Here is a 72,089-nt window from a genome sequence, read left to right as displayed (position 1 = left end):
GCTTCAAGAGCAAGTTTCAGGATGCTGTGGAAGATAGTGACTGGCAGAATCATTCAATTATCAAGAATTTGCTTCCATCTAGTGGAGAAACTGAGTAATGAACATTTTCTAGCCAGCTGTCTTCAGATCTCATCTGCCTCTGTGTCTTTGCGCCCTTTCCCATATGGTTTAGTGTTATTAGTGAATGTGATTACCATTGAAGAGACATTCTCCTGGAATCTCTGTAGTTGTTTCCCAACACTTTACAAATCAGGAGATATGAGACTGACTCCAGCTCATACAGCATACAAACATAAAAACCCAACTCCGGTCTCTATGTGATTCAGAGTTCTTTCTTTCCCCTGATAGTCCACAAATAAGAAATAAGAGGTTCTCATGGATCCAAAGCTCAAAGTCTTTCCCGAAATATTGTATGTCCGCTAACATAGACACTATATGTGCATTTTTGATTGGCTGCCGGCTCTCAGACTAGTATAAGGAAAGAGGCTTGTGTGCAATGTGAATATATGTGCATGTCAATATCTGGATATATTTATGCTTGGATCTGCTTACATATTCCAATATGTAATCTTCTATAGTAATCTAGATTAAGTTTCTATTTCTTGGGCCTCTAAAAATAGGCTTGATGGTGGTAGACTTCTGGTCTACCAGAATTTTAAAAATACATAATGAAAGAAAGGAAAGTTAGAGGTAAATAGTGGAATCTAATACATAGAATGTACAAACACATTAAGTGCATACACATAATGCATACAATATACATATCACATAGTACATACACATAATACATACAGCATATAAATATACACAGTGCATACACATAATATATAAAGTACACAAGTACACATAGTACTGTTGTAATCAGAGGACAAGAAGAATTTTGCAACCAGATTCAAAGAACCATGCTTGAAAATCAGATTTTTTATTCCTACTTTTGGAAATTTATACTAAGTAATTAAAATTTATAGTACTTTAAAGAGTAGTATTATAAATATGGACATGTATAGATAACTACATAAAATAGCAGATCTTTCTTTTGGTCACATTTGATAGCTTTATTTATATTTAATTATTTTATTTATTTACATCCCAAATGTTGCTCTACTCCTGGTCCGACTCCCAGAGTTCTTCACCCCATTCCCTCCTACTTTTTACCTCTAAGAGGGTCCGCCCTCTCCACAGGAATCCCCTTTCCATGGGGCATTCAGTCTTTACAGGATTAGGATTATGGGCATCTTCTCTCACAGAGACCAAACAAGGCAATCACCATCACCTCTGCTATCCCATACCTACTTGGGGAAGTGGCCATTTACCCAAATTCTGACATGGCTAGTCCATCCTCTCTGTTTCTTCCTCCTTTCTCTTTCCCAAAAGGAATCCTAAAAGTCCCAGCTCTGTCTGTCCTATCCAACCATTGGCTGATGGCGTCTTTATTTAATAATTGGAGACAACTGGGGGTAAAGTCCTTTTGGGGACTAAAATTAACATTATGACACAAGTAGTATTAGGCCAAACCACTTCACATATGTGTGAGGGGTCTTGGAGCAAGCAGTCGTGTATGCTCTTTGGCTGGTGGCTACGTCTCTGGGAGCTTCCAGGGGTTCAGGTTAGTTGACACTGTTGGTTTTCCTATGGGGTTGTCATCTCCTTTGGTTCCTTCAATCCTTCCTCTAACTCTTCCATTGGGGTCCCCGACCTTAATCCAGTGGTTAGCTGTGTTTGAATCTGTCTCAGTCAGCTGTTTGTAGACTCTCTCAGAGGACAGCCATTCAAGGTTCTTGTGTGCAAGGACAACATAGTGTCAGTAATAGGGTCAGGTTTGGTGCCCACCCATGGGAATGGATCCCAAGTTGGGCTAGTTACTGGTTGACCACTCTTTCAGTCTCTGCTCCATTTCAGTTCCTGTATTTCTTTTTGACAGGAACAATTCTGGGTCAAAAATTTTGAAAGTGGCTTGATGACTCCATCCCTCCACTGAGGGGCCCTGTCTATCTACTAGAGCTGGTTTCATTCCCCACCTTTAGTCATTTCAGCTAAAGTCATTATTCTGAGTCCTGGGAGCCTCTTACATCCCAGGTTTCTGAGACTTTCTAGAGGTTCTCCCCAACTCTACACCCTGGCAGCTGCATATTTCCATTCATTCTCCTCACCTCTCTGGGCTTCTCTCCTGTCTCTCCCTCCATACCTGATTATTCCCCCTTTTCCCTCCCCCTCCCCTCTCCCACCCAGGTCCCTCTATCCCTCTGCCTCCTGTGATTATTTGGGGTTCTAGTTTTATTTAAAAATCATAATTATCTGGAAAGTAAAACCTAATTATTTGGTGGTGTTCTTTTAAAAAATATAGGAGAGGAGCCTAGGCAGAGACAAATATAGGCTTCTATTAGATGGAACATCTTTTTGGGTGGATGGATTCCACTGTATGAAAGGTTTCTGAGAGTTTACTCACCCTAACCCCTTCGTGTTTCTCTGTGTACATCTCTGATGTTCTCACAGGCAGAAGTCATCACCCAGAATCTTATTTTTTTTATTAACTTGAGTATTTCTTATATACATTTCGAGTGTTATTCCCTTTCCCAGTTTCCGGGCAAACATCCCTCTTCCCCCTCCCTTTCCTTATGGGTGTTCCCCTCCCCATCCTCCCCCCATTGCCGCCCTCCCCCCAACAATCTAGTTCACTGGGGGTTCAGTCTTAGCAGGACCCAGGGCTTCCCCTTCCACTATCACCCAGAATCTTAACACCATGCACCACCCATCTCATAGGCTCGGCCTCATTTCTAGAATTCTGAAAACATTAACCTATTTTAAAACATTTTGACAAAACCCTTTTGAAATAAAACCACACAAAAATATAAGAACTGGGTGAGGCTATTAGCTGTGTCTCTGGGAACATGTTTGACCACATTGAACTACTCTCTTTTTTATAACTGCAGCCATGCTGGAGAGACACTGATCTCCAGTAACCACCATACCTACCCAGTGGAGAGCAGCAGGGGCAAGGAGGTGTGTTTCTAGGCTTCTAAGGTAGATTGCCCAGGCTTGAGTATTAAAACTCTGGACGTTACTAATGGCTGGCCTTTATCCAACCAATTAATCTCAAAGCAACATAATTATCACCATCTCACAGTCTATTTGTGAAGATACATGTGTGGAGGGCGATGCTTGGCATTTCATAATGATTTTTTTTTTTTAGCTAGTACAATAATTGTTTTTACCCAGCTCTAGTTAGTGATCTTGAAATTAACTAAGCGGGACCATGAGTCAGACAACATCTGTCTGGATCCATCCTTCATTTCAGTCATTTGGAACTACTTCTCTTCCTCGGGCAATAATGCCTCGGTGTCTTGAAAAGAGCTATTTTTCCCTCCGAGGGTGTCAAGTCAGTCTCTATTCTACCCTATGTAGGTCTATGCTGCTGGAGCAGAACAGAGATTAAAACAATGGAGAGGCAGGAATAGTCTTTCTCTTCCTCAAAGGATGTTAGAAATGGCTGGAATCTCAAGATAAAAGATGAGGTAGGTTGCTCTTCTGCTCTGTAAACAGTGCCCAGTTCCTCTTGTTCTTGCCTTACTAATCACTGCGCAGGAGACATTAAACAAAACCAGTCTCTGACAGAGACACCTTTATGCTGAGCCCAAGAACAATTACTTACTGAACCATCTTCTCATCTCTGTGTTTTAAATTTATTTTGATACTATTGTCTAATAATTAGTTTCATATTTCCTCTTATTGTTTTGTTATTAAAATCCATCCATCTTACTGTATGCCCATCTTCTGGTGTCTTGTAACTATGTATAATAGATGAAGTTTATCTCTCACACTGTAGTTGTATGCTGAATACAGAGCTTCCGTTCAATTCTGTCTCTGAGAACATTGCCACAGCATCAGGGTCTTACTTCAACCACTACCCCTTGTTTATTTGTACATTCTCACTACCGTCATGAGCTTCTCTGCTCTGACCACATCCTCTGACATTAAGTGTTTTAGGGCAGACCTACTTAAGTATCAAAAAATAATCCATAATACCACAGGAGAGGATTTTATTAACTATTATGTGTTGATTTGGAGAATTTTTTTTTGCTTTTAGTCTTAAATGCACCATTCACATCTGGTTTTATTACAATTAATATTCTTATTAATTCTTTGAAAATTAATTCTTTGTTTTCATAACTAACCAAGTCTAATTCATACCGCACACTGTCACCATTCATTCTTAGACCCCCAAGGAAACATTTGCCCTCAGACTCATGCAACAGAGGAAAAGACATGGAGAGCATGAAATAGAGACTTCAAATGTGAACTCACTCTTGGATGAGTGGCTCCAAGGGGGAGTGATTTGCTCTTTCCTCAGTGAAGCCTGGATGCATTGTTGGTGACTCAGGGCTCATCACTGGTGCATTTAATCCACATATCTGAGAACTCAAAGAAGGCTGAATTTAAAAGTAATGGACTAAGTTGTTTGAAGGAAGGAATTTCTCAAGAGAGAGGCGCATTTAGTTTGTTTCATGGTGTCTTAGTTACTTTTCTATGCTGTGAAGAGACACCGTGACCAAGGCAACTCACAAAAGAAAGCATCTAGTTGGGGACTTGCTTATCATTTCAGGTTAGTGCATGATCTTCATACCAGGGAGCGTGCTGGCAGGCAGGCAGGCATGGTTCTGAAACATCAGACAGCTTACTTTTTATGAGAAAGTTGGAGGCAGAAAAAGAGAGAGGGAGAGGCAGGGAGAGAAGAGCAGAGGAGAGAGGAGAGAGGGAGAGAGGTAGGGAGGGGAGAGAGAGACATGGTAAGAACCAGACTTTTAAAAGAGAATAAGGAAAAAAAGACAAAAGAGAAAAAGGAATCCACAGACACATAATACAACTTTATATGTAAATATTTAAAACCATTGTTTGCTTTTAAAACTCTCTATGGGAAAGAGAACAAATATCCAAAAGCACACCACCAAAAGGGAAGGGCTAAAGAGAGATGACGTCTTCAGTCCCTGAGATGCTAAGGAGTCCAGCCTGAGAGTCATCTACTATGCAGACAAGCTCATCTTTCTGTGGCCACTTGGCCACCCAGGCACCTGGGTAAGAGCAGCCTCTGTGTTACTGGGTTTCTTGCTTCTTCCTTTGTGGTGTTCACCTAGCAACTCTGAGGTTTTGTGCACAGAATCGAGTGCCATCGCTCTGGCCTGCCCTGATATTAGGACCCAAGGACAGGCTTTCTGAGAACCAGGCCTTGTTTCCATTGTGCTCAATACCTAGATGTGGTATCAGGAGGCTGCGTGAAGATGCAGTGTTCAGTACTGGGACAGAGATTCCTCTGTGCACCCAGGGAGATCTTCAACTGTTCCTGACTTAGCTGCCTGGAAACCACTTGGCAGCTTTGCTGGTAAGCCTCCTAACATGATGGCACAAATGAGTAGTGACTTCTAACTCTCACCCATTCTGGTGCATAGACCTCTCCAGCTTCCAACTCTGTCTTTTCTGCGTGGCTAGACAGGTTTTCCACCAGGTCAATGCCTGACCCTTGCTCAGACCTCCAGAGATAGGACAGTTGAGGGACTTTTGACTCTCAAAGTTGGGCCTCATAGTAGGGCCTCTCAAAATACCTTTCTGTCACTGTAGTATAGAATGCCAGGACTCAGAGGTGACTCCCTGGTATCTGTGATTCTCAGTTCTCACCCCCGCCTGGCTGCGTTTCAGCTCTCAGAGCTGGGGTCACACGCTTACCCAGCAGTTGCCATCCCTGGCTGCCTGCTTCTTCTGTGTTCTGAAAGGTTACTTTCTTTTCCTCCTTCCACCCGCCTACTTTCTCTGTTCTCACAGGAGGATTCTGTCTGTTCAAGTAAAGCTCCCGTGGCTTTGAAATTTGTTCCCTCCTCAGTCTCATCCTCTTCAGCTTCTGAATATTCCACACTCCTCACACTGAAACAAACTTTTCTTTGGCTCTCTCTGCCAACCCCCTAGTGTTTTAATATCTATCTGTTCACTGCTGAACCTCAGGCTTTTCCGCTGTCACACACCTTAAAATGTAGCTACGTCCACCTTTTAGAGCTGTACCCAATTGATCTAAGAGCAGTGGGCAGATTCAGGAGAGACAGGATAGAGAGGCAGAGAGAAATTAGGGAACATGAAGCCCTCAATGTAGAGAGTCTAGTTGAAGCCCCAAGCCAGCAGTAAAGCAAGAATTCCAGCAAAAAATGAACAGTTGCTTAAGGTCTTTCCAACTTCTATTTATAAACTTGTCATTTTCTAGGAATTTCACCAGAATCCACTTTATAGGTAGAGGACACAGACCAGCCCTTTGTGTAATGATAACAGCTCATGGTTTCACCTTATCAGATTCTGTCCAAAGCCTGTTCAGAACAACCTCACTAATCTCCCTTATGAAGACAGAGGAAAAGGAAAAGTTTCCTTAGCAGCCCTTTAAGGTGTGATCCGAGGGCCAAGAACTGCTAGATAGATGACTGATGTTAAGACAACTGTGATCTCTTGAGGACTCCACACCCACTCTTTGGTGGGTCTTACTCTCTGAGCTCTCTCCCAGCAGCCCACGTTCCTCTCAGGTGAGGCTCTCTTTCCCCTTAAACATCCTTTACACCTAAACCTTGTGCTCAAGCCTATCTTAAAACACACTCAATAAAGTCACCAATTTCTGCTTCATACACTAGCTACTACTGAAATCATTTTCAGTGTAAAAGTCATGTATCTATACTTGGCTAGGTCCAAGGTCCCTAAAACTCCTCAAGTTGCTGAAGGTGGCAGTATGGAGCCGTGATTCTGTCCCCTTACTGCTGACAGGACTCATCAAACTTTTCTTCTCCTATCTGTTTTTGTTTTTTCTCAATCTGATGTGAAATGCCTCCTCATTTGTAATATTGTAAGGTGTTCTCCAGATTTGCATTTGTCTGTAGCTTTATTCTTATTACCCTTTGTTCGTAAGAAGAGTTTAGTTTTTATATAATAAAACTAATCTGAATTTTTAAGTAGTCATTCTTGCATACATGTTATAGAGATATTTTTCTTGTGAGTGCTTATCTTTTAAGTGTTCAATTTATCTTTAGTATTTTTGGCATGCATTGTGCTGTCTTTTTTTCTTTGCCTTTTCTTTTTTCTCCTTCCTTCCTTCCTTCCTTCCTTCCTTCCTTCCTTCCTTCCTTCCTTCCTTTCTTCTTTCCTTCCTTCCTTCCTTCTTCTTTCCTCCTTCTGTCCCTCCCTCCTTTCCTTCCCTCCTTCCCGTCTTCCCTCCTTCTCTTTCTTCCCAAACCTACCCCACTTTCGTATGGCCCTCCCCTCCTCTTCTCTGGCCAGCACTGAGGCAAGAATTCTTGCAACACGAACAAGTGCTCGAGGTCTTTCCCCTTTCCCAGCTACAAACAAACTGGTAGTTTTCTAGGAAGTTCATCAGAATTGTTTGACAGGAACAGGACACAGACCAGCCCTCTTGTATAATGATGGGTTTCATCTTATTGGATTGCAATTCCATCCAAAGAATGCTCAGAGTGGCTTCACTTATCTCATTGAGAGAGAGAGAGAGAGAGAGAGAGAGAGAGAGAGAGAGAGAGAGAGAGAGGAGAAAAGTTTCCTTACCAATCCTTTAGCGTGTGATCTGAGAGCCACAGAATGCTGTGTAGATGGACAATGTCAAGACAAATGTAATCTCCCTTAGGGACTCCATACCCATTCTTGGGTGTGTCTTATAACTACAGTTCTCTCAGAGCAGCCCCAAACGTGTGCTCCTGGGTTTCACTCCTAGAGCTTTCACATATTCTAGGGGACAGCTTTATCAATGAGATTGTCTTTGTCCTTTAGGGGGTTCTTTATAAGATTTCAATTTACTTGAAATCTATAATCTACCAACTATATAAAAGAATCAGCTTTGTATTTGGCATCTGGTACCATCATAACAGCATTATATGCTTCCATGTTTTATTTTCTAATGAATTCTATATATTTGTTTATTATTTATGCTACCTATTACTTATATGGTTTTGAACTGGTGCTGCAATAGCATCTGGTTATGAACATTCCTATGTATTGCTTTCTGAGGCTTGATTTGTTGTAGACTTTGTGTTTTTTGCAGGTATTTTCAAATAAGGATTTGAGGGGCTCAGAAAAATTCATTTAGAATTTGAATAGGAATTGTAGTGAATTTACAGATACATTTGAACAGAATCAGTATTTCATATTAAGTTGTCCACTCTAAAAGTATGAACTATTTCTCTCCATTAGTCAGATGGTGTTTTGAGATTGTTATCAGTTCTAAACGTCTCTGACCATCAGATAAACTTTTAGGAACCGTTCCACAGCCGTTTTTCACCCCAGGATTGAGTCTGTTATAATCCAACCTCCTTCCCTCACAGGGATTTCAAGTGGAAGATAGCAGACAGTCCTCATAGGCTCTCATTCACATTCAGATCTCAGCATAGGATCATTGTGTGTCTGTAATGTGAAATACCTGTGGAATCCAGGAAAGCAGAGAGGGTCTACTGATGGGCAGGAGGGGAAATCTTAATGGGAAGGGCTGGTGGAGCAAAAGTGACCTGAAGGGGAACTAGGAAATAATAAGGAAGGGAGGTGAAGTGGGGAGAGAGATGGGAGGCAGGGCTGGAGAAGAGATATCCTGCACTAGGGTGTTTGGAAAAAGTCAAATGGCAACCTATTATTTTATGAGCTTACTCTACACAGGGAATACTCATCTCAGAAGCCATTGGTTGCCAAACAAAAAGCTTAATGCCAGGTATAGAATCCTTCCCTTCATGTTTGGTCAGAAATGTCACAGAGAACCCTGATACAGTATAGTTGATTGCTGTTGCACTTGACTGCTCATCAGAATGTTTAGAACTCCAATTAGTAGTGGATCCTAGAAGAATTGAGCCTAAAAATGAGGTGAGGTAAGTCTCATGCAATAGCCAACTAAATTCATAGCATCCGAAAATTTATACCATGAGGGTTAAGAAAAATCACAGAGGCAGATGCTTGCAGCCAACCATTGAACTGAGAACAGGTTCCCTTTGGAGGAGTTGGAGAAAGGATTAAAGGAGCCAAAGGGGCTTACATCCCCATAAGAATAACTGTACTAACAAACCAGTGTTCCCTGGGACTAGATCACCATTCAAAGAGGACACATGGACAGACCCATGGCTCCAGCTGCATATGTAGCAGAGGATGGCCTTGTTGGGCACCAGTGGAAGGAGAAGCCCTTGGTTCTGCCAAGGCTGGACCCCCCCAGTGTAGGGGAATGTCAGGGTGGGGAGGCAGGAAGGGGTGGATAGTTGGGGGAGGAACACCCTCATAGAAAAAGGGGAGAGGAATGGGATAAGGGACTTATGGACAGGAAACCAGGAAAGGGGATAACATTTGAAATGTAAATAAATAAAAATTATCCAATAAAAGTAAAAGAAAGGTTACCTGAATATATAATCACAAGGCAAAGTTGTACATGGTAAAAACATGTTTCCCCATAGAAGCAAATAAACAAACAACAATAGCCAGTTGTAAGGAATAATCTGAAGTAAACTAACTCTCATACACTATACTTGGGAGGGGCACGAAGACATATTCCATGAGCAATTCTGTGTTTTGAAGAAACTGAGGTCCCAAGACTCTTGCCTGGTTTTCTTGGAGTTTTCTCACAAGTACTCAGAATTCCACTTACACAACTCCATTCTAACACCAGCACTTGATAGTAAGACTCTTGCTGAAGATACCACAGATATTGGTCACAGGGTATGGAGAAATCAAGTTGGTATTGATTGGGAAACTTCATCCCTGCTAGCTAGCTTTTATGTTAATGGGTGGGGGAGGAGGAGCGATGAACAGTTTGACCCAGTTGTGAACTGCAACAATGACAATATGGTAGCATATGCCCACGGTGCAATTGTGGCATGAATGTTTGGGGGGGGGCACCAACCACTTTCGGCTTGGATTTAAGGCCTGCTCCATACAAAGAAACATGCCTGTACTGTGAACATGTACAATCACTCTGAAGAACTGAGGGTTGTGGAGTTCACAGACTCCAGGGGAGATTGTACTCATATCATATCCTAAATGGACGCTGAATTAAACTGCCCCCTAAACTAGTCTTTCTCTGTTCATGTATCTGTGCAGTTCTTAGACATCATCAGAGATGCTTTCTTGTGCAATGGTTGGTGAGTAATGCAGAAAAACTCACAACTGGTCAAAGTACAGAGGACATGTGTCAGTGGTGTCCTCAGCCACAAATGGGATGCCTGTATCACAACCCTCCTCTCTAAGGCTCAAAGACCATTTCAGAAGAAGAGGCAGAAATATCATAAGAGCCAGAGGTCAGGGAAGGCTGGAGCAAAAACATGATTTTCTGGATATAGCACAATTGCTGTACACGTTAATTCATGGCAGCTGTGGTTGCCTAGGGAAAACCTTCATGAGATCAAGGCAATCAGCTAGCTAGTGTAGGGTCACAGAGAAACTAGGACAATTGACGGTTTCAGGAAAAATCAGTTTTAAGGGCATGGTTCCTAGTAGGCCTTTAGTGAATGATCTCATAGGAATATATAGGTAACAAAAATTGGACTCCTGTTTAAAAAAGAAAAGGAGAGGAGGCTGAGGGTGGTGAGGGTATACCTGGGAGGAAGAATTCAGAGGAGGGATGGAAGTTGGTAACTGTGACCAAAAGACACTGAAATGAAAATTTCAAAGAATTAATAAAAATAAGGTTTTGGTTGTTACCCTTAGAATTTAATGTCTAAATCATGTCTCCAGCCCAATAAAATTGTTATTTAGAAAGACAGCTTTACTTCATTTATTTTCCTAATGCTGAAGTTACCTCATCTGTACAGAGGTGATAGCCACTATGTTGAATGATTTATGTGTGTAATAAGTTAATATTTCAACACTATATTTAACATATAGTTTATACTATATCAATACTGAATGCACAAGAAATATTTTAAACTTGAGAGGAAAAGATAGAGAGGTCTTTCAGCATAGAGCTGGAGAAGTGGCTCAGTGATTAAGAACATACAACTCTTGCAAAGGATCTGGGTATCTACATCAGAAGGCTCACAACTGCCTGCAGCTACAGCTGTGGCTCTGGAATCCTTCTCTGACCTTCTCAGGCACCCACACTCTTCTGTGTATGCTCCTTTCCCTGACACATATGGATATAGGCAAAATTAAAAGAGAGAGAGAGAGAGAGAGAGAGAGAGAGAGAGAGAGAGAGAGAGAGAGAGAGAGAGAGAGACTCCGGGTGCAAGATTCTCTTGTTTCTATCATCTATCATGCCACTTTCTTCTAAATATTTTCATGTTTTGAGGACTTCATTTTGGAGAAAACAACCCATCAGCCTGTCTTAAGTCAAAAAAAAGTTTGGGTGTAATTTCAAGCTTGTTAAATCGATTTTTCTCATCTCTTTCTCTCTTTCTCTCTCTCTTTGTCTCTCTCTGTCTCTCTGTCTCTCTCTGTCTCTCTGTCTCTCTCTGTCTCTCTCTGTCTCTGTCTCTCTCTCTCTCTCTGTGTGTGTGTGTGTGTGTGTGTGTGTGTGTGTGTTTGTATAGGTCAGAGTACAACTTTTGGGAGTTGGTTTGGATCTTCACCAAGTGAGTTACAAAGATCTAATTCAGATCGTCGGGGCTGGTATCTGCCTTTAGCTGTCTTGGTATCTCACCAGTCACTTCATAACAGAACACGAGTCAGCTTCCACTTGATGGCCTGTCCTTTCTTTTTTTCAGTTCCAATGGTGTCTGGTTCCATGAGGACTTAGAGATGTGTCAACCTTGACTGACACTGTCTACAGGCCCCCACAAGTAACTTCTGGTCACCTTGGTATCTAGTGTTATCCAGTAGCAGTGAAGTCTACATGAAGAGGAAGCCTATGCAGGGGATGGAAGTGTGCCTGGAATTCTGCCTGCTAAAGTAGAAGGAGGATGAATGGATTCTTGATGGGGATGGGCACTTCTCTACTAAAGATGTCTGGATGCATTGGAAGAGTTCGGGCTAGAGGAAAACTGGAATAGACTTCCTAGTGTTGCCCAAATCTGGGACCGTCCTTGTGTAGCTGCATTTAGAGTAGAGATGTGTCATGTGCTAATAATGTTCCATTTAGGTACTTACAAAATATAATTCTTTTTCCTTTAATTTCTAAGACACACAGTGGCTGCCTGAGGTGGTGCAGAGGTGATCTTTCTATTTTGGGAATAAAATGAACTATAAATCATAAGAGCAGTCATTGGCTTGGAAGTCTCTTTGTTCTGTTCCACCCACATCATGCAAATAGAAACTCAAGCTCCCTCTGTAATGAGGGTGAGAAACATAAATCAGAGGCTGGGCAGTGGGGAGAAGAGGTAACTTTCATCCAAAACCTTGCTTAAAACAGACGATGTAGCTGATTTAAAACCCACTGTGCTTGAGTTTAAAGGAAAAAAGGTATCGATTTAATTATGTGGGTCTGGATGAAAGTACCCACTTCTGAAAAAATCTCTTCATCATCTGTGATCGTTAAGGTTTATGTAAAGGATGGATGGTGTCTCTTGTTGAGGAGTGTGGGGCGTGAAAGCTGAACCTTATTTCTAATTTGCTAAATTGTGCACTAAAATGGTAGTTGCTCAAACCCACTTTTGACTGGGAGTGATGAGAGCACTGTATTTCACAGCAGTGAGCAGAGAATGCTAGATTGGCAAGTTTAGAGACTGGACTTTACAGATGGGATGGTTCATAAATTAATCAGTTATTTAATGTTGTCTTTCCTGGAACTCACACACACACACACACACACACACACACACACACACACACACACACACACACAGAGAGAGAGAGAGAGAGAGAGAGAGAGAGAGAGAGAGAGAGAGAGAGAGAGAGCGCCACTTCACCCTAAAGAACTTGCTCCAGTACTCAAGTCTGGACACTAAGGTAGGCCAGTTCTCTCCTCATTTTATTCTCAGTGATTCTCCACTTGCCTACAATGTTCACTCTCTATTCACTCTATGGTTTATGTCTGTCTGCAGAAGCACAGTGGAAGCCAGTGTAATACTTAGGGCTAAGCTTGGTAAATGCTCACTAGAAGCTCTGGAAATGTTTAGAGATCTGCATTCTGCCTTGCTGGATCTCATTTTCTTGAGAAACTTTTACCTTAATGAGGTAGTGGCTGTCAAAACACTGCTCAATGTTGTCTGTACATATTCAGCTACCAGCTTTACTGTTTGCAAGAACATGTGTAGAATTTAAACTTATTATACTCCAGTAAGAAGCCCCAACACCTCATCTACTGTTTTGTGTGTGTGTGTGAGTGTGTTTCCTAGAAATTAACCTTCAAAGGGATAATTAGCTTCCTTACACCTCAATGTCTCCATCTATCATATGAGGATACTGGCACTACTTCAAGAGTTAATGGATACACTGTTGTAGACATTTTTAATCTGGACCTGGGGTTTCTACACAGCCTTGACCATTTATTTCCCAGATGAAAGACACACAGACACACAGACACACACACACACACACACACACACACACACACACACAAAACCTTTATATTTTTAATAAGTCTTAATCAGCATAAGAGCTGGGCAGATATCTCCATTCTAAGCTATTAAAATATACTTTCCTATAGATAACCCTAAGTTATTACTTACTACTTACTATGTTTTATCTGGGCTGCTCTTAACTTCAATTGATCAGCCCTCAGGGTTATGTTTTCATGGATTGCCTAACCCATGGCAGCTTTTCCTTCCTTCTCTACCTTCTTCCCAGGGTTTTCCTCTGACTCCCACCTATGTCTCTTCTGCCCAGCTACTGGCTGTTGGCATCTTTATTTACCAATCAGAAATAACTTGGAGGCAGGGTCACTTGAGTTTACTTATAGACTCCAGGTAGAGAGCTCTCACTTAGCATTACAATAGACAGCAGACCAAACCTCAACATCACACTGTGTATGTGCTAGCATTGAAACACGGCAAACGTTTTGGTATTTGACTTATCAAAATGCACAGCCAATTCTTCTGTTCCTTGACTTGAATGAGTCTTTGGAATTACTTGGTAAATAGAATAGAGATGGCAAGAATGAAATCTTACAGTTAACTCAATTAGAAAGGAAAACTGCTGTAGGAAGCTCACACTGGGAGCCATCAGCCACCATGTGAAATACCTGGCTGGCCTGAGGCTGGTATGGGGAGAGACCACCATGTAGCCAGACTCCAGCTACTTGATTTTTTTCAGCCTAAGAGCTGAGCATGTAAATTAATTAGTGTTCGAGAAGGCTTCCGCTGGTCACATTCTGATTGCAGCATGTGGGCCTAGTCACCCTCAGATTTGTTTGCTGTTTTGTGCTACTTCATTTAACTGTACATAATTATTATTGTCTTAAACTGCTCGTTCAGGGTATCAAGGTACTAAAACATAGATCTAGGTGGACTGAGGCAGGCGGTGATGGGGGTATTGTCGGTTGTGGTGGCAAAGTTGTGGTTGCTGGGGCAATGTAGCTTACTTTTGATAAATTATCCTTGACTTAACTTTTTTGATATTCTAAGGTGAAAAGCTGCTGACTTTTGGTGATTAACTCCTGATGTTCAGTGGATTAAGAAAAAAATGGGGGGGGGACTAATTTCTTTCTCAACCTGTTTGTCCTGTGAGTAGAGGAAGGCTACTGATTTGTTTGAGTTAATTTTATATCCACCCATTTTGCTGAAGTTTACGAGTTCTGAACAGGTTTAGGAGTTCTCTGGTGGAATTTTTGGGGTCACTTAACTACACTATCATATCATCTGCAAATAGTGATATTTTGACTTCTTCCTTTCCAATTTGTATCGCTTTGACCTCCTTTTGTTGTCTAACTGCTCTGGTTGGACTTCAAGTACTATATTGAATAGGTAGGGAGAAAGTAGCCTTCTCTAGTCCTGGATTTTAGTGGGATTTCTTTAATAGTCACAAATAATATAAACTACCTTGGTGTGACTCTAACCAAGCAAGTGAAAGATCTGTATGACAAGAACTTCATGTCTCTAAAGAAATCAAAGATCTCAGAAGATGGAAAGATCTCCCATGCTCATGGATTGGCAGGATTAATTAGTAAAAATGCCATCTTGCCAAAACCAATCTACGGATTCAATGTAATCCCCATCAAAATTACAACTCACTTCTTTATAGAGTTAGAAAAAGCAATTTGCAAATTCATTTGCAATAACAAAAAACCCAGGATAGTGAAACCAATCCTCAACAATAAAAGAACTTCTGGGGGGGGGGGAATCATCATTCCTAACCTCAAGCTGCATTATAGAACAATCAAGATGAAACTATATAGTATTGGTACAGAGACAGGCAGGTAGATCAGTGGAATAGAGCTGAAGACCCAGAAATGAACCCACATACCTATGGTCACTTGGTCTTTGACAAAGGAGCTAACCATCCAGTGGAAAAAAAGATAGCATTTTCAACAAATGCTGCTGGTTCAACTGGAGGTCAGATTGTAGAAAAATGCAAATCAACCCACTCTTATCTCCTTGTACAAAGCTCAAGTCCAAGTGGATCAAGGACCTCCACAAAAAACCAGATACACTGAAACTAATGGAAGAGAAAGTAGGAAAGAGCCTTGAACACATGGGCACAGGGGAAATTTTCTTGAACAGAACACCAATGGCTTATGCTCTAAAATCAAGAATCAAAAAATGGAACCTCATAAAACTGCAAAGTTTCTGTAAGGCAAAGGACGCAGTCAATAGGACAAAAGGTTGACCAACAGTTTGTCAAAAGATCTTTACCAATCTTACATCTGACAGAGGGCTAATATCTAATATATATACATATGTATGTATATATATAATATATTATATACAATATAATATATATATTATATATTCATATATATATAAAGAATTCAAGAAGTTAGACTCCAGAGAATCAAGTAACCTGATTAAAAAATATGGTACAGAGCTTATCAAAGAATTCTCAACTGAGGAATATTGAATGACATGACTGAGAAACAACTAAAGAAATGTTCAAATCCTTAGTCATCAGGGAAATGCAAATCAAAACAACCCTGAAATTCCACCTCACACTAGTCAGAATGGCTAAGATCAAAAACTCACATATGTAACAGCAGATGCTGGTGAGGATGCGGAGAAAGAGGAACACTCTTTCTTCCATTGTTGGTGGGATTGCAAGCTGGCACAAGCATTCTGGAAATCAGTCTGGTAGTTCCTCAGAAAATTGGATATAGTACTACCTGAGGACCCAGCTATACCACTCCTGGGCATATATCTAAAAGATGCTCCAACATATAACAAGTACACATGCTCCACTATGTTTATAGCAGCCTTATTTATAATAGCCAGAAGCTTAAAAGAACCCAGATGTTCCTCAACAGAGGAATGGATTCAGAAAATGTGGTACATTTACATAATGGAGTACTACTCAGCTATTAAAAACAATGACTTCATGAAATTCATAGGCAAATGGATGGAACTAGAAAATATCATCCTGAGTGAGGTAACCCAGTCACAAAAGTACACACATGATATGCACTCACTGATAAGTAGATATTACCCCAAAAGCTCAGAAAACCCAAGAAACAATTCATAGACCATACAAAGCTCAAGAATAAGAAAGACCAAAGTGTGGCTGCTTCAGTACTTCTTAGAGGAGGAAACAAAATGCTCACAAGAGGAAATATGGAGACAAAGTGTGGAGCAGAGACTGAAGGAAAGGCCATCCAGAGACTGCCACACATGGGGATCCATCCCACATGCAGTCACCAAACCCAGGAACTACTGGAGATGCCAAGAAGTGCATGCTGACAGGAGCCTGATATAGCTGTCTCCTGAGAGGCACTGCCACAGCCTGGTAAAATACAGAGGCAGATGCTTGCAGCCAACCACTGGACTGAGAAAACCAGTGGAGGAAGTAAAGGAAAGACTGAGGTAGCTCGGCGTGGGGGGGTGGTGGTGTTGGTGGCTTGCAACCCCATAGGAATAACAACAAAAGCAACTAACCAGACAACCCAGAGTTACTAGGGACTAAACCACCAACCAAAGAGTTCACATGGTGTGGGACATGTCTCCAGCCACACATGTAGCAGAGGAGGGCCTTGTTGGGCACCAATGGGAGGAGAGCCCTTTGTCCTGTGAAAGCTTATTGCTCCAGTATAGGAGAATGCCAGGGCAGGGAGGCAGGAGGGAATAGGTGGGTGGGTGGGGGAGTACTCTCATGGAGGCAGAGCATGGGGGGATGGTATAGGGCATTTCCTGAGGGGAAACTAGGAAGGGGGATAATATTTGAAATGTAGATAAATAAAATATCCAGGGCTGGAGAGATGGCTCAGCGGTTAAGAGCACTGGCTGCTCTTCCAGAGATCCTGAGTTCAATTCCCAGCAACCACATGGAGGTTCACAACCATCTGTAATGGGGTCTGATGCCCTCTTCTGGTGTGTCTGAAGACAGCTACAGTGTATGCATATATATAAAATAAACAACATTTTTTAAAAAGAGGCTTAATTTCTAGGGCTCTTTTTTTCTGGCTTAAGGGCCCCTCACTAGCCAGGTAAGAGGCTTGCAAGTCTTTAATTATTCTCCATGAGCCAAAGAAAAAAGAAGAGGAAGAAAGGGAGAATTCAAGCACACACAGAGGCACACACAGACAACATGCACACCAGATGAAGTGGAAATGGCTGCACCAAATTTTTTTTTTGCTTTCAGCCTTTTATTGTTTTTAGACAAAAAGTTCTCTAAGTAGGAAGAATTACCTCATAGATAAAGTGTTACATAAAAGGGGAGTTACAGAAGGATGTGAACAGTAAGTAAAAAGCAGTGTTTCATTCTGTAAGCTCATTATAAGTTTAAAGCAACAGTTTCATATGACTTTGTTTTATCATAGTGCACACTTGTGGCTTCTATGGGAAACCTCTGCTAATTAAGGTCAAAGTCCACCATGACCTGATAGCATCTGGGCTTGGCACAATAGGGGAGACTTTCTTCATTGGCAGGGCTTCTCCTCAGACCTTGTCTGGGGAATTCCAAGTCCCCCATATGCCTCTACCTTGAGGAATATCATGTTGAGTCAACTATATTACAGTATCATTTTCCTTACTCCTGATAAAACCTGTTTGGCCAGAACTTGAGATTCTGGAAATGTTTCCCAGTGCTAATGAGGCATTCCAGGTACCATATGTCATATATCCCCAGCCAATGACTTTGGTCATCCTGGATGTTCCTACCCTTGGCCTCCCAACTTTATAATTCCCCCATGTAAAGTTGATCTGCCTACTGATTGCTGGTCCTGGTGTGGTCATTAACCAAACACACTCACAGGGCTTCCAAAACCCCCACTCACAGTCTATGCTCCCTTTGCCCTTGTGGTCCAAATTGGCAGATCCAAGAGGGCAGGGAGACCACAGTTTCATCCTTGAACCTGATCTAGAATGAATATTTTTTCTTGATCATAGATTGTCTCAATCCTATTTCTCTTCTTAATGTAATTGCGAAAGCTCATTGTATTCCTTACTATGAAGCCTTTACTTACTATTTTATGAGGAGGAGGTGCAGTCTATTCTTGATTCTATATTGACTACATTTTCTGGCAAAACAACTGAAACCATCCCCTTAAATTTTCTTCTTAAAATTATTTGAATCAAGTTAAAAATTCTCTAAAGTCATCTTCATGTTGAACTATAGGGAATTTGCCTGAAAGAGTGGGCTGATGCCCAGGGATCACTGGGCTATGTAATAGTGACAGGGATGGAGTATCAGTAGCAAGAAGCAATCCTGGGATGAAGTCTCTAAGGACGCTGCATTCTTAGAGCTCACCCATCGCAGACCATGCAAAATGGTGGGCCATCTCCAGAAAACTCACCTGCATGCCTTCAGCCTTTTCCAGATGGCTTCCAACAGTTAAGTGCTGAACGTTCTCTTAGATCAATCTTTGCTGTTCACTAGCATATGCTGTTGTTAATGTATTATCTCATTGATGATATAATTTCCTGGAAATTCATGTAATAGAAACTGGGTTATCTTTGGTTGATTATGATGAATATTAGATGAGGTCACAGGTTGGTAAGTACTATAAAATACAAACAATGAAGCCTATAAAAAACAAGTATTGGGATGGAGGAACGTCTCAGAGGTTGAGGACACTGACTGCTCTTCCAGAGTCCTGAGTTCAATTTCCAGCAACAACATGGTGGCACACAACCATCTCTAATGAGATCTGGCACCTCTTCTGGCAGTATATAATAAACAAATATATCTTAACACAAAGCAAAGTATTAGTTTTTTAAAAATAACACATTTTTAATTATCTTAACACTGTTAAGGAGTTTTGTCATGTTGGGGTTGGACCTAGATCCTCCTGTATGGTAGGAAAATGTACTGCTCTCTGCCCAAACAAGTAGAGTTACCTCCTAAAAGACAAAATGGATCCAGTGCTTTATAAAAACTTGAACAGTATTAGAAACAGGAAGTAAGCAAAACATCTAAGTGGAACACATTTGGTTTATATGTAAAAAGTGGTCAAATTAGCAATAATTATTAAACATTAACTATAGGGAATAAAAGTTGGAAATTTCCTTGTTAGCTGTTTTTCATGCCTTTGTAAACAGTTATAATGCAAATTATTTCAGAATCCCTTCTTTCTGTAGTAACTGCATTTAGGCATGTCATCCACAGGGTGGAAGCAAAGGGTTTCATTTGGACTGGGCAAGTTCTGAGTCTTTATAGTGCAGCATACAATGTGTATAATGCAGCAGTCCATTCTTCTGATGTTGAAGATGTGAACTTAGGCCCTTAAGAAATTTCTTATAGGCTAGAAAACTATAAAAACCTCTACCTCTGATCCATAGACAGCTAATAGATAATTGTTAGTAAACTTAGGTTATGAAAGTTGCAGCCCTGGGGCTGGAGAGGTGGTGTGTCTCACAATCAAAGAAAGAAGAAAAAAGAAAAGGAAGGAAGGAAAGAAGGAAGGAAGGATCACTGTTTTTAGGTTGTTGGAGTAGTGTGTGGAAAGAACAATTGTAGTTAGGTAATTTCCTAATGGGAAAATGAATTTTTCAATCTTGGAAAAGAATAAACAAGAAGAAAATAGCTTTTGGAAAAGGAAATACTTTTATTTGAAGTATTTTTACCCATGGTTGGGAAAGCTTAGTGGAAGACGAAAGTGTCAGTCTGTCATTAAGAACAAATCTTGACAATGCAGGGGCAGCTGCTGGGCAAAGGGACGGACAGAAGAGGAGAGGCTGAGTGGCTCCAGCTCCCCAGTGCTGAGTATGGTCAGTCACTTAGTGGACAGCTGCAAGTGATGAACCAGCTGGGCTCAGGAATGTCCACCATTTCTAGTTTGGTTAAGATGGTGGCACAGTGGGTCTTAACTCAAGCCTAATCAAATTTGTATCTCTGAGGGGACACTTTGGAGAGAGAATTTCGTTTCATAATTCTCCACATGAGTCTAGTGTGAGGCAGAGCTCTGCTATAGGCAGGACTCTGTAAAGAGGGACCAGAGATCTTCTGACAAACTATCTTCTAAACCCCTTTGGTTCCTTCTAGACATTTCTTTCCCAATAGCAGCCAACCATTGCCCCAGTGTAGGGGAATGTCAGGGGGAGTAGGTGGGAAGGGATGGCGGGGGGACACTCTCATAGAAGCAGGAGGAGGGGAGCATGGGATAGGGGGTTATAGACAGGAAATTGGGAAAGGGAATAACATTTGAAATGTAAATAAAAATATCCAATAAAAATGCAGATTACATGAAAAAATAAATCAGTGAATGTAATGTCAAATCTGATCAAATTATTGTGTTACATGGGATTATTGCCCTTGAATTAACAGACATAAAAGCTTTCTTCATGATTTAAAATCTAAATATCCAGAATAGGGAACATTGCTTCTAAAGAATTACATCCTAAGATAATAATAAACTAATCCTTGTGGAGAACTTTTAAGACATTAAGGTTATGTGTGAGAACCGCCTGTGTGATGATCTAAGCATCCGGGAAGCATGACGAATTAGTAGAGCAGTGTGGAAAAAACTTTAAGAGGACAACAACAGAAAGCTTGTATGCTAGGTGAATTTTATGCATCAGCCTGATACTTTGGTGAGAGTTTGGTGAAAGATGAACACAGATGTAGTTAACATTTACCATCAGCCAACTTAAATGAGATAAACATCAAATTCACTGCAGACCTTAAGAGATGGGACAGCAAGTTTCCAGGCAAGGAAGGATTCTACCTCAAGTCTGTAACACATTTTACCCTAGTGTGTCTGTAACCGTCAGTCTGTCTGCCCTGTGGATGGCAGACTTGCCATCTTCACAATAGGGTAAGTCAATACCTTAAGACATATATATCCTTGATCACTGCCTAGAAGAACCCTCGTACAATGTGTGTCATTCTTAGAAACACAATAGAGTTGTTTCCCTTTCTGTACAGGACTCAGATAAAGTTGATGCCTAAAGTTATTGAGAGTTTATATAAAATAAATTACCCAGTGGAATCATCTCTGGTTGACAGTTGATGAAGACAGAATCATCTCTTACTGTTGGATAGAGGTAAGGAGTCGTCCTATCAAAAGACAACAGTTTCACAGGAAGTGGAGAATCAAGGACACAATGATGAACGTAAGAGCTACACCTAAAACCCGGTGGGCCATTCGAGTCAGCGCTTCTTAATATAAGAAAACATAGAATGCATGAGCTCAGTGAAACTAGGGAAGACACCACTTCAATTTGCTTTGTAAAATTTATTGGCTGCTTGGTAACAGAAGTATTCAGTTCTACCTGATCAAGCATAAAAATACCCAACTAAACTCGAAGTTTGCAGTAGTTCATAAATAATTTGTAGATGCAATTTCTCATCTAGAAACAGGGCATGATTTCCTCTAAATCAACAGAGCAGTAATTATGGGCAGTACTCACACAAAGGTGTTAGTAGATAAATAAATTTTGGAAATGGTGACTTATATACAGTAAATGATGGCTCTCCAAAGGAGAGGTATATATCCAAAACAAACTTGATTCAAGAATTTGTCCTTCAATAGTGTTAGAGTTTGGTGTCTGCAGATGGGATGGATCCCAAGGTGGGACGGTCTCTGAATGGCCTTTCTTTCAGTCAGTCTCTGCTCATTTTTTTTTGTTCCTGCATATCCTTTAGACAGGAACAATTCTGGTTTAAAATTTTTAAGATGGATGGGTGGCCCCATTCCTCAACTGGGGGCCATGTCTATCTACTGGAGATATTCTCTTCAGGTTCTGTCTCCCCGCTCTGGGCATTTTGGCTAATGTCATCCCCATTGGATCCTGGGAGCCTCTTACATCCCTGATGTCTGGGACTTTCTAGTGCCCCCCCCATTTCCCATGCTACCCTGCTGCATATTTCTATTCATTCTCCTGGACCTCTATGATTCTCTCTTGTCTTTCCTCACCATATCTGATCCTACTCCACCTTTCCCTCCCTTCCCCTTCCCCGCCCAGGTTCCTCCATCCCACTGCCTTCTGTGATTATTTTCTTCCCCCTTCTAAGTGGGATTGAAGGATCTACACTTTGGCCATCCTTCTTGTTAAGCTTCATATGGTCTATGAATTGTATAGTGGGTATTCTGAGCTTTAGGGCTGATATCCACTTATCAGTGAGTACATACCATGCATGTCCTTTTGGATCTGGGTTGCTTCACCAAGGATGATATTTTCTAGTTCCATTCATTTGCCTGCAAAATTCATGATGCCCTCATTTTCAGTAGCTGAGTAGTACTCCAACGTGTAAATGTACCACATTTTCTGTATCCATTCTACTGTTGAGGGACATCTGGGTTCTTTCTAGCTTCTGGCTATTATAAATAAGGCTGCTATAAACATAGTGTTGCATGTGTCCTTGTGATATGGTGAAGCATCTTTTAGATATATGCCCAGAGGTGGTATAGCTGAGTCTTCAGGTAGAACTATTTCCAATTTTCTGAGAATCTACCAGATTGATTTCCAAAGCAGTTGTACCAGCTCACAGTCCCACAGGCAATGGAATAGTGTTCCTCTTCTCACCAGCATATGCTGTCACCTGAGTGTTTGATCTTAGCAATTCTGATTGGTATAAGGTGGAATCTCAGGGTCGTTTTGATTTGCATTTCTCTGATAACTAAGGATGTCGAACATTTCTTTAGGTGTTTCTCAGCCATTCGGTGATTCCTCACTTGAGAATTCCTTGTTTAGCTCATCTTTTAATTGGGTTATTTGTTTTTTTAGAATCTAACTTCTTGAGTTATTTGTACATTTTGAATATTAGTCCCCTGTCAGATGTAAGGTTTAGTAAAGATCTTTTCCCAATCTTTAGGTTGCTGTTTTAGCCTAATGATAGTGTCCTTTGCCTTACAGAAGGTTTTGGTTTCATGAGGTCTCATTTGTCTATTTTTGATCTTTCATCCTGAACAATTGGTATTCTGTTAAGGAAATCCTCCCTGTGCCAATGTGTTCCAATTATTTCCCACTTTCTCTTCTATTATATTCAATATAATAGAAGGGAAAGTGGGATCTGGTTTTATGTGGAGGTTCTTGAGCCACTTGGACTTGAGCTTTGTACAAAAAGATTTAAAATGGATCAATTTGCATTCTTCTACATGCAGACCTCCAATTAGACTAGCTGATGCCAACATGTGCTTGCAGACAGGAGCCTGGTATGGCTGTCCTCTGAGAGCCTCTGCCAGAACCTGACTAATACAGATGCAGATACTCACAGCCAACCATTGGACTGAGCCTGGGGACCCTCCAAAAAAGTGAAAAAGTTAGAGGAAGGACTGAAGGAGCTGAAGGGGACTGCAACCCCATAGGAAAAACAACACTATCAACTAACCAGACCCTTCAGAGCAGCCAGGGACTAAACCACCAACCGAAGAGTATACATGGGCCAATCCATGGCTCCCACCACATTTGTAGCAGAAGACTGCCTTATCTGACATCACTGGGAGGGGATGTGCTTGGTCCTATGGGGCTTGATGTCCCAGAGAAAGAGGATGCTAGTGGGAGAAGGCATTCTCTTAGAGGCAAAGGGGAGAGGGCATGGGGTGGAAGTTTCATGGAAGGGGGACCAGGAAGGGGGACAACATTTAAAATGTAAATAAATCAAATAATTAATAAAGAAATGTTCAAATGTCCATCAAGGAATAAATAAAATGTAATGTCTACAAAAAGAAATATTGTCATTCACTCTAAAAAATAAAAACATTTATGATGTGAAAAAAAATCTGTCCTTCAAATAAGCCTACTGATCCTTTATGCAGCATTAATTGAGGAGCTGTATCTGTCCTGCTTTTTGCTTTCTATGATCTAGAGAACTAGTTCTTTTTGGAGTCTGTCCTCTCATATTTTTTTTTTTTTTTTGGTTCTTTTTTTTTTTTTTCGGAGCTGGGGACCGAACCCAGGGCCTTGCGCTTCCTAGGTAAGCGCTCTACCACTGTGCTAAATCCCCAGCCCCTGTCCTCTCATATTTTATTCATGATCTAACAATGGCATTACTTGAAGCTTTATTAAAGCAGTGGTTTTGTGGAAGATAACTTTTCAAAAGTCTGAAATGTTGCCTAACTATGTAGGTAGACAGTTAGATTTGGCATCCCTCCATCTCAAGGCGGTCTCCATTTGAAGTCAATGTCTCGTTTTGGAACCTTTGTATCTCAGAAAGCTGGGATACATTCTACCACAGAGGTTACAGATGCGTCATTCCGTTGAGAAAGGTGTAAGTACTTCACTTGGTATGATGAATGAAGTTCTCATTTTGGACTTAGAACCTTGGAAAGTGACAAAGTTGCTTGTGCTTAGCTTAATTCTGCTTGTGTATGCTGTACAATACATTCCATATTTACTGTGTAACTACATCTGCCACAAAGTATTCTCTACTGCAATTAACTTTATATAAAGAAGGGTTTCCTTGGCCTTTATTAGCTTCACATATATTCATTCCAAAAGTATATCTGTCTTCCAGGAAGAATATAGAATCAGGGTACATTCATTTTCTCAGAGTGAAGAATGCATAGATATTCATGCATATTTTAAGCACCTCATAAATCAAGCTCAGCTGAAAACATATGGTATTCCAGAAACTACCTGCTAAGTTGTTCTCAGGAGACATTAGCAAAAGTAAAAACCCAAACCAAAATGAAAGCAAACCAAAATCCCAAGTCTCCCTTCTTCATTCATGTTTAGGAGAATTTTCATTTTCAAGGCAGATAGATACTACAAAATTAACTGCTGTAGTTCACAGCTGGATGTGAGGGGGTACTCCCAGGAAGTATTTTGGTTTTAAAAAATGAGGTACTCCAGGCTGTTTGTTATCGAGGAAGCTAACTTTTCCTCAGTGGTACCTATGAAGTCTTAAAATTAGTCAGGGAACAGATTGAGCCTACTGGGGATTGCCGAGTTGATGCTAATGTTGGGAGTCTTTGAGAGAAACAGCAGAGATCTGGTGGGAAACCTGGTTTGTATGGCTGGCTATCTCAGTAGCTAGCACTGTGTGGAATGACACAACAACCATTCTAAAGACCAGCATCACTGTCCATCATACTTAGAGTTTGCACTATATTTCAATTTATTTTTATAATTCATCAAAAAACATTGTAGATGGGAAAAATGGAATTATCTTGGTGGTCTTCTTGGAAGGCCATCTCTGTGGTATTTGCTTGATTTTGTTATCTGGCAATTTTCCAGAGTGGTCCAGTTCTAGGTCTGTGAGAAAATGGGAATAAATGGTGCATAAGAGAAACATCAGATGCATACATGGCAAAATATATAATTTTTATGTTTATGGTAAAGATAAAACTGTTTAGTATGACTCATATATCTGTATAGCCCATTTGGGTAAGAATTTTCCAATACCCAAAGCAAAGATTGCTACGCCAAGATGCATAGTTCATTACCCAGTGAAGCCTGTGTGACTGTCTACTCTATGGGAATAATTACTGTCAGAGCAAAAGAGAATGGAATAATTACTGTCAGAGCAAAAGAGAAAAAGCAGTAATAGCCCTTGACATAGTTTGGTTTTTGACTATCTCATAGAGGTCATATGGTTTTATGCTGGATAGTTTTATGCTAACATGCCACAAGTTAAAGACTTCTGAGGGGAGGGAATCTCAATAAAGAAGATGCCTTCATAAGATTGAATTGTTGACAAGCCTGGAGGCCGTTTTCTTAATTCGTGATTGGTGGGGGTGTGCCTAGTCCAAATGTGGGTGAGACGATCCCTGGGCTAGGGGTCCTGTGTTCTATAATAGAGCAAATTGAGTAAACCATGAGGAGCAAGCCAGTAAGCAGCACCCTTCCATGGCCTCTGTATCAGCTCCTGACTCTAGGTTCCTGCTCCATTTGATTTCTGCCCTGGCTTCCATCAATGTGTTCTACAATGTGGAAATGTAAACTAGATAAACCCTTTCTTCCTCAACTTGTTTTTGGCCATGGTGTTCTATCTCATCAATAGTAACCTTGACTAAGATAGGTCCAAGGGTGGCATATTGGGTAGAGATTGGCCTTGGAGAGGAGGAGTGCAGTCGGAGGTCCTTAGGCCACCATGTATCAGTATCCTTAAAGAGGGGTATAGAGCATTAGGCACTTCCCCTTTTCTCCCTTTGACTCCTGACAATGAGATAGCAATTTACTATACTACGTGTTCCCCATTGCTGCCACCTGACACCTGTGCAGCGACCTAAAAACACCAGGGCTATGGGGAAACTTATGGGTCAGAATACCTTCAAGAGCGAGATGAAATAAACCTTCTCTTTTAACAAGTTGATTATCTGAGTATTTTGTTACAATTATGGAAAACTGAACATTAATGCTCCTGGTCATAGAATTGGGACAGTAGTTCAGTGTTTTTCTACTTTAGTAAGACACCATTTGGTATGAGAGGTTTGATTCCTGTTTGCTTGTTTTTGTTGTTGTTATTGAGTGTTGGGTTGTTTGGTTTTTTTGTCTTGTTTTTGTATATAAGAAATTCATATGGTACAAGGTATGATTCTAGTATCTAAAATATTTTTTTTATCTATAGGGCAGAGAAACTCTTTTATCTTGGCATCCCAGGAAACACTAAGTTAATTTCTTCCAGAAAAAAAAATTGCCTGGCTTTATAAGATTGAAAAGCTCACTCGCTGTCCAATAGAACATCAGTTTGGGGTCTTGAAGGTTCACCTAAGAAGATTAAAGTCAAGATGACAACTCCAATTGTTATAACACTTTAAAGTATGAAATATAATGTGTCTGTTGAGTGTATAGAGATAAATGAGAGGTGCATCTAGGGATGAGAACACCTAGAGACCAAAGATTTCAGCTTGTATTCAAGTCTCTAGGGAGAGACTAATGGTCTTTCACTGAAAAAGAATTACATGACCAGTCAATGTTACCTTAATAATGTTAGGGTGCTAAACTGTGTAGAAAAAATGAATGCATTTCAACTTAAGATATGATGAAAAGACTGGTCTATTTAGGGGGAAATACTCAACATTTCCTCTGGTATCAGTGAGTACCAAACTGGGTACAGGGTTGCGAGGGCAGGACTCGGTCACCTTGGGCCAGTTTCCAGTTAGTAAACTATCTCCAGAGTTATTGAATAGTACCACAGAATCTTTCCTGGAGCCCAAGAATCACAGTGTATTAGTTATTGTTCGAAATTTGATAGAAAGGCTTGGGCTGTAGTGTCGTATTCTGACACGATACCTCCACCTTAAAACCTTGTCCAGTAGGGAATAATTCTTTGTCAGAGCCACAGAATCATCTCCATGCAATTTCCTGTTAGTAGTTCTTCATTCCAGACTACATCTATGACTAGCAGGACATGGGTACATTTAGGTTCAAAACATTCTGTACATTTTGTAGAAATCTAGGAAGACATGTAAATGATATTTCAGTTTCTATTCAGGTGATCAAAATGTGCTTCAAAGGTCAAAGAATTGGATAGTGAAGAAATTAAAAGATCAGAGAAAAATGCTAACTGAAGGGAAATTACATAGAAAAAATCTATAGAAGGTAAAGATAATTATAATCAACCAGAAAAATAATTATATTAGACTCTTTGTTGATGTTATACTATATTAAATGAGTTAATCTCTTGTTTAATTAGCATTAACACATTCCTGAAAGTTGTTAGGTTAAAAGGAATTATCTTGAAATATATTAGTTTAATGTTGCTTACTTTTCTTTCTTTTCAAAATATACTTATTTATTTAGGTGGATATGGGCCATTATGTATTTGTGTGGAGGTCAAAGAGTAACAGGGAGTTCATCCTGTTGGTGCTGGGAATCAAACCGGTGTTGTCAGATTTAACAGCAAGCATCTTTACATGCTGAACCATCTCATCTACCCTACCTTCTTTCTTAAATGGATGTTTGCTCCTGTTTCAATGTGTCCTCTGAGAAACTAAATTATCTTCCTACAAATTGAGAAAATATACTCTGAGCTACTGAGGATTGCCTCCCAGTGTGTGTGTGTGTGTGTGTGTGTGTGTGTGTGTGTGTGTGTGTGTGTGTAATAAACCTTCTCTTTTAACACACACATACAGAGAGAGAGAGAGAGAGCGAACTTGATGAGAAGAAACTCAAGCTAAAATGATCATAAAGCTTTCTAAATATCCCCAATTCTTAATTAAAGCCTCATGAGCCTCTAAGGATATCTTTTGAAGAAGTCATAACATAGTTGGATTTTCAGTCTAAGGAGATTCTTCTACACAGGTTGTGATGGAGACAAACTGAGTTCACTTAACTGGGGTATAGATAATATATCAGCAGTGGTCCAGATACTATTTCAACTCTTTAACATACACACCACAAATAATCCATATTTTGAGTTCTAGTCTTCAGAAGACGGAGAATGTCTTTTGTTTTATGACATCATGTATTTTTGTTCTTGGGAAGGTAGATGCTAGTAAAAAAGAGTTCTGAGTCTGGGTCTCTGCTGATATTTACTTTAATCATGTTTTAATAGACACTAGCACTGAAGTAGATATTGAAATTTTCACTTATAAAGAAGAAACCATGAGCTACAGGTAATATAGAACAATGAATTCAAGCTGGCAAAGACAGATAACTGGACTGGGGATTTTAATTTAAATTAGATGGTTCTAGAATTCAGGTTTTGGGGGTTTTTTTGTTTGTTTTACCAACTCCATGAAAAGTCTGACTAACACTAATTGAAATCCTTGTTTAAAGCAATTTTAGATGTTAGCTGTAATAGTTTTTAGTCACCACAATTGACTTTTAAAAAAGCAATAAAAACAACTTTTTGCCAAGTGTAGTGGCTCACACTATTAATTACAAGCAGTTGGGAGGCAGAGGCAGGCAGTTCCCTGAGTTCAAGGCCAGCCTGGTCTTGAGAGTGAGTTCTAGTATTGCCAGGGCTACAAAGAGAAACCCTGTCTTGAAAAACAAACAAACAAACAAACAAACAACAAACGAGTAAAGCATTGTTGAAATTTATAGAATTGAGATCACTTTCCATTTAAAGCTCAGGTTATGTCCAGCTAAAGTTTTGGAGTCTAAATATCTTCATTGGTCACTTAAAAAAAAGGATTTGTTTACTTTTTATATGTTCCAGAGGAGGGCATCAGATCACATTATAGATGGTTGTTAGCCACCATGTGTTTGTTGGAAATTGAATTCAGAACCTCTGGAAGAGTAATCAGTGTTCTTAACCTCTGAGCCATCTCTCCCGCCCCCTCATTGGTCACTTTTAAGTGATTGGAACCATAAAATCTGAAGGAAGCAAATTGCACTGGAACTGAAGAACTCTGCTGTGAATGACGTCTGATCTTTAAACAGTTTTTCCTTTTGATGTGCACCAGGATCCCTTCCATGACATTCATGCTGTCATTATCGTACACAATGTCATTATGATGGATGAAGTACTAGGTTAGGGATGTGAGAATGAGAATCTGAGTCATGTCGGAATCTGTGTACTCTGTAAGCACAAAAGATGTCCTCAATTGAAAATGAATTGGAATGGATAATAAGTAGCATAGGTGAGTGGGGTAAAGTTTGCATCCTTTTCCATGATTTCCAAAATATGTGATAAAATTCTAGACTCTTTGGTGATGTGTCTTAACTGTACTTACCCAAGGCATTGCATATACCCTGCATCAGGACTGCAGGATGTCTCTCATTTCTGCATCAATCTGTTGAGGGAACAGAATATTTTACAGTTTATAAAGCATTTTACTCAGAGGCTGCTGGATCATGCAGAAGGTACACTGCACTTTGACCTTGTCAGAGAATACGAGTGTTGCCCAAACACGAGTTTTCATTAAAATTTTTGTCAGTCATGCTTCCTATCTATTTAGCTTTGTGCTGCCACCCCCATCACAGTTTGCAGTCTGATGAGAACAAGAGAATCTAATAAGTGCTAATCAGCGAATGCACAGAGCAAATAGCAGAGGCATTTGCTTTGCATACATGGAGTCCTAGCAGAGCTTATTCTGTGCTGAACCTTAAAGGCTGGGAAAAGAAACAGGAGTTGGCCTAGTCTGCACACAGTGGGGTGGGAGACAGAGCAAGTTTAATATTTGGAAGATTGAAAGTGGTTCAGGGGAATATAACAGGAGGCACAGAGAGAGTCATGGGAGGTCAGCTTGGAGAGGAAATCAGGAATCAATACCCTAGCTTGAAAAAAAGAAAGAAAGAAAATAAAATCCAGGTTTGATATGAAAATAATGAAGAGCCACAGAAGGAATGTATTAACCGTCTTGTGTTTTTATGGAGGTTACTGTGACCTCAGTGTAGAGCTGGGATTCAGTGCAAAGGCAATTGAGTCAGACTGGAGTTGGGAGGTCAGTTGGGAAGACGCAATCCAAGGGAAGACTACAGGAAACTAGAAACATGAATGTTGAAAGATTTCAAAGGCAGAGTTGGCAGCCCTTGGGATTTGATTTGAAAGGTTTAGAAGAAGAAGAGAAATTAAGTATCACTAAGTTTTCATTTGGAAGCAATGGATAAACCATGCTGATATAAATCATGAGTGTGTGAAACACAGAAGGTTTTAGGTGAAGTTGCTTCTGGTCCTGCTGTGTATTAGTTTAATGTGGAATATGCAATCATGTGAATAGAAGAGATCACCACAAATGGTTGTGTCCAGAGCTTGGTGCAGTGGGGCAAGGTGTTGCCTAAAGGTAGGTGTTTATACATTAACATCACTCAAATAGAGGAGAGCACTCAGGAAGATGTATCATGGATTTGATCATCAAAGATAAACTGTGCAAACTGGATATTTAAGAGGTGAGTAGAGGATGAAGAAAATAGGAAACAGAACAAGAGAGGAAGATCATAGGGTAACAGTAGAAAATGCTAACATGGGTGTCCGAGAAAGTGTGTTAAAGGGTTGGGCATACAGGCTAGGGAGGGAAGTGTTTTCCTCATAAGCACAAGTCCTTCGGTTTGGTTCCCAGGACCTGGAATACAAAGCTTGGTGTCTAGTAGCACTTGAAACTTCAGCACTGGGGAGGTGGAGATGGGAGAATTCCTGGAATTTAACATCCAGCCTAGCCTAATGAAAATGCACATATATCCACATGAACACCAGAGCACATATATGCACATGAAAATACACACACACACACACACACACACACACACACACACACACACACACACATGCACACACACACTATCATTTCAGAGAGGGAGGGATAGTTGTGGGTACCACATGTCTCACAGAGTAGGCCGAGGAGACTGAAGGCTCTTTGTTAGGTTTAGCAGGAGAGACTATTGGTATGGCTGGTTTGGCAGTGGTACAGTCCGGCCTCTGGTGACACCAGACCACTACCAACACAGTCACACCAACAGTCCTGGAACAAGAGTTGAATACTTCAGAGAAGTCATGGGGAATTAGGGAACACACTGTTCAGCCAAGAAAATAGAAGAAAAGGGGAGAAGGAAAATTCTAAATAAGTGTTTAAATTATCATATTTATTAGTTTTGACATAAGGAAAAACAACTTTAATATAAGTTAGACAGATTCAGCAAAAAGGAAATGGGGTCTTATTCAAGGAAGAAAGTTAGAGGGAATTTAGAGTGAGTACTACCAAGCTGTTGTTGTTAATATTTTAGTAAGTTTGAATTTTTAGTCAGTAGTGGATTTTGTTTTAGTACCAACACTTGACTTTTGCCATGACTAGTTAAATTAGAGCTGGAATCTCTGATAATGGCTTGAAGAAAAGAAGCAGGAATACTTAGAATTAGAATATCTTCTAATAAAGAAAAATCCAACCAACCAAACAACCAACCAAACCAAACTAAACAAAACCAAACCACATCAAACCAAACTCATGGTTTCCAGAACCATATATGACTTGCTTCATTTAGTCCATTTATAATATGTGTTTTAATGTAAAAAAGTTGCTTTAGATTATTCTATAAATATTTTCACCAAGAACTTTTGATGTTCTATTTAACATATTATAAAATCTTTACTGAGAAACATATTAAAGTGGGTATTCCATGTAGAGTATGCACTGAGAGAGCACGTGGAGAGTAAACGTCACTGAAATCTGTCATCCTAGCTCCCGTTTGGCTGTTGGAAGTTGTCTGTTTGCTCGATTTGGGAGAACAACTCTGTCCATAGCACCAGTTTTCTGACTCCATGAGGTAGATGTGTTTCTCTGAATGATTTTCCCCAAGGTCCAGAAATGGACTGGACAATGGCAAAGGTCTCAGAACATCATTATCTTCAATTAAGGTCAAAGCAAAATGCAGAGTTGCTCTGACTTTTACTCTCTTCCAAAAAAAGTCAAATAGCTATTGGAGAATAATAGGAACAATGAGAAATTAAACCAATGGGATTCCTGTGTTCTGACAATGGTCAGCACTCATCTGGTGGAGTAAGGCAGGCACTGATTTGATGACTGAATCAAATATAATCTTGGAAGAAAAGTGTAGCTCAGGTCTAACATCAGTGAGATGACACAACTGGGCTCCTTTCTCCCACATCTCAGGAGAGAGAGAGAGAGAGAGAGAGAGAGAGAGAGAGAGAGAGAGAGAGAGAGAGAGAGAACGAACACAGTATATCTTCCCACTGTAGCCTATAGGAGACAACTAAGACACCTTAGTAGCACTGAACAGGGAAATACTATGTACAAGGTTATCTCTTGTCCAAAGTTGAGAAGTAATGCTCAGAAGCTGTGGAAAGAGAGAGGAGGAAGGGACAGAGAAAGAATGAGAGCCAATTGATAGTGTTCAAGAGAAATGTTCATATTTATCAATGATTATCACTTTAACATTAAAATTACTTCTTTACAAATTAATTCCTGTGGTGAGTAAACAGTTATGTGGCCATTTTCTTATTATCCTAAAACAAATTAAATGTAGCCTTTTATAATCAAAGTACAAGATATTGGCGATCCTATTTCTCAATAAGTCTTTCCGTTTAAATCAGTCTACCTTTCTGTATGTATGTATATGTCACACACACACACACACACACACACACACACACACACACACACACACACGGTTGATATAAACTCACCTAAAGTGATATGTGTACCATGTTAGGTGGCCTCTGACATTTGCATGTTATTCTTATCTCCTGTGCTCCTCGTGTTCCCTGCAGTCACAAACCTCCTCTCTCTTTTTAAAAATGTACTAATTTTTCATATATTTGATTATATTGTTTCCCACCTCCAACTCCTCCCAGACCCTTCCTTTATCTCTACATAGCCAATTTCATTTCATGGTATGAAGTTATTCTCTCTCTCTCTCTCTCTCTCTCTCTCTCTCTCTCTCTCTTCTTTTTCTTTTTCCATCCCTCCCTTCATCCCTCCCTTCATCCTTCCCTTCCTCTTTTCTCTCTATCTTTCTCTAAAAAAACAAAACCCAAACAAACAAACAAACAAACAAAAAACAAGAAACAAAAACCAAAACAAACTAAAAGGAATAAACAAGAGAGCTGGGGATTTAGCTCAGTGGTAGAGCGCTTACCTAGGAAGCGCAAGGCCCTGGGTTCGGTCCCCAGCTCCGAAAAAAAGAACCAAAAAAAAAAAAAAAAAAAAAAAAAAACAAGAGAAAAAAATACCAAAACAAAACCAAAGGCACACAAGAACACATGGGGTATCTTTGTGTTAGACAAATACTCCTGAGTACAGAGACTTCCATAGCCCTTAACTATCCCCTTGGAACTAAGCCTCTTGATGCTGGCCCGGAGTCTCCCATGTTCTTCCTGGTGACTCCTCTCAGACTTTTCTTCTAGCCCATCTAACCCTTTGTGACTCCCCCTGACCTGCAGAACAGTTCTCGACCAAGGACCCCACACCCACCACACTTGGCCAGGCCCCAGAGTGTACAACAGTAGCCAAAGAACCCACACCCACCCAACAAAGCAAACCTCGTTTTTTAAAACTTGTAATATTTCATATGTTTTACAGACACCTCCCTTTGCTTCTTAGAGAGTACAACCTGGAAACTGTTTTTCTCATCTTTTTTTCTTTGCTGAGACAAACAGCAAGGCCCCCACCACTCAGGAGAGCCTCACGAGACACTTCAGGCACATTCAGAACAGAGTCGGGTTGGGGATTTAGCTCAGTGGTAGAGCGCTTGCCTAGGAAGCGCAAGGCCCTGGGTTCGGTCCCCAGCTCCGAAAAAAAAGAACCAAAAAAAAAAAAAAAAAAAAAAAGAACAGAGTCGAAGCACTGGAATTCTGGAATACTCTATCCCTGAGAAGAGGAGGTGAGGCTTTCCTACCTGTGAGCTACAGTAGCGTGGAGGAGAGTTTATGGAGCAGCACTTGGAGGCAAAGTCTGAGTGCTTGGCCACCATGTCTGCCAGCTCTTCCGGGGAGGCATTGGGCATTTTTGTCCTCAGTCGTTCCGCCAATCTGAAAAAAGATAATTATCTGTAAGGTTAAGCTAAAGTTATTATAGGGATGTTGTTTAAGCAAAAAGACAGCTATTTCAGATCATGTATATAAAAATAGAAGTACTTGTCCGTCTTAGGAAATCCTATTTGTGGAATGAATTTTGAATGAGGCGTGTTGAGTTTAGAATTGAAATTTATGTCCCATTCAAAGTTGTGCAAGCAAACAAATTGCCACTGAATTTGAAAACCAACTGTTTCCCTTTCGGTAGCTCACCATTTCCACACGCGGGGTGCGTTTGTCTGTCTCCCCTGGCTTTTTACCTTTCTCAGACGCTAAATTTCAAGCTCCCTTTAAAATGTGTTCCTCGCCGGACTTGATTTCAGTGTTGTGCTTTCATGTTTTTGCGCCTCAGTTTGCCGACCTTGGAACTCACTATGTGGATTACACTGAACAGGATGTGGAATCCTTTGGCCCTTGTTCCCAAGTGTCTCACTAGATCACTTTGTAGACAGTGATGGGACCTGACACCTTTCTCCATTTCCCAGTTTGAACCGTTTACGATCTTGGTTCCACTCCACCTTCACAGTGGTCCCCTGTGCTTGGTTTATTACTTTTTCCAGGAAATATGCTCCCAGACCAGTAGCAATAAGGGCTAAGGAGGAGAAACACTACCAAGCACAAGACTTTCACATACTAAGGAACATGGGGGTCACTGAGGAGGTGTCCTACTCTGGGGTTTTTTTTAAGAAGATCTTTTTGTGCAAATGTGTGTTTACTTGACCTATATCCCAACGGCTTTAAAATGGAAATTTATTAAATGAAATGGAAAAACAGCATAATCTTTTTGTGAGATTTTTTTTCTTCCAAGAACCCAACCCCATGTCTTTCATTTTGATGGCCAATTATTTTGTTGTTAATTTCTACTTACAGTGAAATGCCTCCTCTTTCATTGAGAAAAAAATAACTTCTATCATGTTATTGATAATTAGTGTTTTTATTTCCAGTTTTCAAGAAATGCATGCTGGTAATGGTTGGCATCAGACCAACATGAAACCTTGGGTCTTGGCATCAGACCACCAGGAAACCTTGGGTCTTGTCAGAGAACATTCGGCAGGTAACTCCAGGGGTATGGATATTGACCAACTATGTGCTCATGTTGCCATTTTGAATCAAGTCCCCACAGACCACTTATAATTTACGTTCTGTGGCTCTGTCCGAATTGACTACTCACCTAATGTACATGACACACCCTGTACTGCAACACTGGGTTTTCCACCTACACCCAGTTCCCCGGATTAATGACTCTGAGATTTCTTATATATGAATAAATGCCTGCCTTGGATTGTTCCTGATTGGCTCCTGACTTAGTCATCCTCTCATCCTATTCTAAGTTCTGCCACAGGGCAAGCTACCCTTCTTTCATTTTTATGTCCTTCTTCTTACAAGCATTCCAGGACCAATCTTTTTGCATCCCTCTCTATCCCAGAATCCCTCTCTTCTCCCTACCAGGTGTCTCACCCTCTTATCCTGCCTCAGTTCATTCACCATAGCCCATTTTATTGACAGGTGAATGCTTCTCCAATGTGCATGAGATTATCCCTACACTGTACCCCAGTTAAGAGTTATGATCACCTTTTAAACCCTTTTTAAAAATTGCAGCCCTTCTTTATCTTTCACTCAGCATATCCTGAGTTTTCACTTGTACTTTGCAGTCACAGAACTGGACAAGTGCAAGGGACACATTTGGAGGGCAAAGCCACAAAACCACAAAACCAGCCACTTACTTTTTCTTGTACTCAGTAAATGTGTTCTCGGAATAATCTGCACACATTTCTTGCCCCTTTTCAATGAAAGAAGTTAGTTGCCTCTTCATCAGGGGACTCTGTTAAAAAAGGATATTGCACATCAACATCCCTTGTGTGGAAATACTATCCCATGAGGCAGTTAGGTTGAAATTCTATGTCTCTACATAAGGTTTTAGCAAACACTTTTTTCTTTTTTGCATATATAGGTCATATATGATTTCTATTACATATTTCCTACTCTGCACAGTAGCAGTCACATACAACAGACAGACAACATGCACAGGAGTGCTCCAATACAACTCGATGGCCACTGGAATTTGAATTGTACTTAATTTCCATATCGGGAAATATCAATCTTCTTTTGACCTTTTTTCTTTAGTAAGTACAAAAGTACACAAACTATGTTTTCCATGTTAGCTTGCAGAGCATAAATAAGTAGGGAGTGTAGCAAATTTGATCTGTAAAGTTCAGTCTGCCTACGTCATTGATAAAGAAACTTAGCCAGGCGTACCTGAGTGCTGAAACAGGAGACAGAGTCCTGAGTGTCGCAGCATTCCCTAAGGGTTTTCAGGGTCGTATCCAGAACTTTGCTGAGGAACACTTCTGGAACCTGGGTCCTTCTGCTTAGTTCAAATGTATACCTGGTGTCAGGTAGAAGAAGAGAGGATGCTTTTCAAGGTATGTCTGGGGTTCAGAATCAGAAATGGGACAACCTACGAGGTGGCAGAATGATACTTTGTTTCTGAGCAACAGAGGCAGGACGATAGATACCTTGTTTCTGATTGCCTCGTTCCTTTGCCCAGTTCTTCCGCTGCTCAGTATGGTCAGTGGGCCTTCCTCCTGAGACCCTTCCTGCTTTACTTCCTGCCTCAGTCTCCCCAGTGCTACGACTACAGGCGTCTACTGGCACACCTGGCTTTCTGAGTTTTGTTCATTTATTTTAATTTTATTTGAAATATATTAGATCCTTTCCCCCTCTTTCTCCGTCCTGAAACCTCTCCCATGTTCCCCTACTTTCTCTTAAGTTTATGGCATTGTTGTCTTTTATGATTACTGTATCATAAATGCATATGTATGAATAAATATATATACATGAGATCTGCTGAGTCCATTTACTGCTTTTTGTACAACTTAATTAAAACATAATTTAAATCAAACCAACCCCCTGTAAACTGGCTTCAGATTAGACAACATTTTCATGAAAATGTTTCATAAAAGCTTTGTTTAATAACTGTAATATCTATATATTTATGACAGGAGACCTAAAAGCATAACATTATTTTAAGATATATGGAAATGTCCTTTAAGTGAGTATAATGCAAGTCTCTTCGCAATTTTGCTTATCTAGTTACTGCCTATGAATTTATCAGATCAATCAATATTTATGAAAAATACTTTTAGTTCTGCCTAAGTTCTGCTTTCTTATCTAGGTAACTGATGTTCTAATCACCTTTCTCAGCTTGCTCGCAAATCATTGTTATGCTATGAGTGTGAAGATAGTCATAACATATATAAGATATCGTATATTTGATGGTTCTTTTTATTTCAATGGAACAAGATCCAGTCGCGCCATTTCTATTTAATCCCCCTTTAAATGGCAGTGGATATCAAAAATGTTAAGGAAAGAACACTCTAAATTTGATGTTTTACTTGTTATTAAGTGGTTATTCTCCAAAAGGTTGATAAATTTTAATTTTAGTCTTTTCATTTGTGATTTAGAATAGAATATGGGACATAACAACATAATACATGTTGCCATGATATATTATGTATATAGGATATTTTATTTTATAAAGATTTTTTGTTGACCTACTAGGATTCTTCCTTCCTTTCTTCCTTCCTTCCTTTCTTTTTTTCTTTCTTCCTTTCCTCCTCTTCCTCCTCCTCTTCCTCCTCCTCCTCCTCCTCTTCCTCCTCCTCCTCTTCCTCCTCCTTCTCTTCCTCCTCCTCCTCCCCCTCCACCTCCTCCTCCTCCTCCTCTTTCTTTAGCTTTTTTTAAGACAGGGTTTTTTTTTTACAGTCTAGATTTTTTATTTATTTTTGTACAGTAAGCCACGGATTCACAGGGAATGGGCTCTAGCAGCTCAGGCTCCTCCCCGTCGGTCCTCACAGCGCATGCTTCTCTGGGTGGAGCCGGCTGTTGAAGCTAGGTGCCTTTCTCTTTGGCTTCCTTCTTTTTTTTTTTTAATTTATTTAATACTTAATAATAATTCTTTGGTTTCCGGGCAAACATCCCCCTCCCCCCTCCCCTTCCTTATGGGTGTTCCCCTCCCATTGCCGCCCTCCCCCCAACAGTCTAGTTCACTGGGGGTTCAGTCTTAGCAGGACCCAGGGCTTCCCCTTCCACTGGTGCTCTTACTAGGATATTCATTGCTACCTATGAGGTCAGAGTCCAGGGTCAGTCCATGTATAGTCTTTAGGTAGTGGCTTAGTCCCTGGAAGCTCTGGTTGCTTGGCATTGTTGTACATATGGGGTCTCGAGCCCCTTCAAGCTCTTCCAGTTCTTTCTCTGATTCCTTCAACGGGGGTCCTATTCTCAGTTCAGTGGTTTGCTGCTGGCATGGGTTTTCTGTGTAGCCCTGGCTGTCCCAGCACTTACTCTGTAGACCAGGCTGGCTTTGAACTTACAGAAATCTGCCTGTTTCTACCTCGCAAGTGCTGGGATTAAAAGTGTGACTCACCAATTCACAGCTTTAGGTGCCCTTCTTAATGGCCATCTCTGCATTAAGTAAGGCAGTGTAGTACTTCTCAACTCAGCTAAGAAAAAAACCTAAGTCGGAAAGGCTTCTTCCAACATATGCTAATCTCCAAAGGTAGACTTAGGAACCACGAGCTTCTTCTTCTCTATCCAAGTTTAAAGACTGGAGTCATTTCCAGTTAACAAATACTTAAACTGATCCCCTATAGTGACCCTTATAGTGGCCTTCATTCTGGCGTAGCAGAAACAAACCACACACCACTCTACTTACTGGTCCATGGCTTGTGTGGCACTCTGACCACAGAGGTCTTTGCTGGTTGGCAGCTTGATGGCTGGCAATTGAAGTGGTTCAGCAGTTGGCATGAAGTAGCTACACATAAAAATGCCCATGGGTGTTGTTTCGTAACAGCACTCTTCAAACTTTGAATTCTTTTTGGATAAGTTTCCACAGATTTTTAATGTGTGTTCAGGCAGCTACAAAGAGAGCGGTGGGCCTGCGCAGTTAGTATTCTTGTTAGCCTTACTAAAAATAAAACTAGGGCTTTTAAGCTCTGGTGTAATATTTATAAATGTCAGCTCTTAGGAAACACATTTACACAGTATTTGGGAAGGGAGTATGTTAATATGTGACAGTTGATCACATAAAGTCTATTTCCTAAGTGTGTGTGTGTGTGTGTGTGTGTGTGTGTGTGTGTGTGTGTGTGTGTGTATGTGTGTGTTTGGTGTTCATGATAATTCCATATCAAAACCAGTACTTTCTGTTAATATAAAACAAACAGAATCGTTTGATTTTAAAATAATTAGGATAAAGAGAATACTTAACTTTAATGCTATAAAGTATGACATTGATTAAATATTGAAAAACCAACAATAATTGAAGATAAAATATGCTCCTCAGGCAATGTGATGCATACAAGTGACAGTGCAGTGGCCTCCTGTTGGATGCCATATATCATTAGAGCAAGGCGTTTGGGTATGAAAACATGTATTTGCAATGGAAAAAGATACACAGCCTAATGGATCTATGCTAATGTCAGCAAGACCTTGGAGAATGATCTTCATCTAATATAATTATCTGAATCTGTATCCACTTGAGAAAATTATGCAAACTGAGAAAGCAGAAAAAAACCATCAAATTTTAATTTGTTTACAAATTTTAAATACAATATGTTTTGTGTACTAAACAAAGTGTAATAAGAATATTACCAGGCTTGGCTAGCGTCGGTACTAATAAGACTTTATGCTATAAATGAATTTTTAAATTGTGTTCAATTTAAATATAGTACTGAAAACTGTAATTAAATGGACTGTGTGTGAGTAATGGGTACTCTGCACAGTTCAGGGCTTGGGAATCTTGTCCTTGTGTGTATGTGGATTTTTTTTTTCACTAGTTGGATGGTCCCAGATTGCCGACCACCATTAACCTGTTTCCTTGCCTGTGAGGCAGAGTGGGGAATGTACTTATTGTTTGTAATGGCGTGTGAGATGCTAGAATAATGCACAGAAAAAGCAGCTTGTAAGACTATCAGTCAGTTCACAGTCCTCAGTACGGCGTGTGGCAATGATCACCACGTGGGCCATCTTACCTCTCTGGCCATGCAGTCCTCTGAGGTAGACTTACAACATCTGGACAGGATTTCAGTAAGGTCTTCAGCGAGTGGCAGAACATCCTCCAGGTTAGCAGTTGGTACTTTTTGGGCTAGTTTTATGAGATGGCTGGAAGTTAAAAATGAATTTGTTAGCTAACTCAACTTCTTAGTGTTCTAGTTTTTACCATAGACATACTGCTGAGAGGGATAATGTAGAATTCGGCATCACCAGAGGGATGGAATGCCCCTGCCATAAAATAAAGTTATAATATTATGAATTAAACCATCCCCAGTGAAGATTTTCAAATATTCAGCATTGAGACTTAGCTTCTCTTCTGGACTAAAAGCAGTTTACAATGTCAGTGTTATGTTAGCGTGGCATCTCGTTGTTGTTTGAGATGTTTTAGAAAATCCCTTTTAATTCAGCAGTTTTGCCACTGAGCTATAGAAATGTTTTGTCTATTCTAAACACTACCTCCATATTAGATATAGTTTGCCACTGACTTTTTTTTAGTTGCCTCTTTCCTTGTTGACTATATCTTTTGGTTAGTAGTTTAAAATTTGATATAGTTATTTTTGATCTTACCCTTCTTCTGTTTGTGCATCAGATCTAAGGGGTCATTGTCAAAGCCAGGGCCTGAAGAGTCCCCCCTGGTTTCTTCTGAGTCTTATAGTTCTAGATATTATGTTTAGGCTTTTAGTATATTTTAATGGTGTAGGTAAGGGTTCAGTTTCAGTCCTCTGCATGTGGATATCTGGTTTCTTAACACTGTTTGCTGGAGAAATTACCTTTGCTCTGTTGTATAATTATTTTAGCAAATGTACTAGTTCAGTCCATGGCCTTTTATTCTGTTCAGGGGTCTGTACATAACTTTCTATGTCAGTATCACAGTAGCCTGATTATTGTTGCTTGGTCCTTGTTTCAATCTTCACCCCCAGCCCCACTTTTTAGAGTGTTTTGTCTATCTGGATTCCTTTGAGGTCCTTAGGATAGCTTATGAATTTCTAGGCAATGGTAAACTTTAGAATTTGAATGTCTTCTAAATGGCCATGTGTTTTCTGTTTGAACTCAGGTGACTGTGCTGGAAGGTGGCGGAATCCTTGAGAGATGAACCTTCCTGGGAAGTCTTTAGGTCTTTTGGAGTTGATTTTCAAAGGACATAATAGAACCTCCTCCACTTTTTCTTGAGGTGACAGTTTATACTACCTTATGCTGCCATCTGCCATGCCATCAGAGGCCAAAACAATGGGGTCAGCTTGCTATAGACTGAAACCATAAAAGCTGTAGAGTAAAATAAACCTATTTTTGTATTTACTTACTTACATATTTGTTACAGTAATGGATAGCTAAGTAACAAAAACCTTTTCCTTAAAAACGTGTCATTTAAGCCTGCTTAGCTACTAAGCAGAACCTGCTTCAGGGCACCGGAAAGATAGAAAGAAGAACAATATTAACCAACCAGAATCCCCCAAAGCTCCCGGGGACTAAGCCACCAACCAAAGAGTACACATGGAGGGACCCATGGCTCCAGCTGCACATGTAGCAGAGAATGATCTTGTCCGGCATCTCTGGGAAGGGAGCCCCTTGGTCCTATAGTGGCTCAATGATTCAGGATGGGGAATGCTAGGGCACTGAGGCAGGAGTGTGTGCACATGGGGAGGGAGATAATTTTGTTTGTGGAGGGGAAACTGGGAAGGGAGATAACATTTGAAAGGTCAATAAATAAAATAATCAATACAAAATGAAAATAAGAGCCATTATGCCTTTAAGAGATTAGGTCGACTCTGTAGATGCTTTAAATATTGCAACATTTTATTTCGCTAAATTCTTTTAATGTTGACTAATTTACTTTTTGAGACAGTGTCTTACTATGTAACCCAGACTAGCCTGGAACTCACTATGTAGCCTACTATGTGACTACCGTTTTGCTGCAGCCTTCTAGGTGCTAGTATTGCTTAGCTAGTATTGCTGTGTAATAGTTTTAAGTCTTCAAACAGTAAGCATGGAGTGTCTTTCCATTTATTGTATTATCTTGGATTTCTTTGAGCAATGTATTATACTTTTCATTGAGCCTACTTTTTCAGTACAATTTTGAAGCACTGATATATTTTACGTTTATATGCTATAGTTGAGATAGTTTCTATTCTAGGAATTGTAGGGAGTAGTTCTGATGTGTTGATTGGGAATCTGCGTGTGAACACTGTAGGTACAGTTCCACAATTGGTTCTTAAGCGATCAATAAAGATGATAGCTGCCAATGGCTTGGCAGAAGAGGCAGGACTTCCAGGTTCCCATGGGCCAGCTAGTAGAAGAGAGATTCACCACATTTTGGAGGGATAGAGAGCCACCAGCCATGTGAGATCTCGAGTGGAGTGGCCATTGGCTGCTTCCCCATTTGGGCTTGGGGTAGCAGGCAGGAGAGTAGAAGCGCAACTAAGCTGAGGGCAGATTTAGGGTACTGAACAAGGAGAAGGTAACTGGGCAACTAAGTTGAGGACTGATTTGGAGGTATTGAGCTAGGACTAAAGGACTAAAGTAACTAAACCGAGGGAAGATTTAAGAGGTGTTAAGTTGGGAGTGAAGAGAAGGGCACACTAGCAAAGGGAGGCTTAGAAGAGCCAGGGCATAGAGCTATTAATATATCAATAATAGGTTAGTGTGTGTGTGTGTGTGTGTGTGTGTGTGTGTGTGTGTGTGTGTGTGCGCGCGCGCATGCATGCGTGTGTGCGCCCTTTTCATGTGTGGATCCAAGTGAACCTGGGCGGGGGCTAGTAACACATCTGCCCCGAGCTTAAAGCAGGGTATTAGAAACTACACGCTACAAGGAACGTTTAGGGAATCTCTAGATTTTCCTTATCAAAACAGAGCAGCAATATTTTGAAACTTAATCTTTGTTCATACAAAAAGCTAATTCCTCGGAGTAAATTCCTAGACACGAATGCAAATATAGCCCATGGTTAATTATGCAATATGTATGATGTATTTGAATATTTATGATACATGCGAAAAATACTTTTGCGTAAAAGAAAAATGAAGCCAAGACTAGAGAAAGTGTCCAAGTGGTTGTGTGGTTCATTAGTAGACTATTCTATGGCTTCTTTCACAGGCACAGTGGGAATACACAGTAGAGTGAAGGAACAAACATTTAACCATGAAGATGGTATGGAGTCTTTACCTCATCCTTGATTTTTCCTTTCCATATGCAGCATATTGTGAGCAGACTCTGTTTGACATAGTGGTGAGAAGTGATAACTGTTTCATCTGGAGTCTCTAGAAAATAAAAGGGAGAATTATGTTACATAATCAAATTCAGTGCAATAGAATGTACATAAACAGCTGAAAGGGGTGCTCTAGCTGCTGAACATTTTAGTTTTTTTTTTTTTTTCTTTTTTTCCGGAGCTAAGGACCGAACCCAGGGCCTTGCGCTTGCTAGGCAAACGCTCTACCACTGAGCTAAATCCTCAACCCACTGCTGGACATTTTAAAATCAATATTGTGCTTATGTCTAGCCACTGTAATTTATTGCTTTCTCCTTAAGGGCACAGCTCTTTTCCAACCAACAAAATGCAATGAAGGTATTTTGGAAAGGTTTGCTAATTACAAAATACCAATTCCCTTTATTCAAAAGAAATGACATTTTAGGATGGCAAAAATAATATATAGCTGTAATAAAGCCTACCTCCTTCAAAAAGCACACAGTTGGTTTTGCAGAAGTACAGCAGGAGCCAACCATAGAGAGATAACTCTTGGTGTAACCAACTAAAAGTGGCAGAGGAGCTTGTCCGTAATTGCTGGAATATTCGAATAGAAACCTGGGAGAGAAAAACCCAACTTTTGTCAGTATTTTTATAAAGAAAGCATGCATGTTACATCTGTCAGGGAAACATGCCCCAGGGATCTGCCTGCTCTTGCCCTATCTCAACTGGGGGTTCTGGGGATCTGAACCCAGGTCCTTGTGCTTACACAGAAAGCATTTTGCCCATAGAATGGTTACCTCAGCTCATTAGGCCATGAAGTCATATGAATTTAAAGAAAGAATAACAATACTGGCAACTACACAATAATATATTTATTTGGAAAAATGGCTTCTTTAATTCCCATGTCCATTTCAACCATCTGTGTTTCTTTTCTCTTTTTTTCTTCCTTTTTTAAAATAGTCTTGCTCAGAGAATCACCAATATTGGCTGCTTAGTGGGCTTCTTGATGACACATGACAGTCAGTATAGTTAGGGGGCTTACTCTGATTTTCTCTTTTAAATCTACTTTCCTAGATCGTTCCCATGTACAGTCAACCTACATGACGAGAGTAGCCATTTTGTTTTTCAACAACACACATTCCTGAGGCTCTACAAGATGTGCTGAGAGCTGGAGAGATGGTTCAATGGTTAAGAGTGCTTCCTTTGGCCCATACATATATAGCCACCCAATTAGATAAGATGGATGAAGCAAAGAAGTACAGGCTGACAGGAACCAGATGTAGATCTCTCCAGAGAGACACAGCCAGAATACAGCAAATACAGAGTCGAATGCCAGCAGCAAACCACTGAACTGAGAACGGGACCCCCATTGAAGGAGTCTTAGAAAGGACTGAAAGAGCTTGAAGGGGCTTGAGACCCCATATGAACAACAATGCCAACCAACCAGAGCTTCCAGGACTAAGCCACTATCCAAAGACTATACATGGACTGACCCTGGGCTCCAACCTCATAGGTAGCAATGAATATCCTAGTAAGAGCACCAGTGGAAGGGGAAGCCCTTGGTCCTGCCAAGACTGAACCCCTAGTGAACGTGATTGTTGAGGGGGAGGGTGGTAATGGGGGGAGGATGGGGAGGGGAACACCACACAGAAGGGGAGGGGGAAGGGGAGAGGTTAGGGGGATGTTGGCCGTGAAACCAGGAAGGGGAATAACAATCGAAATGTAAATAAGAAATACTCAAGTTAATAAAGATGGAAAAAAAAAAGAGTGCTTCCTGATTTTCCAGACCTGAGTTCAGTTCCAACCAACCAAGTCAGATGGCTCACCTGTTACCCCAGCTTCAGGGGATGTGATGGCCTCTGCGGGCACCAGTAAACACATAAATATTAGGTGATTTTTAAAAAAAATGATAATAATATATTTGAAAATTTGAGTAAACTGTCTGAAAGGTAAAATGGGCATACTAACCAATATTTATGAAATTGTGAATAGATTTAATTTTATTGCCCTGTATCTTTGCATATAGATAGTTTTAATCACCTTGAGAGTAGCCTTTCCCCCTATTTTTTTTCCTTATTTGTTTTGTTTTGTCTTTTAAGAGAAAGTTTCAGCACATAGCTTTGGCTGGCCTGAAACTGGCAGCAATCCCCCTGCCTCGGCCTCCGGTGTTCTTCATGAGGTACTGCAGATGTCTACGATCATGCCCGACTTCATTTCTATCATTTTATAACCTTCCGATTTGAATGTAATCAGCGTGTAACATGGTTTTTCATAGAGATTAGGCAATAAACAGGTCCACATTGCATATTAGTTTGGTAATATGTGTCATGTTCACAGCTACTTCTGACGATGTGTAGAGGTGGTTGGGGACATTTATTTCTGCATTTAGAAATGTGCACAGTAGTAAAATTGCTTCCTCCATCTTCATGATGCAAGGATTAGTGGCATAAGGGGACTCACCATAGGTACTGCCAGATGTTGGAAAGAAAGTCCTATGGAAAGAGATACTATTGATAGTGGGCGGGGTTTGGGAAAGTGGGTGGGTACGTATCCCACTATGTTTTATTTCTGTCTTGCATCTTTGCATATAGATATTACTTTTTCTTTATCATGAGTTATCTTTCCTTATTTGTCTGTCTTTCCTTCCCTTTCATTCTCCCACCACCACCCTCGTCTCTCTTGCTGTTTTTGAAAGTCTCATGCGGTCTGACCACTGCAGCACTCGCAACGATCGCCCTGCCTCTGCTTCCCCAGCACTAGGCATCTGAGTTGGTGCAGAAGAGCTGTAGTTTGACTTCTTAGAAAGACCACTTACTGATCGGCAAATCCCTTTGGATCCTTCCTGAACGCCTCACAGATCTCATCATTCGTCGGCTCCACATAGGCGGGAAATTCCTGTGGCTGGTGACTGAGGGCAGCCATGCAGAGTTTCCGCTCTAGCCCCTCCTTCGTGCAACACTCGGAAGTCCCGGGGTGAACGGGAAAGGGGGCGTCACTTTCACAGGACTTAATAGACAGCTCTGAAGTCTGGACGAGAGAAAGGGAAACAAAAAGAAAAAGCGGGAACACAGTCAGTGCGAATGCCTGTTCAGTATAACATCTACTTTCCAATTTCAATATTTTCATTAGTAGTCAAGCTTCCACACTGTGGCTTACGAGCATGGAAAGTTGAATAATTTTGGTCCTCAGCAAGTATACAGTCTCCTTTGTGTTAAACAATGACACTCTCCAGACTAGACCATGGAACGACTTTCATAAATAAATAGACTGTACTTATTGGGTTGTAGCCATTTGGCCTTTCTCGCATAGTCTGGTATTTCTCAGTGAAGGGATTTTTAGCATCTCTGAGGTGAGGAACACTTGGAGACATTCTGGTAGTGGCTCTCATCTAATTTCCTACCCCCCTTTTTCTTGCAGTTAGACCACAATCAAGGATAACTTCCCATGGCCTCCTCTCCTCCCTTTACTAAATGAGCATCCTCTTCACATCGCTGGCTTTAGCTTCCTGTAAGTTCCTGGGTTTTCCTGTTTTCAAATATCCCAAGATGACATGGTGTGCAGTGAGTTTGAAATGATGAGCACCGATGAACTTGGCAGGGAAAGAAATGATGTAAAAGAGAGGCTGAAGGGGGCACACATGCCAGTCATTGGGTAAGGGTAGTCACCATACAGAATCTATTGTAATAATGGTGTGGAACGGACACTGATTGTTCTGTGGAGGCCTTTAAACCAGGTCCACCTATTTGTACCTAGGCCAATGACCTCATTAGTAAAGGTTTGTCTCCTTAGCTCTGCCTTCATCAGTTACTGTCTGTACACTGAATTTTAATCTTCTTCCTTCAGGATTTCAATTTCTAAGTAAATGCTATAGGAGAGAAAACACAGGCAAATGTACAAGCATGTACCTGATATATGGGTTTTCTTTATACCCCGACATGCATACTGACTACATAGCACATGTTAAAGTTATTTTAAGAGGTTTATGAGTTTGTATTTATGAGGTTCAAATTTAAAGTGATCTAAAAGTTTATTTGTTTATACATTCTCTCATATCATGACCACAGTTTCTCCCTCCCTGCCTCCTCCCCTTTCTCCCCCAATCTACTCTTCCTTTCCCTTCAGATAAAAAGCAAGCTTTTCAGGGATATCAACCAAACATTGCATATCAGGTTATAATACGACTATGCACTTCCCTTCCTATGAAGGCTCGCTGAGGCAATCCAGTAGGAGGAAATGGGTCCCAAAAGCAGATAAAAGGGTCAGAGATATCCCCCAGTCCCACTGTTACAATCCCCACAAGAAGACCACGATACACAACCATAATATACACTGAGCACTTTGCTCAGTCCCATGCAGGGTCGCCAATTTTCAGTTGTCTCTGTGAGACCCTATGAGCCCAAGTCAGTTGATTCTGTGAGTTTCTTGTGGTGTCCTTGACCCCTCTGGCTCCTATAATCCTTCCTTTCCCTCTTCTGCTGGCTTCCCCCAAGCTCTGCCTAATGGTTTGGCTGTGGTCTTTGCATCAGTTTCCGTCAGCTGCTGGGTAGAGCCTCTCTGATGACAATTGTATTAGGCACCAATCTTTGGGTACGACTCTAAAAGTTTTTAAGAGTCCAACCTGGATTTAAATCTGACACACGGTCCTCATTATCAGCATTTATTTAGTCATTCAGTTACCTTATCCAGTCAGTTTTCTTTTGGAACTTGTAGTGACACTGAATAAAAGGAACTCAGTAATAAGATAAATGTGGGCACTAAAAATAATAGTCTTTAATTTTCCTTCTAACTGGGAGTAGGTGACTTGGTATCTAGAGTGTCCTGAAAATGTGACATAAAGGCCTATGGCTAGTCCTTTCCCTGATCCACAATAGAGACAGATAGACAGACAGACAGACAGGCGCGCACACACACACACACACACACACACACACACACACACACACACACACTTACCCTGGTGTCATAGCAGTTGGGATCTGCTCCCTCAGCACAGCATTCCTCAGTTAAGGAGACAACTTCCTTCACAAGCTGACTGACCTGTTCAAAGGTGCTACTGGGAAACTTCCTGCTGTATAGGATTAGTGATCTGAGGGAGAGAAAAGCGATCATGTTAATTGAGGGGTTTTTTTTTGTTTTTTGTTTTGTTTTTGTTTTGTTTTGTTTTGTTTTGTTTTGTTTTGTTTTTTTGGCATTTTTGACTCACGCCAAAATAGGATATCTATTCCACTTTTAAATAAAATATTTTATGCATTAACTTTTTCTATTTGTCTAAAGGTGAGAATATGAAGTTGTATGTAGAGCATTTGTTTGTTCTATGAAAAACTATCTTGTGTACAGTCGTGGTGGTTTGAAAAAATGCTGCCCCTCTCCCCATAAGCCCCAAGGGAGTAGCACTATTAGGAAGTGTGGCCTCGTTGGAGTGGGCGTGACTTTGGTGGAGGAGATGTGTCACTAGGGGGTAGCCTCTGAGGTCTCTGAAGCTCAAGCCAGTTCACTTCCTGCTCCCTGCCGATCTTGATGTAGAGCTCTCAGCTTCTTTGTCAGTCCCATGTCTGCCTGGATGCTGCCATGCTTCCTGCCATGATGATAATGGACTAAACCTCAGAATGTGAAAGCCAGAACCAATTAAATGTTTTCCTTTATACAAGTTGCTGTGATCATGGTCTTTCTTTACAGCGATAGAAACCCCTAACTAAGACAACAGTAAAAAAACTGGATTTGTAGTTCCTATCAAAATAGCCTGGAGTCTGTTTTGAACTTCCCCACAAAAAGCATATTCTGTAGGTCACTGCTGGTATGTTCCAGAGTCCTAAAACGGACAGTTCTAATTTATCTCAGAAACCCGTATGTATGCTTCACTACAAACTCATTCCTTAGATTTACCAGTGACGGTTTCTCAGACCACAGTAACCACAGGTCAGCTGACCTCTACCTGCTTGACCTGTTGGTCCACAGTGGCCAACAGTCTTCCCTCATCTTGGTGCCCATTTCAGTCTTCTAGATAGCATGGCAGTTAGCTTGTGCACACATGACTTGTCTAAGGTCATGTCCCCAAGAGAACTTTACAGATATGGCAACTCACAGAGATCTGAAGTCATCTTTCCCCAGCGTGGAGAGTTCCTGGCAAACTTTATCCTTCTCATAATCTCGGCCTAGAAAGCAGATATAAAAAGTAACCATCTTTTTTCTTCAAATAAATATTATATTATATAAAATATATTATATATGTTATATACATATATGTAATACACTTATATAATATTGCTCTTCAACATGACCTGTAGTAAAGGCTTTTCTTAATACCTGTGCAGTTTTCATTTGCAGTTATCTTTTCATCTATCTCCTCATAATAAGCCTCAATTTTGTGATTTTTTTTCTATTAACTTCTACTGTGTAGCAAGCACAAAAGGTAGACCGAAGTGACACTCAGCATGAAAGTGAAATGCTACACGTCAGTGAGTCAGGACTACCCACACGAAAACCATTCTCTCTGGCCTTCTGTATAGAGTGCTGCAGGGGGTTGCTCCTCTGTCCCTCCTTCCCAGTCTTCCTTCTCTCTCTCCCTCCCCTCTTCCTTTCCTTTTCTTTCTTCTCTCCTTCCCTTTTGTTGTCTGTTTCGTCTAAGCCTTCAACAAGCCAAATGACAAAGGTAAGAAAGAAGCCTCTGGACTCCCAGATGAGTCTCTAGTTATATTAAGGCTGAACTTGGAAGAAGACAGTAATTCGGAAAGCTGCAGTCGGGCTCTGTCACCACCCCAGACTCCTAAGGAATTCAGCTAGGGAAATGGCTGTACTTCCTTGCTCTTCAAGAGTAGTGAGGGCATCTTCATAATCATAGTCCTTCTTAGCTTTCCTTTAGGGTCTGGGATTCTGACTTTAGAAATCACCTGGGCAGTTTTAGTTCAAAAGCCGAATGAACAAAGAAGATAGTTGTGGTTAGAAAGCAGTGGCCTGCAGATCTGATACCAACCATTAAGAGAGCAAGGTAACCTGGAGACATCTTTTATACCCCAGCTCCCAGAGCAGCAACAAGAATGACAAATCCACAGGGATTTCTGGAAGGCAGGGGGCAGGCAACCCTGAAACGCCTCTGGGCAGAGTGAGAGGATTTGAATGGTCAGTTCCAGTGGGAGTTGTTAGATGCCGGCAGGTTTGAAACATTTCTAGGGATGATTGGAAAGTGTTTAAAAAGGAAATAAAAGCCAGGCAAGGAGTAAGGATCCTTAATCCTAGCACTCAGGATAGAAGCAAGTAGACCCCTGTGAGTTCAGGGACAGCCTGGTCCACGTAGAGTTCCAGTCTAGTTGGGAGTAATAGTGAAATCCTGTCTTAAAGAAAAGAAAAGAAAAGAAAAGAAAGGGAAGGGAAGGGAAAGGAAGGGAAGGGAAGGGAAGGGAAAGGAAAGGAAAAGAAAGGAAAGGAAAGGAAAAGGGAGGAGGAGGAGGAAGAGGGGGAGGAGGAAGGAGAAGGAGAAAGAGAAGAGGAGCAGGAGCAGGAGGGAAAGGAGGAGGAGCAGGAGGAAGAGGAGGAGAAGGAGGAGGAGCAGGAGGAAGAGGAGGAGGAGGAAGAAGAGGAGAAGGAGGAGGAGCAGGAGGAAGAGGAGGAGGAAGAGGAGGAGGAAGAGGAGGAGGAAGAGGAGGAGGAGGAAACAAGCAAACAAAAGTAAAAGAACATGTTGGCTCAAAGCATCTCTGCAAACAGTTGGGTTCTCTGCTGCTGACTCTCCAGTTAAGGTCTTCCTGTGTCAGTCTAGAAGTAGCTTAGGTAGTGGAGGAGAGAGAAAGGCAACCTGAGACAAAAGGAGCAAGAGATTCATTTTCCTATCACTGGCCTGACTGGGGAAGCAGCTTCAACATCAGTGAACTTCTGGCCTGAGTTCAAATGCAAGTCGATGTCCCTGTAATGCCATTGATTTTCTGGGTTCAGAAGGACAGGAGGACATGTTTGGTTTTTAAGAGTGAAGAGAGGCATGTGAGACCTGGTCTAAAGGCTACCAGAACGACAGGAAAAGTCACATTCATGAGGCACAGTTTTTTCCTGTGTTTAAAAATGAGCTTCTCTCTGACTATAAGGTTCTCTATACACATGTTCCACATGTCTGAAGGCCTGTCTGTGTGTCCTTCTGTGACTTATCACTTATAAATTTAAGTCCAGGAAATTCCTCAGCACTCTGGAGACTTTGAACAGTTGTTAAGCATAGAAATGGTCTGGCCTCTGTTCTAAGAAGCCTTGAGTGATCTAGCTACTTTGTTTAAAGTATGAGGGACGTCATCTTAGAGGTGATCAGAAGACCATTCTCTCTTCAAGGTGGCCTCCCCTCTAAAACAGTCAATGTTCTGGTTAGACTGGAGGTGCTTGGGAAGACATGTTTGTGTTTGTGTTTGTGTGCGTGTGTGTGTGCGTGGGTGCGTGCGTGCGTTTGTGTGTGTGTATGTGTGTGTGTGTGTGTGTGTGTGTGTGTGTGTGTGTGTGTGTTTGTTTCAACCAATTGAAAAGACACTGATGCTGGATGGATGGATATAAATTTGGGGAGTTTATCTGTGTGCGTGTTTTAAATTATTTTTAATATTAATAAAATGTTAATGAAAATAACCTGTATAAACTGTTGCACTGTATTTTCCAGATGGACAATAATAAATAGATCCATGGAGTAAGAAAGGTCAGAGGTGAGAGATGTTAAAACCTTCTTCTTTTAGACAGGCAGGATCTTTCTACATAGCCCAGACTGGCTTCAACTCCATATTCTTTCTGCCTATCAAGCTGTTTTATAATGAGTGACAAAGTCACATGCTATCAACATTTCTATAAGATACATAAGAGCCCATAGGTTTCTGTTTGATGTTAAATCCTGGAAACAAGAACAAGGGGGTGGGAAGGTAAAGTCAGTGGTCAGTGAAATTCAGCAGGCCCCAGCAGGCAAACTCCGCTCTGGCTGAGGACCTGCACATCAGTCCACTGTCTGAAAGCTGGATGTTGTGACACGTCAGAAAGGTTCAAACAAGGGAGACCATGTCAGTTGGTCATCAGTCGTACATAGTAGGTGGGTCTGAAAGAATACACTGCAGAACTGTCCCTGTGTGGGGAAGAGCTATTTCAGACACCACCGTTGTTTTATGTCATGGTTAAGACAAAACTCGAATGAATGGCTGGCAGTTGTGTGGTCGAGTATCTAACCAGCCGGAACACTTTATTCTAGCATGGCTCATGAATAACTGCTAGCAGGACATTTTGAAGAAAGGGGTTTGTTTAGTCGCTGCGAAAGTTGCAATGGCTTTGGATAATCACGCATATTTCAAGGTCCCATATTTAGCACAAGACTGTCCTTGTGAGCTTTATGATCTCTTCAGAGATAAGGAATTTGTCACATGGACAAATTGTAAATTTGGAAACTTTACCCAAAACCTCTAACATTGGAAAGTCACAACATAGCTCTGTTTAAGGATATTTCCTAAAAGGACACTTTTTATTTTAATGAACACCAAGTAACTGTTTTTAATATCTCCCTCTATCGAGCTATTTTTGCTTGTGCTGGTACATTTATTGTGACATCCAGTAATATACAGAGCGATTTCCATATGAAAATGGGGTACTATTGATAAATATTTTAAGAAATATTTCATTTCTAGCTTTTCAAGTTTCAGGATTCTCATTTTACTATGCAGGTAGAACTTTGTTTCACATGTTATAGGAATGCAGCAGGCATGGGAATGCTTATGTAAGTAAGTGCTGCATTATTTATGTTTTCTTTTTTATTAGATATTTTATTTAATTACTTTTCAAATGTTATCCTTTTTCCCAGTTTCTTCTCTGGAAACCCCCTATCCCATCCTCCTTCCCCCTGCATCTGTGAGGTTGCTCCCCCACACACCCACCCATTCCTGCCTCCTTGCCCTGGCATTCCCCTATACTGGGGCATTACACCTTCACAGGAACAGGCCCTCTCCTCCCATAGATGCCCGACAAGGCCGTCTTCATATGCTGCTGGAGCCTCCATGTGAACTCTTTGGTCGGTGGTTTAGTCCCTAGGAACTCTAGGGGGATCTATCTGGTTGTTTGATATTGTTGTTTTTCCTGTGGGTTGCAAACCCCTTCAGCTCTACTCGTCCAGTAGTTTTTGAGCAAAGCATATAGTTGGTTGCGCACATGTGTCTTGTATCTCATAGGAATTGTATTAGTTAGGGAGCAGACGGCCGAGAGAAACGTGGGAAATGAGACTGTGAGAGAATTGAAGTCATTTTGGAATGGTCTTTGCTGGAGTGTTTAGCCTTGGGCAGGAAAGAACGAGAAAATGAAGTCTCAAAAGGCGGCACTGGAAAGTGTAATAGAGTATCTATAATAGATTATATACAAAGCATATAGAAATAGTCTGCAGAGGAAGGCATTACCGTGACCTTTCATATGTATGGCCTTGGATGTATTTTTGATAAAATTAATCCATTAATTTATATGGGAGACAGTATCTAGTTTTGATAGTTAGATATGTTAATCCTTTTCTGTATGCACAAAACCCAGTAAATTAATACAGAAATTGGCTTGTAGTATAATTATTACAGATTGATTTCTCATACCAATAGAACCCTTTTTTCAAAATTTAGATTTGTTTTAGTATTTTGTGATTGTGATTTTGTGTGTGTGTGTGTGTGTGTGTGTGTGTGTGTGTGTATGTGTGTACATGCACGCATGCATACATGCAGGCAGGTGACCAGACGCTTCAAGGCAGTTGTGTGCTCTACCTCACAGCCAGAAGTGGGTGCTGGCGATGGAACTTGGAACCCGTGCAAGAACAACATGTGCTCTTAAACTCTGAGCCATCTCTCTAGCCTGAAAGTCATTTTTAGACTAAGCTCATTGAAAGTTAGTTAAATTTATCCCTCAAGTGAATTATAATTATCATATTTTGTCCTTTAATATACTACGGAGACTTTGGTGTGGTAACAGAAATTATTGGCATGAAGTTAGTGGCTATTGTGAAATCATGCTCACGCCAAGTGACCTCTTTGTCCTAAAGGTTTAGAAATTTCAGTAACACTTTTACCAAACATCGTGTCCAATTTAATCTACCTTGTGAAATATTCTGGTAATCTAAATCAAACTCTGGACTTTAAAAAAAACCTCTGTACTTATTTTTGGGAAATCGTATTGCTTCATGCACACTACACGCTCTTTCAACAAATCTGGGCATATCCATACATTTAGATATGTTCTGTGACACGTCCTCTCTGCCGGACATGAGCATCACACTGAATGTGAGAGGCAGTAGAGACCAAAGCAGGTCCAGCCCCTCCGTTCTGTGACATTCATTCTGATACGAAGAGCCAAGGACATTCCTACAATCTGGGCACAAAGCCTACGAAGAAAGATGCTTTGACTCTTTTGATGCTGTAATGACCTTCACGAACTTCTGATTTTGTCCCTATAGGAAAGCCATTTTGTCACACGCATTGAATGAATCTTGAATAACAGTGGCCTGAGTCAATATTTCTACAGAATGATGTCTCATGGTACTCTATTCCTGTTTTCTGTTTTTATGATACCCGGATTTGTTAACATTTAAATTTGCAGATTATCAGTTTCCAACTCAAAGATAATTAGCATTATGATTATAGCTAATGTGTGACTGTCAACAATTTGGGTAACACTGGAGTTATTTAATGCATAACATGCCCTTTAATCTCTATAGAAACATGAAAAAAAAGTGTGGTTTATCATGGCTCACCCCACTGTTAACTATACTTCTCTGTATCTGCAACATGGGTAAAACTTCATCTTTTAAAAAGATTTTGAAAAAATTGATGATGATGATGACAATGGTGATGACAATGATGATGATGATGATGTATGTGTACACGTGCACATGCATGTGTATGTATGTGTGTGTGTACATGTGCTTGTGGGTGCCCATAGATACTACCGACAGAGGATGTCAGATCCACTGGAGCCACAGTTACACGTGGTTGTGAGCTGCCTGACCTGAGTTCTGGGAGACAAACTCTGTCCCTTTACAAAAACACTGAGTATTCTTAAATGCTGACCTGTGTCTGTAACCTCTAGAATTTCACCTTTGTATGTGAGACGTTCTTAGAGAAAAGTGAGTTTGATAGTTAGTGTAACTTTTTGTTACTGTTGTTTCTATGAGTTAAGCACTTTTTAGATTTTGACACTATTCTCTTAATGATATTAAAAGATCCATCATTAAAAAACACCTCTTGGGGGTTCTAGTTATGATTATCATGCCTTTAAAAGCTCATTCTAATTTTTCATATTCAGCTTTCATTTTTTAAAAAACAAACTTACATGGTTTGGAGCAAGAAGATAGAAAGGTCAAAGTGCTGGCTGAAGTTTTCAGGGGACTCAGCAAACACAAGGGCTTGAAGTAACCTTGGGCATTTACACATGAATCTTACCAAGGAAACCAGTGCTAATTATATTTCTGTTAAGCAAACTTCCGCTTGTGTGAAAGATATTAATTGGAAAACACCATATGAAAACTTAGAGTTTTGTACACTGCATGTGTGTTTTTTACAGAGCCGATTCATTAACCATTCATTGTGAATATTTAAGAAATCATCCAATTGAGGACAGGAAAGTCCTCTACTTGTCCAACAAGGTGGCATAAGTAACATGTGGCAATGACCTTCTTTAGTTGGGTAGTCACACATGATCGGTTTAAACACTCCTGATGATTTTAATTAGCAGTATGCCTGATCCCTGAAGTCGTTATATTGAGTATAATTGACTAAAAACAGGGAAAAACATGTAAAACGAATCTGAGGCATCAAACTCATAGTAATGAGGGGTGCCAGGATGGTTATTGCAGGCTGCTGGCTCTGGGAATGGAGTTGTTGGTCCAAGGGGTTCAGTTAGATTGGAGAAATTATTCTTGAGAATTTTTGAAGAACAAAAATCGTAGTCTACTGTGTCTCAAAAGATACTTTATGTACTAAGTCCAATAGCGATAGTAGACACTTAGGAAGAATTTATTTCTTTATTACCAGTGGTTCTCAATCTTCCTAATGCTTCAACCCTTTACTATAGTTCCTCATATTGCAGTCAACCTTAGCCATAAATTTATTTTGCTGCTACTTCATAGCTGTAATTTTGCTACTACTATGAATTGTAAATATCTGATATGCAGGATATCTGTTATGTAACCCCCAAACGGGCTGCAGCTCACAGATTGAGAACCACTGCTCTAGATAAATTCCACATTAGCATTTGATTTTACTACCGCCACAGCCCTTTAATTGTAGTGCCGGAGTCCTGTGATTACAGCATGAACCATCGAACCTGGTTCTCAATTTTCCTATAATAATCAAAATTCCACTTGAGGTGGGTACTCAGATTCTGTGGCAGTATCTGAAACTTTCACTGAACACACTGTCAGTCACTAAGAACTAGAGAATCGCAGTGGGGACTAAAATCGAGTTCTCCACTTCATGTTGATAATTGTATTTGATGCATTTGTTATAACAAACACATGCTGGGGAGAAGGTGAGGTAGGGGGGTGGCAAGAAGAAAGATGAATCAGGGTGAGTGGGTGGGTTTGTGCTAATTGATGTTGGTTGGAAATCCCCACTCTAAGTAGGCATTGACCAGACACCTGAACACTGGCATAGCCATCTGGAGAATCAGTGTTCCAAGGCGACGGAGGAGTTGGTGATGAGTGTGTGGTGCATGGGGTGGGGGAGGCCACTGTGGCTGGAGCAGAGTGGATTGAAAAGGAGGTTGGAGTAGTCTGTAGATATCAGACGAAAACAGATAGAGGGGGAACCCTCATGTATTATGGTGAAAGACATCTTTATCTTCTTATATAGGTTAACCTCATGGTCTTTTAAAGGGCATGCATTTTTATTCTTAAGAACATAGGCAACTGCGACTGCATTCCTGGCATTGTGCCTTGTAGCCATGACATTGCTATCGGTCTGTGAGAGCTAATGGTTCATTTGATGAAAACAGTAGCTAGTTTTCTGGCTTGGAAGTTTGTTTGGAGTGGTTTTGTAAAGGAGAGGAAGAAGAGGAAATGTAGGTTTACCGTCTTTCTTTTTTTTTTTTTTCCAGTTTGGTGTTATACTTAATAGAAATATGGATGTAAGCCGGTTTAATAGTCTGTAGGAGTTTATTTCCTGCTGCCGATCACTCTCTTAGTAACTGCGAAGCTGTGTCGACAGTTCCTCTCACTTATTTTGCTGTGGGATGAGTACCTGGGAAGGTCAGTGCAGTTTAGTGCTGGCTCTGTTTCAGTTCTTGGGGAAGAAAATAGATCAGCCAGCAAGATCTGCCTCTGTACGTCTTGGGCCAGCTGAAGTGTCTGTTTGCCTAACATTTGGGAGATTTCTTAAGTCAGTTTCCCCTAGGGAAACTGACCTAAGAAAATGCACCTTGTTCCCGAGTGCCCTCTAACAGAAAAGGACAAGGCGCCCGAGGCAGAGCTTTGTGTGGTGATGGAGCACGTTTAGGTCTAGCTTGGAAACTAGACAGCTCCAGATTCCTGGCACTCGGGAAAGGTCAAGTATCTTTAGAAAACTGATTTAAACAGGGTTTCTTGTGGACTTATCAGAGCCTCGAAACGGTGGCCGCATTGATATAAATCGCTCATCAGTAACGAATGGCTAGTTTCTTAAATAGGCTGGGCCATGGGAACAACTTTCAAGCTATGTCTTGAGGACACAGTGATTGAAATAGTCTTTTAGGAAACCGTTAGGTCTCTGAGAAGGTCACAGACATACCGAACCACTACCACCCCACACCTCCACCCTCATCCTAACCCTCTACCCCCTCTTGTGGCTATTCTGTACTGGGAGCCAGATGCATCCTCTCAGTCTGTGCTCTGCCACTTCCAACCAGCAGGGGGCATGCTCACCTCTACCGGATCATAGCATGGCTCCCGCAGAGGCAGTTGAGTGGATGCCACACTTGATGTGGTAGAATAGGGGACTACAGATGAAGCACGTCCTGGCAAATACTTTGTAAGTGTGATTTACATGGCTCTGGGGCTCGTCTGGCCTACAGGACATGGACTATAAGACTTGAGGGAACTGCTTTGACTCTCTGTCTCTGTCTTGAGGGAACTGCTTTGACTCTGTCTCTGTCTCTGTCTCTCTGTCTCTCTGTGTCTCTTATTTGTTTCCTTTGGGACTATGGCTGCTGAGATTGTTGAAATAAAGGTGGGAGGCTGCGATTATGTCTGCAGTTTTGAGGCTGACCTGCTGAGTCAGCGCATTTCCAAACCTAGCACACGCTGGGTTTTTGGTTTGGGAGACTCAGTCTGAACTTGCTTCAGTAGCATTCTTCAAGGTTTTATGCATCCCCAGAAACTGTTACAAAGATGCTTTCAGGGCTTCCTGATGCTTGAATAATTCATTTATTCATTTGTATCTATTTTTCTAAGACTTGGTAGTCTTCACTCAGGACCTATAGCTGATTTAAGCATCTGAGGATGAATAAAAATGAATTTAGCATAACCAGAATAACAAAGTAACACATGTGAAAAATGTAAAAATGTGAATGCAGGGACAAGAGAGATGGCTCAGCAGTTAAGAGCTCTAGCTGCTCTTGAAGAAGGCATCCACAATTCTCAGCACCCACATGGCGGCTCACTGCTGTCTGTAACTCTAGTTCTAGTGAATGTGGTACTTCCTCACAGGCATACAGGCAGGCAAAACACCAATGCACGTCAAGACTGAATTTACGTGTGCCATCATTAATAAGCGATAGTTCCCAGGGAGGCATATATTACTGGTTAAATGCGCTGGTACTGTGAATATACATGGATGGTTTGGGTGAGGCTGTGAAGGAAGAGTATTAAATAAACATCGTAGCTTGACAATCAGAGTGTGTTCAGATGCCCTTATAAGTATTAAAAAATAACGCGGAGATGAAAATTATTCATAGGGAAATTTGTAAAATAGCACCCAAACTGTACAATAAAGGGTTAAACTAGGGTTTAGCGATCATCTGAAAAATCAGTGGGAGCTTCGGAACTTAAGAAGCTACACATCTCTTCTGCTAGCATGGTCGGTCGGAAGCCTCCAGACACTGGCGTTGTAATCTCACTGTAATCCCATTGTAAGGGTGATTTCCATGAGAAACCACCTTCCTCGCCTTGTTTATTGTTTTATTTCCTAGTTACTAAAATTTCCTATTTTGTGTACGAGGTAGTTTCAAAACTCTCGTTCCTTCCCAATGCTGAAGAGTAAGATCCCCAAAGGAGGACCAAAGGGATCTCTCAGCTGGCTTCTTGCACCACTGACATCCTGATGCTGCCAAGGAGGGCAAACATTTGGGAAACAGAAATGCGCAGTTGTGTATCAGAGGCTCCAGTTGCATTATGGATCTTATTTATCCAATGTGGGAGGGAGAATTGAAAGCTTATATAACCCACTTTCTTTCGGGAGTTATTTTGTTTGTTTTCACAGTCTTGAGAATCCCAGACTGGCCTTGAACTCCCTGTGCATCCAGTTCACTAGGAAACCTTGAACTCCTGATTCTTCTGCTTCTGTCTCCTGTGCTCTGAGGTTGTAGATAGGCCCAGCCACACCCACCTTTATCTTTTGTGAGCTACTCATTTGTTAGGGGCGAGAAGTGTTCCTTTCTAATGCTATGTAGCACAGCAGAGCTCAAATCAATGGTGCTTTATCCCTCCCTTTATTCTGTCTTCTAAAGCATCCTCTGCCATTTCTTCTGTTAGTTACTCCCGCTTCAAGTTGTAAAGTGGTTCTGGAAAATTAACCTAGCAACAGTTCTTAGTCAAAAGAGGAGCCTTACCTCTCTCTAGGGCATGCCCAAAGGCTAAGGCCAGCAGGAGAACCAGAACCCTCTTCATTTTGCGTCCAGGGAGTCCTGCAGCACCTCCTCTCACCCACAGGACACCGTGCAAAGGGAAGCAGCACAGTTATCCGTTGCCTTTACAAACAGTCCTAACTAGAAATTCATCAATTATTAATCTCTGCACAGAAGCAAGGGACAGTCAGATTTGTCCCCAAAGAAAGACAGTAATATCCTCATCAAGGCAAATAGATACCCCTGGGCAATGTCGAGGACAGTCTGGGAGGTTTTAATCATTAACTTTGTCACTGGGAAGAGCCAAGGCACAGAAATGCTTTCCCACTGCAGTGTTTCTACGGGGTTGGCTTAATGTACCAGCAGGGACACACTTCCCTATTCTGTAGAGAGGAAAAGACACGTCTCTTCCCTATTCTGTAGAGAGGAAAAGACACGTCTCTGCATCTTCTCTGGGTACTCCCTACCACTCCTATGGGTTGATGGAACATTTGGGGGCTACGTTTCTTCCTTTCTTTTTCCTCCTTTTCTCCCTTTCTTTCTCTCTTTAAGTCTAACACAAAAAAATTCTTCGAAAATGTCACAGATTAGATTATTTTAAGTTATGAGGAAAGAGCAAGATGCCAGTTAATTTATAGCAGTTCTCTAGATCCATGAATTTAATGTCATAAGGTAATTGTAGTGGCATCATGCCTTATATTTAGTGTACTGTCGAGTATATGTTAGAATAGCTCTTGAGATGAGAGAAATAATAAATGGAGAGCTTCAATGGCTAGCTATCAATTGTGCGTGAGCGCGCGCGCGCACACACACACACACACACACACACACAATGCAAAAATCTTAGAGTCACTGCAGATCGGTTAGACTTCCCTCTACTACGGTGTGCTTGACGTATTTTATGATAGCATAGCTTAAAAACTCACAGTGAGGGTTGGGGATTTAGCTCAGTGGTAGAGCGCTTGCCCAGCAAGCGCAAGGCCCTGGGTTCGGTCCCCAGCTCCGAAAAAAAGAAAAGGAAAAAAAACCCCACAGTGACCTTGTGGGGCACGATATCTTGCATCTCCATCTTAGAGAATGGCGGGGCTGGAGAGATGGCTCAGTGGTTAAGAGCACTGACTGCTCTTCCAGAGTTGTGAGTTCAATTCCCAGCAACCACATGGTGTCCCACAACCATCTGTAATGGGATCCGATGTCCATTTCTGGTGTGTCTGAAGAGAGCAACAGTATACTCACATACATAAAAATCAATAAATAAAATCTTAAAAAAAAAAGAAAAGAAAAGAGAATGGTCCCTCATGGGGATCATGTTCCTTGCCCAAAGTATCTGATATGGATCTTACGCTGATATCGGGTCAGATGTCAGTTGCAGCCACAGTTCAGGAACCACAGCGTTAGCCAGCTCTTATTGATGGATAATTAAGGATTTATTTCTCCTCTCGAAAACCATTGTTCAGTTGTGAAGTCTTAGGTTTGATTTGTTTGTTTGCTTGGATTGTTTTAGTTTTTGTCATTCCCGTGGTGTGGGATTAAGATGATCCCTGTGCAGGGTTTACCACAGCACCTAACACATATTTGCATGCATTTATGTCCCTTTTTTCATTCTAGTTACTGCTACTTTCTCCCTGACTATTTGTGTTTACAGTGTTTGAGGGGATCCTAGGAACCATTGAAAGCCATTGGAAGATTGACATTTCAGCCCCGTGTGTGGACTTCTAAAGACAGATGCCTGAGAATACCCTTAGCAATCAATTCGGTAGCTAAAGATTAACTGTGCAGACAGAGTCCACTGAGATCTCCAACCACAGTAAACAATTACACGCTTAGTCAGATCACCGACTGTATGGAAAGTGGATGAGAAAATGGAGTCTAGCTAGTTGGAAAAGCTAATGGTGCAAGATTAAATAGAAACTATTTCTGTAAAACCCATGAAACCCACACAGCAGAAGACACCATCAGAGGCCATTAGCATTGCTGGAGGCAGCTTTCTGCTCATGCACTAGCCGTATCCTGTATAAAGATTAATTTCATATCTAAGACAGAGCTCCATGATCTTCTTTCCCTTGGGAAAGTTCATTTAAAGAGAGTTTTATTCTTAACTACAAATATTTGGAAACGGATGTCTCAAAATATCAAAGCCACTAAGAACACAGATGTCAGTAAAATTATTAACGTATTTGTATATTTTTAATATCAAGATTACACTATAAATATACATTACAATCTACAGAGTACCTTGGTCATGTTCTCATAATTTGTTTTTTAAAAGATACACTTAGCCTATTTTCCACGGGTACTTGCAACAGAATTCAATACCAGTCCATATCTTTATTTTTTTTTTTAATTGTAGCTCTATCTGTGTTTTGGAAATATACTTTTGCTGTTTAATGATAAACTGCATGTTGCAAGAGTTGCAACATCTCACTTAGGCACATTTTTGAGAAATCTCCACACAGGCTGCCGAACTACTCTCATGGATGCGTCTGCTTTTTTCTAACAGAAGATCAACACTGATGTACCCATTTCAACACCTTTTGGCGTTCGCCTCTGTGACACAAGCTCTCTGGACAGGACAGCATTGACAGTAAATAGCTGGTGTCATTTTCCTACCCTTTCCCTGTGTGATAAGTTACAGACCCACTTCCTCATGCATTGTTCTTTTTCGCTGGTGCTAATTCACGATTAGTTTCTGTGCCTGATAGTGAAAAGCCTTCTCTCTAACCTTTAAGTCATTCTCTCTATTACTGCCGTTTATCTAAAACACAGAAAAAACACTGTTAAGGTTGAGCTATTGAAAGCCTCTCAAGCCAATGTCTGCGTGTGAAGTTCTAAGGTTGCCACTCCAGTTAGACACTTGGTGTCTATGAAATGGAGTGACAGGAGGATGGCTTTCCTGGGCCTTCTGCAGTGGTTGTTCTCACTCTTCTTGTCTGCCTTTCTGTTGTGTGTTTCCGGTCTCCATCCTCCAATAGAAAAAAGCTTTAACTTATTCACTTCACATGTATGTTAATTCATCTCAGTCTGTGTGAGATAACTGTGAGCTACTATTACTAAAGATAAGGCCTCCTCCTCTTCTCTTCTCTTCTCTTCTCTTCTCTTCTCTTCTCTTCTCTTCTCTTCTCTTCTCTTCTTTTCTCTCCTCTTCTCTTCTCTTCTCTCTTCTCTTCTCTCTCTTCTCTTCTCTCTCTCCTCTTCTCTTCTCTCTCTTCTCTCTCTTCTCTTCTCTTCTCTTCTTTTCTCTCCTCTTCTCTTCTCTTCTCTCTTCTCTTCTCTTCTCTCTCTTCTCTTCTCTCTCTTCTCTTCTCTTCTCTTCTCTTCTTTTCTCTCCTCTTCTCTTCTCTTCTCTTTTCTCTTCTCTTCTCTTCTCTTCTCTCTCTTCTCTTCTCTCTCTTCTCTTCTCTCTCTTCTCTTCTCTTCTCTCCTCTTCTCTTCTCTTCTCTTCTCGACCATCCAACCTAGTTAGGAGCAGACACAATTGGGGACACAGTGTAGAGCACACCTAGGCTGGTGTTCTGTTTCCTTCCAGAACTGGTGATCTCCTACCCAAGCCAGAGCTTATAAGACATTTTTATACTGTCCTTCCGAATAGTTGTATCGCATGACATTCCCTCAAAGGTAGGAGAGTTCACTTTCTCCATATCCTGACTAGCATTTCAGTTCTACTTTTTATAATAGTATTCTTCTTGGGTGAGATGGTATGTCTTTGGGATTCCAAATTGCATTTCCCCGATAATTAATAATGCTAAGAATTTTTCCACTATCATTAGCCTTCCAATAAAATCAACTCCCTATTTTTAAATTGGGTTGCTTTGGTTTCATTTTAAAGAAAGTATTTCTGGTTTCTTTATAAATTTCAGATATTAACCCTTTGACAGAGTTTTTGCAGGTGTCCCATATAGATGTGGTAAGAATGTCACTCTTCCACACTCTCCAAGCCCCATGGAGGAGGACGAGAGGCATGCATCCATAAGATGAGCTTGTTACCGAGGACAGAATTGAGGGGCTCTACGTGTTTCCTTTGGGGGAAACACTCTAGAGTGTAATCTCGTCTCCAAGTTGAAAAGTATTTTATAGAAGTTGTGAGCTATATGACGTCAGGAGGGTAGGATAGTTGGCAGTATTAGAAGCTTTAGTGATGGTTTGGACTAGACCTCAAGGGAAATCTCTCCAAGTGATAATCAACTCAGTGGTTGGAGAGGTGAGGAGAGGTGAAGAAGCATCAGTGTAATAAGGATGCTAACTGAAGAAGGAAATATTGGCATGTATGGCAAGGCGAACAGAGAGTAATCCTGTCACAGTAACTGTGGAGCTGGCCAGTTTCGTTGAAGGCTTCAGAGATACTGTTAAAGTAACTGAAAGGTTCGATTTTGTCCCTATTACTTCCTGTCACTTGTGAAGCTGAGAAAGTCTCCAGCAGTGTTTAGATGTGTCATGGCACTGTTCAAAGCCATTTCTCCATACCCACTGCAGCCATTATCTTGTCCCAGGGACATATTTATTTTCTCCTTGGTGACAATACAGTTCTCATGACCCCTGCATTTTTCAACCTTCTGCAGAATGTCCTGTTGGTTCATGGTATTATTACTACCATTAGACTAACAGGATGTGCTGGCCTGGAGTGGGTGTGTACTATTATCTAGGGCTCATGAGTGGCAGTGGGCAGGTAAACTCCGGAAGTTGCAGAGAACTCCGATGTAGTTAAGCTTTTAGGAGCTCTGTCATTTAGAAAGCCCCGGTCCTCGGTAAACTTCTTTAGAAGCTGTATGTAATGTACTCGGAAGGCTGTTCTGACTCATCTCTCATGACTTGATGTCATGAGAGCCATCCAGGTTTAAAAGCAGCTTAGGATAAGAAAGGACTTTGGCAGGAAGTTAATTTACTGACCACCAGTTTTGAGATTTTCTTTCAAAATTAGATGCAAGTGTTGCACTGAATACTGGCATACTCTTCTCTAATGTGAGTGATACAAGTAAAGGAGGCAGGGGCGGGGCTGGCTCATGCACCTGCGCTCCATCTGTGGCATGATGCTTTCTGGTCCTTGGCTTTGCTGACGCATAGTCCTGCATCCCATCAGAGAAATGCTATTAGCAAACAGGATAGGCAGGACTCGGCCATACTGCTATCTTAGCATCTTACTTCCTGGTGCTGTTGAACCTCTAGACAGTAAAGCCATTATTGTGGGGGTAGAATAGTCCTTACTACCCATGAAAGAGCGAGGCAAGAAGGAAAACATCTGTAGGCCGGGAGATCATGTCAATGCTTCTGGACCCAGGTATAAATACAGACGTCTCTCTCAGCAGCTGAGGTAAACCTCCATGCATGGAGAAGAAGGCTTGGACTTCCCTAGGACTTCTGGGAGATCTCATTAGGAAAGGAACCTGGAGGGACTGAATAGTTCTGCAAGAGTTAAGGCCATTTAAAATGTGTGATTGAAGAGAATAATGAACATTTGATAGCCTCAGGACGAATTATAACAGCAGGCACTGTGGCTTGTTTGTGACATATGGGATTTAATACAAGGCACAAAATTGCATATGTGATATAAATGAGAGATTGTATTGGACGCTTTTCCTTGGTTCTCAGCCCCACTTAATTTTTCCATTTTCTTTTTTCCCTTTTATTTTTGAGTTTATAATATAATTACTCTTTTCCCTTTCCTCCCTCTAAACTTTTCTATATAGGCCTCCTTGTTCTTTTTCAAACTCATGGTCCCTTTTTGCATTAATTATTGTTACATGTATATATATATATATCCTTATTTATGCATTCATATATCTATATCTACATCTACATCTATATATCATCTATGTCTAACTATATGTACCTCTATATTTATATCATCTATATCTATGTCCTAAATATAACCAGCTCAGTCTGTATAATGTTACTTGCATGTATATCCTTAGGGTAGACCTCTTGATAACCAATTGGTGTGCTCTTTTCTGGGGAAGACTGTTTCTCCCAGTTTCAGCCTTCCTTAGCAGTCTTTAGTTCTTTGCATAGGCTGAGGCCTCATGGCCTTCTCTCCATCCAGTTTGACATGCTTGTTTTTGTTGTCCATGTCCTTGCTCAGCTCATGTTTAGAGAGTCATGTTGGTGAGACCTCTGCTGTTGCTAGGAGACACAGTCTCACAGGAAGCTCCCTGAGCCCCTGGCCCTCACAATCTTTCTACCCCCCATTATCTACAGCGTTCTCGAATATTAGATACAAGACTTGTTTTTAAATGTATTCCTTGTGACTGGGCTCCACAATCCTGAATTTTGATTGGTTGTGGATTTATGTAATGGTCTCTGTTGCAAAGAAAAAAAGTCCCCTGATGATGAATGAGGACTACACTTCTCTGTGGGTATAAAGACCAATATTTAGGATTAGTTAGGGATTGTGCTGGTTTAGTAAAGTAGTTCTTGTTGGTTATCCTCAAAGGTCCATGACCTTACTGACTTCGGGATTTGGTTTGGTTTATCAGGCTTGTTTTCCTCTTGTTGAGTGCATCTCACAATTAATAATCGAGCTATTGGTTGCTGCCAAGTTACATATGCCACTACTGCACCCCTAGGGTTATCAGGTTGCTCATTATTGTGGTTCACAGACACCATAACTGGGTCGTACTATTTGTTGCTTCCCTGCTTTGGAAGCTTGCATGGTACCTTCTTGGACCACAAAAACTAGTCTTCAGGAAGAGGCATATGGGTCAGTTCCAGCTCAGGGGCCTCTGAGCCCTGTGTCTGAAGTGCATGGTGTCTTAGCAATTAGGACTGTATCTTCTATTTCTAGGGAGCAACTAAGGGTAATAGTCTGTATGTTTTGTGAGTCTCTTGGGCAATCCTCACTAACAATTTGGAAGAGTGTTTCTCACGCCTGGTATTGATGTTTTTGATAGGTGGTCTTTGGCTCTTGGAGAGAGCATTGTCAGCCTAGATGAAGACATTTTATTTAAAAAAGTTGTGTGTGTTTACACACAAACTTAGTGTATTATTGTGTTGTTTTTTTCAGTAAATAGATAAAATAGAATGAGTCCTCATTACTTTTTTTAGACATTCTTCCTATTATTTTACCTTGATTCCTCCTTCTGTATGTATGTCTTTCTGTTCTCTAATTATGGCTGCTCCTTTGTTCTTTTTAATTTAATTTATGTATTTATTTTACCATTTTCTCCATCAGATCACTGTACCCAGAGAGTTCCCTCTCTAACTGCTTCCCTACCTTTACAGCCCAGCACTGCTTCCTTTGAACTTTTCTGGTTTCTGCAGTTAATCCAGCATAGGTACTCATATCCTAGGATTTAGAGCACAGAGCCTCTGGTGAGAGAGAACACGCCATGATTGTCTTTCTGGGTCTGAGTGACTTCACTCCATATGATCTTTCCTGGCTCTATCCATTCACACAGAAAGCTCATAATTTCACTTTTTACAGCTGAAGAGTATTGTATAGTGTATATGTAACACATTCTCCTTATCTATCATCAGTTGTAGGACATTTAGGTTTTTTTTTTCCCCAATCCTGGCTATTATAAATAGAGCAGTGGCGAATGTGGTAAGTACCATTGGTGTAGGATGCCTAATGTGTTGGTTATATGCCAAGGAATGCTGTATTTATGGCATATGGCAGACTTCTTTTTTTTTTTTTTTACCTTTTCGAGAGCTCTCTGCACTGATTTCTGTAGTCAGCTCTCTTTTGTGTTAGCGTTGAGGTGGTGGTCCCCCAGTGAGCTGTCACTCAATGGGAACTTGCCATAACTCTGCTGCATCTCTTTGAACTGTCCACTTTGTTCTCTGTTGACCCAGGGTGGCACTACTGACACAGGTACCAACTTGAGTTGTGAGAAAGTCGTTACTGGGCTATAACCCTTGGCTAAAGAGTATTGAAGCAGGCAAACACTTGCTATGAGTTCCATGCAGCACCTCTGTCTGGCTAGTCAGAATCCCTGCAGCCGATGCGTCTTAGTTGCAAAATGTTTGGAATGTTAAGATGTGAAAAATTATTAATTATTTCCTTACTACTCTTATCCCCTAGAATAGAAAAAAAAAAAAACCTAGATTAATTGGCTTATTGTCTTGCATCTAGTGCCTAGAAAAGTGGTTATGACATGAATAGTAAAGAGATGTTGAAAGAATGAATGAAGGATGAAAGACCATTTTTTCCCCATAATAATCTAGGCTCTTCCAGATGAAGGTCCAAGGCTCAAAGTTCTAGGGTAATCATGGGGCAGCCAAAGTCAATACCAGCTGAAGTGACAGGCTTAGTTTCCAACCAGACTTAAGACCCAGATCCACCATACCAGAGCCTTCTTGAAGTATAGATGCTAGTCGAAGGGTGATTCTCTCAGTCCACTTGAGTACAAAAAACAGAGTGAGAAGCCTGAAATGAATATTGTTGGGAAAATATAATCAAAGCAAAAAATACCCTCCGTATTGATAAAAAAAAAAAAAAAAGCTCTTCATCAAAGCTGAGGAGAAAGAGAGCAGGCAGTCTGCTGGAGTGACTGAAAATACAGAAAAAAGTCCTTGCCCACTATACAGCCAGACCTTTCCAGATGTAAACCATTCCACGCATGCTCTCAAGATAAGTGGTGACTAGCCCTCAAGTAAGACAACATGAGTACACATAGAGTTCTGCTGTGTTTATGACCTGGATCCCTCTACGTTAGCTTAGTGGCTTTTACCTTAAAGAAAATACAGACTGTCATTTTGAGACAGGAAACTCTTTCACAGAAAGGCATACGGTGAGAGTATGCTATTTCTCTAGAGAAGCTGGGAAGACTGTCTTCTGGTTTGGTTGAGAAATTTCAAGGAGATAGCCATCAGATATTTAAAAAATCATTTCCAAATTGTAAAGATAACATGAAGTTGACTGTACTTTTAAAAACAAGACTTCATGCATTTGGAAGAATGAATGGAGTGAATTTACAAGTTTTTAAGTGCTCTAAGAAAACGCTTTGTGGGTTCAGACTTTTCCCTTATTGGTTTATGAGTTGAAATTCACGTTCTTTGCCCTCATAGTTCGAAAAGGCAAACAGAACATCTGATTTGAACCATGGACTTTTCATTGAGCAATGGGACACTAAGCAGAGACTGAATATTTGTCTGCACCTGCACTGTGTGACTGGGCCACATCTCTGTTACTCCCTTTAAGAAATAATCAGTCACCATATAGCTATTGTATTCATTTCAACATGAAGATATATGATTTCAATAGGTCATGGGGAAAGGCCATATGAAAAGAGTGGGTTCTTCCTATTTAAAATTTACATCAAAATGTTTTTTTTAAAAGCATTTATTTACATGTGCCTATGTTTGGGTATGGAGACATGTGTGGGGTGCTCAAGGAGGTTGAAAGAGGGTGTTGTACCCTCTTAATCCCTAGAGTTGGGATTAAGGAGAGTTGTGAGCCACTTAACATGGGGGCTGGCAACTGAATCCTGGACTGCTATAAGAACAGTACATGCTCTTAACTACTGAACTTTCTCTCAGACCTTGCCCCCGCCAGCGGGGATCCAGTTATTCAGGGTCCCGAAGAGGCGTTCTACCTGTAAGTCAAGGGAGTGGAGAGAAGGAGACCAAGCAAAAGTTCTGTTGTCAAGGTCTCGTTTATTGAGAGAAATGTACAGCATTTAAAGCTCTGAGGCAGGAATCGAGGCAGGAACTGAAGCTTAGGGTGGGGGAGTACTGGGAAGTGCCCAAGGATATAGGGTGAATCACTAAACTGCAAGATATCCTGCTTAAACAAAGAGGAAACAGTCGTCTGGGGACATGTTCTTTGAAAACGTCGAACCCTGCTCAGGAATCTGCTCAGGGACATCCGGTGTTTTGCTCAGGCTGAAACATCCTGTGATTGCTCCCAGGGTCTTCCTGGGAGAGGCTTTTGTCCAACAATCTCATAATCTTACAGCAGCCACCTAGGGGTGAGCTTCTGTGGCCATACAGCCCAGAGTCACGTAGCCACCTTGAGCTATGCAGTCACAAAGCGGCCAGGCCCAAATCCAATACGGCTGCCTACAAGACCTCATAGTAAGAATCTTAAAATTCAATGAACTTTATTTTTTAGTTCTCTACTTTCATTAAAATGTATTGATTCTTCATTATTTGGAATAGACTTTAACATTTACTACTAATGTAGATTTTGGCCAATCTGTGTCCAAAACAAGTCTTCTTGGTCTGCCCTGAAAGAGCCTTTGTGATTTGATCTTAACACTATGTAAACTATATCATTTTACTCTTTCACAGCAAGTACCTTGTCATTCTGCTTGAACACCTTAAGCTCCCTCTGGACTTTTAGTTTTGTGCCTGCTGTTTTCTCCTTTTCAATCTCTTTGCATCTTCTTGCCAAGCCATTTTATTTGTCTCAAGTTAAACATTCAGTTTGGGGAGATACTGGATTGGGTGAAGCCATGTTTATACACTTACCAGCTCTATCATTGTACAACGTGAGGTGTGTAATCATTTCCCTAATATCTTACGCTCCTTCTAGATTTCAGATTTCAAGAAAGGAGGCTGTTCTGATTTGTAGACATTGTATGCCCTGTTTCTGGCAGAGTCCCTGTAATATCCAAGTGCTCAATGACAGTTCATGACAAAAGGTGAATCTTCACAAATCTATTGAGCAGATATTGCTGTATTCTATAGCCAAAGAAGTTAGAATTCAAAGAGATAACACTGTCTGATTATTCAGAGTTAAACCTCAAATCCACCCTTAGTTTGACCTTGATAGTTGTATAAAAGAAAACCAGGAAAGTTTTCTTGTAAGATGATCATTTTCTTTCATATATGAAAACACAGGTAACTATCCACTATAGTAAATACTTTAAAGCATCAATATTCATGGATCTACTAGAGACAAATACTATAGTTTATATAAGCTGTCCATTCCATTCAATTCTCTAGTCCTCTTAGCCTCGATGAAATTAAGGCAATGGGTAGAAAAGCCTATTTATGACTCTTACTATGCATTACATATTATGTGAATAAAACCACTTGCAGCAATACTAAGCTATGAATATCACCATCAGTCTTAATGTCCTCAATTAATTCCCCACCAATGAACTAACACCACAGCTGTCTCCTTCTGTGCTGAGCTGGTCTCATGCTTTGTAGAGAGAAGAAAGCAGGCATTCCGGTAATTACCTGGCTTCAACATAAAAGGCTTTCCTCACACAAAGTAATGTTTAACAATAGATTTTTCAAACCGACTGATTAAAAATTTGAAAGTTTGGGAATTTCATAAAATTAACATGCAAGGACACTTGTGAGAGGAAATAGTCCTACCTCAGCAATGGG

The 72,089-nt window shown here is 40.8% G+C and overlaps 1 protein-coding gene across 1 annotated transcript; it reads right to left on the bottom strand.

The window, feature by feature from the left end:
* Positions 1 to 25,491: 25,491 nt before the first annotated feature.
* Gc (GC, vitamin D binding protein) lies at positions 25,492 to 60,907 on the bottom strand. Its single transcript, NM_012564.3, has 13 exons — positions 60,801 to 60,907; positions 50,119 to 50,188; positions 48,990 to 49,122; positions 46,852 to 47,063; positions 44,519 to 44,651; positions 44,015 to 44,109; positions 40,836 to 40,965; positions 39,521 to 39,723; positions 37,063 to 37,192; positions 36,531 to 36,628; positions 34,632 to 34,764; positions 30,017 to 30,076; positions 25,492 to 25,646 (listed from the first exon to the last, which is right to left on the bottom strand). Exons 1-12 carry the CDS (start codon positions 60,856 to 60,858, stop codon positions 30,041 to 30,043), a joined length of 1,431 nt encoding a protein of 476 aa, NP_036696.2. The 5' UTR covers positions 60,859 to 60,907; the 3' UTR covers positions 25,492 to 25,646; positions 30,017 to 30,040.
* Positions 60,908 to 72,089: the final 11,182 nt, after the last annotated feature.

This window comes from Rattus norvegicus, chromosome 14, assembly GCF_036323735.1.
Source record: "Rattus norvegicus strain BN/NHsdMcwi chromosome 14, GRCr8, whole genome shotgun sequence".
Taxonomy (NCBI): Eukaryota; Metazoa; Chordata; class Mammalia; order Rodentia; family Muridae; genus Rattus; species Rattus norvegicus.
This window is presented reverse-complemented; position numbering and strand designations above follow the sequence as displayed.

Excerpts from the sequence above, each read along its gene's own strand:
- Gc (NM_012564.3), bottom strand. The coding sequence starts at position 60,858 with ATGAAGAGGGTTCTGGTTCTCCTGCTGGCCTTAGCCTTTGGGCATGCC. Across the intron at positions 36,629-37,062 it reads TCTCCTGTTTCAGCACTCAG|AGTCCCCTGATGAAGAGGCA; the intron begins GTACGCCTGGCT and ends CTTTTTTAACAG. Across the intron at positions 30,077-34,631 it reads CACGCTACTGTAGCTCACAG|ATTGATGCAGAAATGAGAGA; the intron begins GTAGGAAAGCCT and ends TTCCCTCAACAG.